Source organism: Lytechinus variegatus, chromosome 2 (genome assembly GCF_018143015.1).
Source record: "Lytechinus variegatus isolate NC3 chromosome 2, Lvar_3.0, whole genome shotgun sequence".
Classification (NCBI taxonomy): domain Eukaryota; kingdom Metazoa; phylum Echinodermata; class Echinoidea; order Temnopleuroida; family Toxopneustidae; genus Lytechinus; species Lytechinus variegatus.
Window position 1 is genome coordinate 56,308,828 of NC_054741.1, and position 72,089 is coordinate 56,380,916.

Genomic DNA, 72,089 nt, shown 5'->3' on the forward strand with positions numbered 1-72,089 from the left:
GGTGTCTCATCTGTTCATCTACAGATATAAAGGACAAGTCCACCCCCTTCCCCCCAAAAAAAAAGTTTATTTGAATAAAAAGAGAAAAATCCAACAAGTACAACACTGAAAATTTCGTCAAAATCGGATATAAAATAAGAAAATAAGACATTTCAAAGTTTCGCTTAATTAATTTCACAAAATAGTTATATGCACATGCTGGTCAGTATTCAAATGAGGAGACTGATGATGTCATCCACTCACTTTTTCTTTTGTATACTACATGTAGGCCTACATGAAATAAGAAATATTCAAATTTTCTCATCATTGTCAAGGGAAACAATGATTAATTCCTCCCTGAACATGAGAAATTAGCATTATTGGATATAATATGGTTCTTTCAAGTTGGTCCTTATTGTCAAATTTGTAAAAAAATGAAATATTGTATAATTCAATAATGAAAAAAGGAATAATGAGTGAGAGACATCATCGACTGTCTCATTTGCAAAGTCACTGAATTGTGCATATCACTGTTTTGTGAAAAACTAAGCGAAACTTTAAAATGTAATTTAACTTTCTTATTTTCAATCAGACTTTGATTAAATTCTCAGCATTATGCTAGTTTGACTTTTCTCTATTTAGTCAAATCATGGAGCTATAAAACACAGAGCTCTATGGTCAAATAAACATTTTTCTGGGGTGGATGTGACCTTGGAATACAATCTATCCTGTTTTCCATCACATATTTGTGAATTATGATCAGTCTGATTAAAAAATAAATAGGCATGCACCTAACAACAAATAAAAAAAATTGGGAAACTTTGCACAAGACATGTTACATTGTCAATCATGTGTAAACTCTTCAGACAGGGATACGATAATTGATGTCATGTCTGTTTAATTACAATTTAGAAATAATAAAAGCAATCTGGCCTACCGAATCAATAACACTTCAACTGTGATTGTGGATGCGTGTCTACATACATCATTGGTCAAGATGACTAGATTGATCCAGATTTAAATCATATAATTATCCCATACAAATATTTTTCTTAATTTGTATGGGAGTTGGTGTGATGAAGTTCAGAACTTTATTTGTTATCAACTGACCATAAAATTGATTTCAAGTGTTTGGATACATGTATGTTTGTCTTTTAAATGTATTGAACGTCAATACAATGCTGAATTCCTGTCCAGAAATTATCAATTATAATGATGCATCACAATCAATTATTAATATGGTTATTCCAGGGAATAATTTTTCTGTTTATATCGCATCGCAATTCGCTCCACATTTTTGAAAGACTGCTGTGCATAAAGTTTTTTGGATAGCATATTTTTTTACATGTAGGACTTTACATTAATAGTTGAGAGCTTTTCTCTTATGACCAAAAATGCTATTCAAATTTGTAAAGCAAAATCATTCCCTGTATTCAGTACTGGTACTACAGTTGTAAATCAAAGAATGGGATCACTAAAATGGTCTATTTTTTAACCACCCCCCCCCAAAAAAAAAAAAAAATGTACAACCACCTTTAAAAACATGTTGGTTTGCTACAATGAAAAAAAAAACGAACTTAGAACTGAATCTTGCAAGGCTGTTTGATTCAACATTTGTGAAAAAACACTAAATTTTGAGCATTAAGCTACATGTACATGTAGGTTGGTACCTGACCATGTAAATCACGGATAAACTCAGCTGACATACAAAGTTTTTTTAGAGCCATTTTGAGGTTTATAAAGGTAGCATGACGCTTTTGTTCATGTTGAGTTGGGAAAGGTTTAAAAGTGATTGGTCATAGGAAAGGAATGCCTGCTTAGTGAGAAAAAACTTTTTTTTTTCATTTCAATTATATCCATATACTAGTAATACTTTCTTTCTGTTTTTCTTTTTCCCTCATCCTGTTAGTGGGGTTTAAAGAATTTGAACTGTATTTGATCCCTATAAATATTTTAGAAAAAAAAATAGAACAGAATCATTCAAGCTCACACTTTAAAATTGAACAACTGGTTGAAATTTAGAGAACAAATTTTTATGGTTTTAAAACTCAATTCTAAGTAAATGTATGCATGAACTCAATGATCCATTCATTTCTATTCTCCACGGCCCTGTTGCAGAAAGAGCTGCAAAACAATCTCAACTAAGAAATTAAAAGCAAGTTAAAACACATGCTTATGAATATGATTGGATAAAATCAACTTGCTACGTAATAACGAGTGTTCTAACAGATCTTTGTTGAATGCAGGGGTAATAAGTTTACACTATTTTCATCATTTTTCAAATGCAGAATCTTGCTTTTTTTACATGCTACAGTAATCTTAAGTCTCGATGAAAATAATCAATTTACCAATCTACATCTGGTATCAAAAGAATCCTGAATTAAAGCCATCTCATGGAATTCAAATTCTTGAATGCTTTGTCTAACTTTGCCTAAGCCTCTTTATGTCACCTCCAATTGCTATAAATACATTATGTTGACTCAGATTCTACATGTATATGTTATTCTAAAATGTTTTCAATTCTTCTGAAAACTATGCTGTTTACATAGTCATAAAAACACTTTGTTACAACAAGTAGGCCTAATGACATTAACAAACTGATCATTACATTACTGATTATTGGTACATCAAACAATATTTCTAATGTAATAGACAGATTGATTAACAAAATAGTACTGAAAAAAGTGCTGGTGAACGTATGATTAGTCCAAGTACAATCCAAGAATTCCAGTATGTTTTTTCGAGATATTCTGAAGTATTCAAAACTGATGTAACATTCACATCCTCATAATATACTTGGAAGAAAGAACAAACAAATGGCTGCACACATAGATGATTTTGAATAGAGAAAAGCGTGATGAAGCAAAGTCAGTTAGTTGAACTTTGAAAGTTGCATGCAAAGTAACTTGAACAAACATAACAATCCAACTTTGGTGAAGAACTTCAATGGAATGTTAGAGCATGAGGTGGCAAAACAGAAGCTCAGCGAGAAACAAAACAATCATGACTGCATAGCCAAAAGCAAAGGTTTAGAGGAAGTATTTGTCTGACCTTTTGGGCACAGATCTTCCCATAATCCTCCTCCTCCTCCTCCTTGGTCTTTGGGTTGATCCTCTGAAAGATACCAGGATGTTTCCTCACTTGACAACAAATTATCCATCTCGAGATCACTTGGCAAAGCATTTTCAACTTTGCTGATTTTCTCATTGTTTTTCGCTCCTTGCGATTGTTGTTGCGATTCTCCAAGATTAAACTGTTTTCGTTGAATTTTTATTTGTGCTTGCAGGATTTCAAGGGGATGCGCCTCCTCAACATCCTTTTGTTTCACATTACCATTCACAGAGTGGGTAGACGTTGATATGAACTGACAATTCGCTTCTCCAGTGGAAGATCCAATATTGTTAGACTGCGGTGGATACATGTTGTGTTTATGATCCGCACCTATAGGATGATTGTTGTTGAGATGATGGGGACCAAGGGGCGACTGATTATGCATGATAGGGGAAGAACCGTGTGGAACACAATTTCCAGATTCTGGCATTTCCTGATTAGTAGTACTTGACATCGTTGTGTCGGGAGAAAAAACGCTATCCAATAAATCTTGCGAAACATGTTCCATCTGATTTCCATCTGCGATTGACATTGCCATACTTATTGAGTCTGAACATGACATTTTTACATCCATCCCCCAAGAGTTGGGAGCAGAATTTGGCGTTTGGGTTGCAGAACGATATCCCATGTCATCAGCTTGATGGGAACCACTCTCACTGAGTGGTGTGAACACAACATTATCAACAGAAAGTGGTCCTTCCATGGATTCCACACTGGGCGGATTCTGAGTTGATCTCTTGCGGTACTTTCGCTTTGGTTTCACAGGAGGTATGCTGCAGGAAATAAGCTGTTCAGTGGAGAATTCTTCGGACTTTCTCCTCCTACGTCCCTTCCGTGGTTTCTCGTCTATCCTTCTCCCAGCCATCTGCATAGGTAGGTTCTGCTCTAAAAAATCATGGTATTTCCCTTGAAAGTCCGGCATCGCCATTGGGTTGGCACCATTGAAATTGTTTGGAAATGCAGCATAAGAGTCCATTGGCATACAATTAGGAGGAGCGGTCATCATACAGCTATTCGGTGCAACAAATTGATCTCCCATGCTATTAACAGAAGGGGGACCACTTCCAAAACCAGAAAGAGCATCAGATTTTGTCCCAAACCCCGATGATCCATCAAACTTGGTGTTCTTTCCGAGCGGACTCTGAACTTTCTGCCCACTGTTCTGTTTGGGCATCGAACTATCCATATCAGCAATGATATTACGGCAGGCAGCTGAAAGAGCAGCAATACAGTTCTGAGATCCATAATTATCACTTGAAGAGTGACTCAAATACTCAGCATGTTGAGAGTTTGCAACCTTCATCAGATCATCCTGCTTACTTGTGTCTTTGATAGATTGAGTAATTCGCTGTAGATGCTGCACTGAATTCTCATTGCTTTCACCAGCTTTCCCTTGGTTTGTATCACTTTCTGAATTTTTGTCACTTGCATGGCCTTTACTCTGGTTCTGAGCAGGCTTGCCCACATTTGAAGTACTATTTGGGGTATGAGGTGCTGAGGATGATGATGAAGCTATCTGATCTGGCTGGTTCTGACTCGCTACTGCTCCACTCCCTGACTGGAAAGAACCCGAAACTGATGTACCAGGGGACTGCAAATGAGAGTTTGCATGAGAGAGGTTTACGTTAGAATTTGCAACACAAGAAGGTTTTTCAGAAATCGATGATGCAACACAGGTTCCACCATCTAGTAATTCGTCAATACTGGTAGATTGAAAAGTATTAGACCCTGAACATGAAGACTTAGTGGGCTCACCAGTACCAGAAACTGGTGTAGCAACAGCAGGGTCGGCAATGAAATCATCTGATGTAGGATTGCGTGATAGTCTAGCAAGCTTCTCTAATTCAGCACTGAAAATGCGATCTTGGTTCAATTGCTGAATCATAGCTTCGGTTTCAGCAGCAGAGATATTACTTGGGAATTCCGCAGAGGAGGAATCTACTTTGTCTGTACAACCAGTGGAAGGATAAGGAGCAGAGCCAGTATTTGGGGTAGTGCTCTGTCCGTACATCCCACTTGGAGCAGACAGACTTTCCAGTCCTGCATTCGATGGCACTGATCCTGAGAAATTCCGCTGGTTCTGCACTTGCTGTTGTTGCTGGTTCGACATTCCCATGTTATTGGGGTAGTTCATGGGTTGTTGCATTTGCATATTGCTGTTCTGCGGAAGTCCATTAAAAGGCACATTTGTTGACACATTGGGTTGATTCTGGGAATATTGGGCATACCCGCTCTGTGATCCACTATTAGCCTGCCATACACCTTGCATCCCCATCGTATTTGAAGCACTGCCTGCGGTATTCCTCACTGTTCCTACATTGTTTTGCATATTTCCTGGTCTAGTACTAGTCCTCGAATAGCCTGAACTTGAGTTAGGCATTGGTCCATAATGTCTTAGTTTCTGAAGAGACCCTGGCACCTGGTTTCCACCTGTCATGGAGTTGTACATTCCACCTCTGGACATCGATGAGCGCTGATTTGGCACCCTCATCCTTGCACCAACGGAAGAGCCATACATTGCCTGACTATTCCCATATGCCTGGCCCATGATAGCACCAGGATTCACACACTGATTCCCTCGAATTCCCAAATCCGATGACATCGATCCATCAGCGGTCATGTTCATATCAGAAGAATGCATCCCAGGTGTATTATTGGCTGCATACAATTGGGAGTTTGTGCTTTGTCTTTGAGATGATGGAAACTGGTTTTGATGGTACTGGTTTGAATTGGCTTTATGAGAAAGATGCATATTCACTGGATGAGGATTGGGATATGGAGCCTGTCCCATTCGCGTTTGACTTGTCCTGTCCCACATCTCACTTGATTTCATCATTGCATTTGTCCGATTATAAGCGGCAGGCTGGTTGTGGTGAGAAGCATAAGGTCCAAATCCTTCTCCATATTGTTGACTTTGATTAGACATGTTGGGTTGAGGATAGGAAGATTGAGACATACTAGCGTTTCTATTTGAATATGCGGAGTCTGTCGATGATCCAGAGTAGGAATGCGAGCGTTGCATGTTTGAGAAGGAACCGATGCCGACATTCGGGGGTACGGATGCCCGACGATTCGGGGTTGAGCCGCCCATCGTTCCATACCCAGATTGCATGCCTGTATTTGAATGGCGATTGTAAGCACTGGCATCCATATTCGGAGCTGGAAAATTGCGATTATCTCCTCCAAGCATGTTCGAGTTCATCCGCTGAGATGGGTTGTGCGATTGTTTCTGATAAGAATTGTGGGGATCGGAATAATTTCCCCCGAATTCAGATGACTCGTTGATGGAGGGTATGTGCGGGTATGCCATTGCTCCGTAACTGTGCTCGCTAGACGGACGGGCCGCCGAGGCATTAGCGTTCGTTGGATAGGATGCTTGGCCTCTTACTCCTCCCCCACCAAACTGACTAGCCGTCCCTCGTCCGTACGAGTAACCCGACATCGCTTCGGCCAGCCAAGGCGGGGTTCCAGAAAAGCAGCAACTCGCTTATGATCGAAAATTCCGGCGCGGCCGAACCGCCAATCTCAAGCGAAAATGAATCATTTGAACGAGACGCTTCGATGATACATTGTTATCTGACTGCATAGATGATTATACCTGTTCGTGTTCTCAGTTAGTAATGTTCCGAGTGATGCCACTCAAAACTTAGGTTGTATAGACAAGGCATTATCTCTATCTCAATGCAATCAAAGTGCTATTAGCGGAGCTAAATCCCGATATCCACGGCAAGTCATTATCAGCTTGCCCGCCCGTGACAACTGGCCTTTGTAAAGCTACGCGAGATATCAGCCTTTGAATGGTCGAGTCAACAACAGGGGAGAAAGATTGGCAGCTCAGTGTAGTGCAGCGGAACGCGAGCGAGGCTCAGCAAAAACCTTGAACTTTTTTTGGTGGAGTCAAGCAAACTTTTTCCCTCTTTTTACGTGCGGGCCTTCGTACTTGTAGCAATACATTTGGAAGGTTACTCCGCATATTTTTTAATCAGCAACATCACCACTAGTCCCTGGCGTAGCGATTGGGGCGCTTGGGATTCCATGGACCCCCCAAAAAAAAAATTAACCACCACCACCACAACAACAACAAAATGTTAGGAAAAACTGTGAAATATTATATCGTTTCCTGAATGTCAAAATGTGTCACAAAATTAGATGGTCTATCAAAATGTTCAAAAATACTGCTCGTTCGCTTGCAGCATTTTATACCCCCCCCCCGACACCATTTCTGCCCCCCCCCCTCCAAAATATACGCTAATGACACTATCAAACAGCCGATTGTGAGTTTTTTTGTCTGTTTCATATGGGGACATTTCCCTATAGGCCTGTATCATGCAAAGTATTGAAGATATTTCTATTTCACTAAAAAAAATCCAACCACTTTATCCAAACCCCAACAAAACGATATGATAAAAATTCGACCCCCCCCCCAAAAAAAAATGATGAAGGCACAACTGCTTCCCAAAGCGTGACCATTTCCATCCTTGTTTGGGGGAGCCTTACCCCATAGGCCTACCTATCAATGGAAAAGAAGATTAAGCATTAGTTGAGGTGAGGTCTTAATGCCTAATTGCCCCTCTATTCAGACTTTGAATTGGAATGGGAGGGATTTCTTCACCCTCGAGGCCCAAATCAGCCCCGATTATTGTTGGTAACACAAAGGGACCCCCATCAGTCGTCATTGGCATAGAATGGCTTCATTCGACGGTATGCAAATTCAATTCGCTGCCCAATTCTCTCCATTGTATTGGAACGTTATAGAAAAATACATGCTCTTTCGGGCCATGCATTGGTATTTTCTAACTTTACAACGTCTCCTCAGACAATATTTCACTGAATTTCATGTTAAACAGGATTGATTACACAATGTCTAATTTTTTTTTCATGGAACGGAAACAAATTTATTATGGCATTCGTTCATCAACATTGTATTATTTGAGTGCCGTTGATTCCAATATAAAGAATGGAGAATCTCCGAATCATTTCCTTATGTAATTTAGTCATTGATCATCGACATCATCACCATCATCATCATAATCATCGTCGTCGTCGTCATTGGTTTATTTATTTATTTTAGATATTCATAAAGGGTGGCACATCTTATTATGACATCACCAATTAGGTGGTCTTCCATGTGGCCCTGTTAACAAAAGAACAACAAATAATAATCAATCATCATAATAATAATCAATCATCATCATCATCATCATCCTCTTCCTCATCATCACCACCACCACCACCATCACCATCATCACCATCGCCATCATCATCATCACCATCACCACCATCAATAGTCAGGCAAAAAACATTATCAGGATAGCCATCATCATCAATCAGGCAACAATCACCATCGCCATCATCATCCTCATCACCACCATCATCATCATCATCATCATCTCATCACCATCATCACCATCATCATCATCATCATTATCATCATCATCATCATCACCACCACCGCCACCACCACCATCATTTCTCCCAAGCACCATCATTTCCATTATTTTGCCTTTTTTTCTCTCTCTCTCCTCTCTACTTTACTTGTTATTTCCACTATCACCGCATCATCCATACGATTGTACGGTCTGCATCCCATATCAGCTCCTCTATCGAGTCTCAAACATTTCCTGGCACTCATCGAATTCAGTTCTTTTTTATTCATAATATTTCTAAAATCTTCCGGTCCGTTTTCTGGTGGGGGGGGGGTTAATGGTATTTAAAAATAAATAATGAAATTAAATACTGCAGGGAAAGTGAAGCCCTGCACAATCAAAGTTTGTAAAAATAGCACATTGTTTTAGCCTGCACTCTAACAACAAGTTGTTTAAACTTTTTGCACAACTTGTTTAAAAAGTTGAAACAGTAGTTAAAAATGTAAACAATGGTTGTCATAGTGAAACTTTGAACAGTGTTTTTACAGTGATGGGTTTATATATCACTAAATATTGTCACTCGTATTTTGATTGATGTCTATAAAACCAAAGAGTGTATGTGATGGCGCTCTTCCGTTTTAATGACAATGGATATTATTGATTGTTGAAATCCTCTTTAAAATCCGATGAAACTTGGATAAAATGACCCGTAGTTATAAACTAGCATTTTCAAAGTTCTCTTGATATCAATTAGAAAAATCAATCCAAACGGCAAATTAAGGCATATAGGCGTAGGCCTATATACTTGAACTGAATGATGGTCCTATAAGCACTGTTTGAAGACAAAGAAATTTATGAGATATCTACTATTTTTGAGCAAGCGCCATGAGCTCCCAGCTGAGGCGGATGCGGCGCTTTACAAGAACCCATCATCATCATCATCATCATTTGCAAGGAGTCTTATCCATTGTTATAGCAAAATACAAACGTGATACAGGGACTTGATGTCGGATGAAAATAATGAAACAAAATATTAATATCCATTCATATTTTTTCCATGTCTAAATGTTGGTTTGCAATTAAGGTGTTTAAATCTAATTCATTGCTTAAAGGTATTGATTCAGCTGTTTTTCATATGTTTTTAGAAACCCGTGAAAAAACTAAAGATATGATTTTTGTTTTACTGCAACGCCAGGGACTATATATTTAAATCTTTAATCTTTATATTTGAATTAACAAAGATTAAATCTAAATCAAATATTCGGTTGGTTACTATTTACAGCCGATCTGGACTTGTAATCGTAGAGTGAACGTATTTTGTCACTACAGAACATTTTGTACGTGATAGCTTGTCAGACTAAAAATTGCTCATAAACGCCGAATTTTGTGTACAAAGTCAATTACTCACTATATACACATGGTACTTTTCATTCTACCACATAAAATAATGACTGATTTTAGAATATTTTACATGGCATACACCACAAAAAGGTAAAAATACAAAGAAATGCATAAATAAATTAAATAAAATACACAATCGACTGATTTCTAAAACTTTTTTTCTAAATAACACTATTAGGAATGCTTTACAGATTTTTTTACACTAAATGTTGAGGGGCTTTATTTTGTAAAATAGAGCAAATGGTATGATTTATGTATGAATTAGCATAATTATTCTATGTATTGTTTGTTTTATTTCTGTTTTATATCTGCGTTCAAAATAATACATTATCAGAAATTGTTTGCAATATATATTACATGAAATAGTATCTTTATTATTTCAGAAAAATCTGCACATTGTTTTCGGTGCTCGAAAAATCGGCGGGCGAAATAACAGGGATGGGGTGAATTTGCCCCGGCCCCTTGCACCCGGCCAGCGAGCTTCCCCCCCCCCCCAAAAAAAAGCCCGGCCAGGTTAGGCTAAGATGCATATTTTTTAAAGTTGTATATTACACTCCACCTTGACCACGTGACTCTTGATAAGTTATGCATTTTGTTGTTTGAATATAATTCATTCTCCTTATTATTATAGGCCTATATACGGAATAATTTAACTGATGATCAGTTTCGTAACGAATGCACAAGTGATTGATTGATGCATTTTTTACATTAATTTTATGATTGTCTTTGTAGGCCAATTGGTGAATTTCTAGCTAGATGGAACAAAAGTAAAAAACAAAAAACAAACAATCAAACAAAATAGGCAGATTACAATTTTTTAGCACAAGAAAGTGAGAAAGTTTAATAACTGAAACGGTTTTAATCTTTGATTGATTCCCTTTATGAATATTATATCATTTCCTAAGTACTTTTACGATTAACTTGAATACTTTACTAACTTTAACTTTGTTATTGTTTGAATACCATTCATTTCTCTTCAAATAATGTATTGTAATACATATAGGTCTATACCTAAGAATTTATCTGATGATCATGCAGTGTCGTTTTACGAATGCACAATTGATTTGTTTTATTAAGTTCATTCATGATTGTCTTTGTATAAATTTCTAGCTATATGGAACTAAAGTAAAAACAAACAAACAAAATAGGCAGATTATAAACTTTTAACACAAGAAAGTGAGAAAGTTTGATTAACTGAAACGGTTTTAATCTTTGATCGATTCCCATTCATCAATATTTTATCATTTGCTAAGTACTTTTACGATTAACTTTACAAGTACTAGACTTGAAGTCATTCAAGTGATATGACTATATAGATGGCGCTCTTTCACTTTAAGACACAGTGCTCACCGATCTGCGTGGATAGAATCTCCGTGATACCAAGTGTCATGAATGTGTGAATAGGGTTTTCAAGTTCCGATTTTGTTTCAATGCCTTGATTTGATTTGATTTACGTCATCGCGGAGGTCATTTTTTTTTTACAGCAACTACAACAATAATTACATAACATGGCACAAACAAGACGTATTGGTTAATAATTTGCATAGAAGATAATGTTTCTGAACTATGCTTTTTCACGATTCTGTATACGAAATTAATAATAAATTATAAACATTAGGTCTGAGATCTATATTTATATTTTGTACGAATCCACTGTCCTAAATACTCATACGCTATGAAGTGAACATATTCATTGGCCGATAAATGGAAATCTGTACCTCGGTGGCCACCATACGAGAACACTCCTGAGACATAGGCCTACAACAATGTAATATTATTTCACTCGATCATAATGAAATGGCGTGTCCCTGGGGAGTGTTTATAAAGTGTTAATAATCAAAGTGGCAGTTGTGAAAGAATCATTCCTGTATATAAAGCGTCAAGAGGACCGAAGGCTTAAGGTCATCTCCGAGGGAAATGGTAATGAGGATACAATGCCTTATTAATGTAAATTGTGTGTGTGTGTTATTAAAAACTTTTCAACAGGATTGAAAATAAGAAGACACATACACAAAAACAATATGAGTGATGATCTTCAGGCAGTAGTATTAGACTATTTAAATTAAAAGGCTATTCCAGGCTGAAAATAATATGGTTTGAACCGATAAAAAGTCAAACAGACAAACACTGAAAATTTCATAAAATCTGAAAAAGAATAACAGACATGACAAAGTTATGATATATTTAATAAAGATTTGCATTAATTCGGAGAAACAGTTCTTTGAATGTCTCCATGAATTTTCAGCTAGCAAACTGATATGTCATATTCCACTTGTTCTTTTGTATTTTGTCATGAAGTCATGTTTATTCAAATTTTGTCCTCTTTCATAAAAATATCGCTGAACTTTAAAATTCAAGAACTTCGTTATTTGCTATCAGATTTAGATTAAATTTTTAGCACTTTGCTCGGTGAAGTTATCTATTTCAGTTAGATATAAATATTTAGGTTACACTTTGTAATTCCGAAGGTTCGATATTCCGACAATAAGTTATTCTTATTCTTAATTCCGAACAAAACACGTAAATTGCTTATACGTGTACATCGATGCTCGTTAACATTTGTGGCGCTATCCCGAAGGTTCATTAATCTGACAAAAAATAGGGTTCGTCAATGGCGTAGCGAGGGTCACGGCATGGGGGGGGGGGGCGCGGGCGGGCACCAGCAAAAAAAAGTAAGTCACTTAGTGAGCTCGCGAAGCGCGCTCAGTTGCCAGGTATTCTGACATTTGAAGAACAGTGCCATTAAACGGATATCATCTCACTGATCACATAATGCGAGCTGAATTTTTGTTATATTAGACCTCAAAAGGGACATTATAAGCAATTTTTTTTTGTAATCATGATACGTACCTATTTCTCAAAACAAAAAAGGCGAGCGCGATGCTCGGGCTGATTTTATATATATATATTGACCCCAAATAGGGATATTTCAACGACTATTTGTTAAGGAATCCGTTTAGAACATAGTCATCTAATGCGAGTGCCAAGCGCTTGCTGATTTTGTTAGAATTACATCTAAGCATATGAAGCACTTTTTGTAGTCATTGTAATCATGATTATCATACACATCTCACTGATCAAATATTGCAAGCGCGAAGTGCGATCTGAAAATTTAAGAATTTCAGACCTGAAGAGGGGCATTCTAGGGTATGTTTGCAGGAATTCACTTACGTATTTCACAAACAAAATGATGCGAACGCAGAGTGCGAGCTGAAAATATTTGATATTCAGATCAGAAAGTTTACATTAAGGACTGATTGAATGCGAACGTAAGCAATGACAGGAAATGTTTTATATCAGGACCTTTAAATGGGGCAATCACTTTAAGTAGTCATGAAAAAGAAGCATATGTCACTACATAAAACAATAATAAATCGAAGTGCGGGGCAATAAAATTGGTATATATTGACCTGAAAACGGGAGGTTTTAGTATACAGGGTTATATATCTCGTTAAACCGACAAAGCTAGCACCAGGAACAATGAAGACATAGGCCCTGAGCAAATTATATCATAAAGTTATCGCAAAAAATATTTCTTATGTTATAAAGCATAATTGAAATATAAAATAACATTATAATGAACGATAATTTCTTCTTTCCCATTAAGTTTCTCTTCCTTTCTCCCTCTTTCTCTCATTTCCCCCGCCTTTTTTCCGCCAGTCGATGGGGGGGGGGGGGGGGGGGCACGTGGGGTTCGTTATTCTGAAGGTACCGTTGATCGTATACTAAAAGTTTCAGCTCGTTTAATTCGCGCTCGGGTTTAATTATTCTTTAGTTGAATTACACATCGTTTTCATGATTTCAAGAACGGCGCAAAATATTTCATTTCTTATTAAAACATAAAAAAAGCGTTCGAATAGCGCTCGCAACATCTCGCGAGAATGCCCTTTTAACAGTAGTACTTACATGACTTAATTTGCCCTATAATAAAAAAAATCGAGTTTTAGAACTTCAGATTTGACACCTTTTTTCCGAACCGCGTGGAAAGCCGAAAATAATTATATCCTATGATCATTATCAGAAATTACTTCGAAAAGGCTTTGCTCAATTTGATTATTACAAAACGCACAAAGACTTCACGAAGATAATAATCTCATTGTTAAAATATCACAAAAAGGCCCATTTTGACATATAAGATTTTTTGGGGGGCTTGACCCCCCCACGAAAATACGTTCCGTCGCTCGTTACCATTGAATAGCAACGGTGTCCAACTTTCTACCCCACCCCACCCCCTCCACCACGCTTGCCCTTCCGGTTACCCCGGCATCGCCACAGATCATTTCATTTTTCGGACCAACGAACCTTCGGAATTACAAACTTTCGGAATCACGAACTTTCGGAATAACGAATGTAACCTTTATTTTCAGCCGGAGTACCCCTTTAATAAATAACCAGTAAGGGGGGGGGGCACTAATTGTGACAACGGCAGCAAAACCCCCGACAAAACCATCCTGTCTTATCAAAATCAGGATGGGGCGAACTCATGGTCGCAATTACAGAATTGCGGCATTATAACGTTAGTAGACAACAAGACCCTTTTCCTTCAAAGGGGCAAATCAAAAGCTTGTAACTAACATTTTTGATGAGTAGATAACAAAATGAGGAAATGATTAATTTGATGAAAAAATAAACGGATTAATAAATTGATTAATACCTACGTATTAAAATGAATAACAATGGATGAAACAATGAGTAATTGAATGGACAGTTAAAGAAAATAAAGTAGTCAAAACAGGATTAGGTAGTAAATGAAAGAAGAAAAGACGTGTAAATAACGTAAACACAAAGCTTCGTGATCGAGTACATCGATGCGCGCAAAAGCTAGGCTCACTGCACAGTGCCCACTGGCTTTTTGTTTACAAACATCGGGAATTGTGATGTCATATCAATGTGCGCGCACGCGACTACTTCGAGACCATTTAGTACGTATTTAACTCTATGTTCGAGACCTCTTTGTTCGAGACCATAGAGACGTATATTATTGACGTCATGCCACCAAGCCGATGAAAAGTTTGTTAAACCTTTGTTATAAGCTATAGTTACAGTCTACCTTCACGCGTATTTTGACGTCACCTGATGAAAAGTTTACTGACCTTTTGTTTGTTACAAACAACTGTTGAAAGCTACGTTGACGTCACACACAACACACAACAACGCGCATGATTTGACGGCACGCGTGCAAATTTGCATAAATAATGGAAATCGATGATATGATATGCATATCGATCGAGCGCGCTAGCTCGATGTTCATTCGGCTTTGGACATTATAGTGTGCACGAAGGTTCTTCTGCAACTGAGTGAAAGTAGGCCTGCACTAACCCAATCAAGTCTAGATCTACGCTAAAATAAACTAGAGATTCGACTTACACCCGTTTAAGTTCAGAATATATTGTCTTGATAAAGATTTTCACCCCTTTGTCTTGAAGCCAGGCAACAAAGGACGTCTTGCGTTTCAACAACGATAACGTCAACGACGGTCGACGTCAACGGAACTTAACCTTGGCTTGGCCTTGGGCCTAGTAGAGATACGGTGTCGGTGATCAGCTCCTCTGCCTCTGAATTTTCGAATTGTGATTGAGATGTGAGTAGCTAGTTAGGCATAGCCTTAAGTTCTGGAGGTCTAAGTTCTAAGAAAGAAACCTATCTAAAAGAATATAGGCCTAGATCTACCGGTAGATCTCTAGCCTAGAACTAGAACTAGAAGTCTAACGCTATACTAGATCTAGACTGTCTGAAGACGTGTCGGGGTCCCCGGGGCAAGATCTAGACTAGATCTAGAGTCTGGGCAAGTCCAAGAATTCGCGCGCGTTACGTATGGGACATTTCAGAGGCTTTAATGACCTGAAAAATAGTGTTAAATGACTTTGATTAGATTGAATACCCTCATGATGTTAGACATCTAGCAGAAGAATAATCATGCAAAAAATGGTGACATATGACTTCGACCTTGACCTTTTAGTTTTAGAGGGAAAAGATGTGCCGTTACGTATGGGACGCAGAAAAAAGACAATTTTTCAAACATTTTTTTTCAAGTTGAGAATTCTCTAAAAGTATTTCATTTGACAACTTGTAACTTAGTGTGATAGAAGTCACAATACTTTAGTATATCTAAGGCAAGTTTCATGTCATATGCCAAATACTTCTAATTACAGACTCTAATTAAACAAATTAATGACATGTTACGTATGGGACAGTTACGTATGGGACATTTTGTCCCCATGGAGAACGTCCACAATTTTCCCTATAATTCAAATAATTGAAATAATTAAAAATATAGAAATAAAAGAGTGTCATTCTTTTACAATGTTCTATTGAGACATATTTGAAATGAATGAAAAGGAAATTGGTCATTTCAACATTTTTTTTCTTGCTTTTCATGGTTTCATGAATTTCTTATGTATTTCTATTGTTTTTTATTTTTTCATATTTTTCAATTTTCACAATTTTTTTGGTTCAATAGTTTTCATTAGGCTAATCAGTATTCATAACAAATTAGTCTTTAAAAACCAAAGAAAAGGTAAATAATCACTTTGTACACAAATCTCCCAATTGATATTTTGTGTAAATGTCCCATACGTAACAATTTTTTAATTAACTCTTAATTAAAAAGTAAACTCTATTTTTGAAACTTTTTGTGGTATAAACATTTTCATACTCAATAAATTATTAGAACTTCCCAGAGATGCAACAATTCAAGTATTGTATTATGAGAAATAACTTTAAAAAAATCCTCAAAATGTTACGTATGGGACATTCCATCCTTGGACAAGGCCTAATTTGCATAATTAATTAGATGACACCACTTTTTTTCCCTCAAAAGTAGTAAGATGTTTGGGGGTCCATGTCCCACCTATGATTAAATCTCAGAAGTTTTGTTTTTATTTTCTATGAGTTTTTATAATTGTCCCATACGTAACGCCCATTTTAACAATTATGCAAATTAGGTGCCCCAAATTAGCATAAATATACATATCAAATTTTTCTTAATGAAATTTGAAAATTCAACATTTGGGCTTTCTTACCCCACCAAAGATAACTTCACCAAAGATAACTTCTTAAATTAAAGATGAAATTTTGCCTTCTGGGGTGACCATTTCTTGGACTTGCCCGTCTACATTATGTCATTATTTAGAAAGGTTTCTTCTTAAAATCTTAGAACTTAGATCTTTCTAAAAATTCTACTACCGGTAGGCCTACCGGTAATTACTAGTAGGCCTAGCCTAGGACCTACGTCACCTAGTCCAGGACCAGGGGCCCGTTGCATAAAACTTTTTACATGAGAAAACTCAGGTTGTTTTTACCCGAGTTTTTTTTCGCTGTGTTAAAGTCAATGGCAGAAATCAGACTAACCTTAGTTTTCAGTTTTCTCAGGTAAAGTTTTAGGCCTATGCAACAGGCCCCATAACTAGATTCCTAGACTAATTCAACTTGGATCTAGATCTACCCTAGCGGGGCCTAGATCTAAATTTACACAGACAAGAATAAAGATTATTACTTGCCTTGGGCAAGTCGATACCGACCGCCAACACCTTAGTCCCCTCGTCTAGATCTAGTCTGCAGGCACATTCACAGACCCTAATGCCTAGATTAACATTTCAGTGGAATAATTAATATATTCTAAAGAGCTATACGGTAGGCCTAGTATAGTCTTTAGGATGGGGGGTCGGGTGTCCGGACACTTTATATTTTTGAAGCCTCCTTTTTCGTCTTTGGATTACACTAAAAATATGAATTCAATACTTGTAATCATCTTCTATTAATTATGTTCTTTATAATATTTCCTAACATTTTGTACTAAAAATTTATGAAAATTCGTTGGTAAATCTTTCTAAATGATTTTCTAAAATTGATCGTCCAGACACACAACAACTGGGTATATAGATCTATCTAACAATGCAAAAGAGGATGACACTTTTTGCATATCTCTGTCAGGTCGAAACCTTCAATTTTCCTCCAAGAAATTATGTTGAAAACTATGCATAAGAAAGTTAATTAATGTATTACGGTACATGAATTAACTTACAAGTATGAATAAATTACCGCTAAATGAGCAGTACCGGTAATTTATACATTACGGTACTTGTAAATCAGCATTTTAATGGATTTCATTGTAAACAATCCCATAGGGCACATCCGACCCTGCGGCCCATGCCCCCCCCCCTGAGAGACAGGAGAAATATTTGTAAGGGAAATATATGTCGTTCATACTCAAGCGAGGACCCTATTTTCTTTTTCTTTTTGGCATTTGCTTTTCAAATATTTCGTGGAACGAAATGGCATCTACTTTGCTCACACATAGGTCGTGGGGTAGACTGGGCAGGACACAATTTGTCCATGTATCGGAAACGGTTGTCATGATTAAATGGCGTCAGGGTTGGGGTATCTTCATTGATAGTTATATATATTTTTTTTAATTGCCAATTTTTTCCTGACATACATCATATTTTATTGAGGGCTTCTTAATTTCTTTCTCTACAAAATTCTCCTCTTGGATAATCCTGGATCCGCCCCTAATCATATACGGTATTGAAGTATTGAAAATCACAACTTGATGCCAAAACATGTTAATTTATGTAATTGAGTAGCAGTATAGAATAGCCAGGTATCACAATGCATCAAGAAGAGCAAAACATTTTGCATGCTTTTGTCAGGTCAATAACTTCATTTTCTTCACAGACTATTGAAAAACGAATTCCCGTGTAAAAATATGTGAATTTATCTAAATGAGCAGATAATCAACATGTATATTATTGTGAATTTCACTGATATGCAATCTATGAAACAATTTAAGCTTTCTAGGACGAGGTTTAAGAGGTTATCTTCTCAAACCATGCATGATCAGGAAACTAAAAGAACTTAAAATGTCCCATGAACAGGATGGGTAGGCGTGAGGAAGAACCCATTTTGATCTCGCTCGTACAGAGTAATTGTCAATCATTTCACCTCTAAATATGTATCAATTAATGTCCTTTCAAATGGGAACAGGTTATACAAGTCATTACCATATTTTTACGTAGAAGCAGATACTTGTACCAGAATACCTTTTATCACCTTGATGATGTTGTGGAGAATGATTGCGATGCACTTAATACTTCATTCAATGTACGTTGTTGAAACATATGACAACACAATCCTCATATATAACATGATTTGCATGTACATGTGTATGAAATTTTGCTAAAATTTGCCTAAATTGAAATTCACAGTCGAGTCCCAATCCCAGTCTTATCCTAACAAAATACAATTCATATTGGCTAAATATTAAGGCTACAACAGACCTACATGTATAGAACCACAGCAAAAATTCACAGACATAAAAACAAAGTTAGAAATATCATCTTTGATTCTCATTTTCCCCATCTCTCTCACTCTTTAATCAGTGTCTACGGCCTTAAAAAAAGACAAGTAGAATGCCTCTGGCGGTTTCACCTGCATCACGCGATTCAATAAAGCAGCAGCTCTGACTTTGAAAACTACTATGAAATAATTATTCACAAAAACACCATTCATATAATGACAAATCACTATGTTCATTGACATTCGACCTTGATCATGTGACCTAAACTTGATTACCTCTATATCCACAATTTATACACTATATGTATAAACTTTGAAAGTTATGACGATAATCTAATAATTACCTCTAAAATGGCCAAAGTTCAATGATCTTAAATGACCTTTGACCTAGATCATGTGACCTGAAACTCGCACAGGATTTTTAGTGATTCTTGATTACTCTTATATCCAAGTTTCATGACTCAGATCCATAAGCTTTCAAAGTTATGATGGTATTTCAACAGATACCCCCATTATGGCCAAACTTCATTGACCTTTAACCTTGGTCATGTTGGTAATGTGACCTGAAGTGCGCACATGATGTTCAGTGATACTTAATTACTCTAATGTCCAAGTTTAATGAACTAGACCAATAAACTTTCAAAGTTATGATGGTAATTCAACAAATACCCCCAATTTAGACAAAGTTCAATTATCCTAAATGACCTTTGACCTTCATCATGTGACCGGAAACTTGCACAGGATTACTTGATTACTGTTATGTCCAAGTTTCATGAATAAGATCCATAAACTTTTAAAGTTATGATGGTAATTCAATAGATTTGGCCAAAGTTTATTGACCCTATCACCTTTTTGGTCATGTGACATGAAACCCATGCAGGATGGCAATATAGTATTACTAATAGTATTACTAATTATCGGAGTGCTGATTTGTCTAGTTCAATTTGAACTAGACAAATCAGTACTCCGAAGTGCAGTCACTATGCATGCTCTTTAAGAGCTAAATTAGCACTTCATTTTTTTGAGTGTTGATTTATCTTATGTCCAAGTTTCATGAACTAGGTCCATTTATTTTTTTAAGTTATGAAGACATTTCAAAAGCTTAACCTTCGGTTATGACCCTAAATGACCTTTTACCTTGGTCATGTGACTCAAAACTCAGGCAGGATGTTCAGTAATACGTGATTAATCTTATGGCCAAGTTTCATGAACTAGGTCCATATACTTTCTAAGTTTTGCTGTCATTTCAAAAACTTAATCTTCGGTTAAGATTGGTGTTGACGCCGCCGCCGCCGCCGTCGGAAAAGTCTCACTCTGCTATGCAGGTGAGACAAAAACGAAATCAGAAATATCATCTTTGATTCTCATTTTCCCCATATCTCTCTCTCTTTTAATTAGTGTCTACGGCCAACTTGGTAACAAGTCATCATGTCTGAACGCAAAGCCGTGATCAAGAACGCTGATATGCCTGAGGACATGCAACAGGACGCAGTGGACTGCGCTACCCAAGCTCTCGAGAAGTTCAACATCGAGAAGGACATCGCAGCCTACATCAAGAAGGAGTTCGACAAGAAATACAACCCAACCTGGCATTGCATTGTGGGTCGCAACTTTGGCAGCTACGTCACGCACGAGACAAAGCATTTCATCTACTTCTATCTGGGACAAGTCGCTGTGCTTCTTTTCAAATCTGGATGATGGAAGCTAGGTTACAATGAAGAAATTTTGATGTTTTAAACGTTAAATCATCTTTCGTGATGACGTAAAGAATGAATGAAAATAGAAGTTACTTGTTTGATTCGTGAGTTGAGTTTTAAAGTAATCTTTTGTTTGTTTTTGGTGTGAAATAACTTATGTGGATCTCTAGAGTAGAATATGATGAAGATTTGATAAAAATATTTCACTTGACCGCTCAATATGGAATGTTTATATCTCTATTTCAAATTGATGCAGTATGTTTTGATTAATCATTTGCACGTTGCATATTAATTTGTATAGGAACCAATATTCAGCCTATATCCAACTAAATTAAGTTTCTTGTGTTTTTTGACACACAAACAAATATACGCATGATTCTACATGCCATATTTCCTTTCATTCACATTATCTTATTTCAGCCCCCCCAAAAAAAAAAAATGGCTGATAATTTGGTATGCGCTCGTTATCCCGAAGATTCCTAATTCCGAACATTCCAAATTGTCTAACTAGATGTTTGTTAATCCGGAAAAGAAAACAGTTTGTTAATCCGAACATTGGGTTCGAATATTAAGCCTTTGGAATATCGAGCTGTAACATTTGTTAAAACTTTAAATTGCAATAGTCCATAAAGCAAGTAATGTTACCGGTCGACTTTCATATTAATTTGAAGTCGAAATATCATTCATTGAGTGAAAATAATCATAATATTAAATTCGATGGCAATCAAATCAGTTATCATTAAATCTGTATGCATCTAAAAAAATGAAGTTTGGAAACTATGTATTTTGTTGAAAAGTTACGTTAATATGATTTCGGGAAATTTCACTTTTAGATTCTATTTGTCGATTACTGCTGGTTCATATATTGATAACGATGATGATGATTACCTATGAAAGTTTTTGTTTCCATTATATAAAATGTAGGAATTTAAAGATTCCAAATACCACTTTTGTCATGTTTGCGGCTGGAAATATCGGAATTTGTGCATGTTCATTTGATCATTTCACACTCGTGTGACACCTTCATAGTGGGAAGAACTCCCTGATGGTCTGATATAGATCGTCGCAATGAAAGTAAATTGATACAAAGGTCGAATATATACTTCTAGGAGTTTTATGAAGCCAAAATGTTATGCCTACATCCTAAGTTGATGGCAGTGCATGAATACGATTCATTTGGAAATCTAGAAATCTTCGCAGGTTTAGTTGATCATTTCACAAACATACATGTGCGTATGTCTACGGAAGTTTTACCATTAATGATACTTGGTTTTGAGCAAGATAAATACATCGATATTCATAAATGCCGAATGTGGTTACTATCGGATAGTACTATCTGATAGTAGCTCAATACTGCCCGCCTGCTAGTCACAAACACTATTTATAATTACGTCTCTCATCAATATTAATATCATTAAATGAAATAATCGCTATTCCTTATCGAAGAAGAGTGTCGCTAGTCCTAATACAGAACACGGTTTGTTAATCATAAGGGTTTATATCATAGCGACCCCTGTCAAAAATTTTGATTATTGAATTCTGTGAATAATAAACATTTTGATTTCATAAATAGTGATGCCCTTTCTGTTTTATGACGTATGGGGACCTTTTTTGAATAGTGGTCCTTGAAACACAAGTCATTATGACTAGCGGCTCTTATGAAAATCAGTCATTTTGACCAGCGGAACGGTCCCTATAAAATGTATTTGATGTGCATCAAAAAGGAAAGCTAAAATGCATCATAGAGGCTTTACAAGAGCAAGGTCCGTGTATCGACTGGAAAGCGTTTCGTAAAAAGGAATCGTCAGGCGTGTTTAATCCGTCAGTTACCATATATACATGTTGTAGCATTGCTTGTCAGCCAGTCTGTTGATGAACGATCCCCAGATTATATTGGCTCACCGTAAACCTCTAAATCATGGCGATATCAACATTCACATTATCAATACCACGGGCGGATCCGGGATTTTCAGAAGGGGAGGGGTCACGTTTTCCTGAGGAAAAAATTAACAAGAAAAACAAAAGAGGGTTAAAAAATTAAGAATATTTCGTCCACGAAAATAGTTTACAAGAAAAAAAGTCTTCACTTAAAAAAAAAGGGGGGTAGGGCACACTTCTGTTTTAACGGCATTTACATTGCAAATTTTAATTGTGCCTCTCAAGGGGGAGGGGTATTCTGGATCCGCCAGTGATCAATGGAAACGTCTTGCGATCTGACCATTACAACACTGCGGTCTGATTGGCTGAAAGTTAGATTGGCCCTCTAATTTAAATGACATGGCCAAGTGAATCATAGTAGACTGTTATATCATTATCACCCTTGTGATCAATCCTTGATTGTTCCAGGAGCAATGGAACACACTAGAACTCTGACGTCATATCTCTTCTCATTCAGTTCCAAATCGGATTGCCAGGAGTGCGGAGTAGACGCTTTTCAAATTGATGTGGTTTTGAGCTGATGTTTGCTTGCACGATAAGGGGGTAAATTCATGTAATAATTGTCTGAAATGTTATATTTGATTGTATTCTTATGCGGCAATTTTTTTGCTTGATTTGGTTGAATTTTGGAATTTTTAAATGAAAAATTGTTCAGTTATTTTGCCAAGGTGTGGCGCCATGAAATAATTAAAATGTGTTTTTCTTATTTACATACATTAATTAAGAGGACTGTGATTATTTTTTATGCATGATGGTGTTTAAGCATGTTAAGACAACATTGTAAACAATTCGACCAAACAAACAAAATCATTCCCGACCTTAGAAGTCAAAGAATAAAAGACGAGATATCTTTCTAAATTTTAAACGATCATATTGTAGTATTGCTTGAGAAAAATATTTATAATAAGATTTTTAAAGATAAGGGGCCCGTTTCATACAATTTTTGACTTGCAACTCTAACAACTCTCATATCTATTGCAAATTTTGTTATCGCAGTTGCAATGGCCAAAATGAAATCGCACGATTCAAGCAGCACTCTGAATTGAGTACTCGTGGTCGAATAAATCTGTATTTGTATCATTATTTTCTTCAAGCATGAATGAGGATATTGTGTAATAAAGTTTTTAAGTGATAACCTGACCAAGAATTTTTACTATGAGGACAAATAGAACATTAAGAAAATATCAAAAACTCTCGTTCATAATATTGGAATCATGACTGACTATTGATGTGATGCGCATTATGATCTTACAGTTACCTTCAGGTGCGGATCCAGGATTTTCCAGGGGGGGGGGGGCATTTTCCCGAGGAAAAAAAGGGGTCCTCACTTTCAAAGGGGAGGGGGGGGGGCACAGTTGTGTTTTAACGGCATTTTTACAATACGAATTTTAATGGTGCCTCTCAAGGGGGCCCGAGCCGTCTGTGCCCACCCCCGTGGATCCGCCAGGTGTTACCCCTAGCTATATATAACAAAAGTATTCTAACATGCATATATACACATTACATAATGAAGATAACTGACTGAGGAAGAGAGAGTTTACTGAATGGAGGAAAGTGAGAGACATAAGGAGGAAGGGGGGTATAGAACAAAAAAAAAGGAAAAGAAAGAAAGAGAGAGAGAGAGAGGAGAGAAAGGTGGAGAAAAGGAATGGAGGAGAATCATAACATGATCAAGTAAAAAACAAACAAACAGAACAAACCCAATTTGTGAAAAAGGGTTGTTTTCCGTTATTATGATAATGACATAAAACGTGTATTCAGGGGCCCATTTTTAGAAGACTTACAAACTACTGTACTAAAGTAACTGTGCTACTACAACCCTACTATAATACTAGTATTGTGATTTACTGCTAACCCCTGTTATAATGGTAGTTGCCATAAAGGCAAAGTTATACATGTGTAGTTGTAACTCTTTATGAAATAGTCCTCTCACACTGTCACAAAAATTGTGCACTCTTCAAGATTTTGCCCCCCCCCCCGTTCCAAAAACAAAGAAGATGTTCGGGGCGCCTGAGACCGTTCATCCCACCCCTTTGTTTTGCTTCTTAATTGCCCATATCACCACTGCTCTTCCCTTACCCCTCAATCCTCGATCCACCCTATAGACATGATAGAAGTGTTTCAGGTTGCACGGGTCTAATCACAACTGGCAGGGCCATAGATATTCATTCGAGCCATCACATTGCTCAAATTTTAAATTTGATATTGTTGATTGACAAAAATGAATGAATATGACTAACAATCTAACACTGATTCGAGGGAGGATACCTACTGAACTTACTTTTTCCAAATTGGAAAGATATATAACCACCATTGAATTATATTTTTATTGCCGGAAGAATTAGGGTCATTTTACTCTCTCAAGTGATGAATTTGGTCCCGTCAGGTGTAGTCTTAATAAATGGTGATCTATTTTTAAAATGAGCTGGTCAAGGTACCCTTTTCTGGTCAGATATGGAATGTCAGACATTTATCCTATCCACTGGTAGTAAAAATTCAACCCTTGAATTTCCTCCTTATTTTTAATGAATTATTTTTAAGTGCCACTTTAACACACGAGTCTATGGGAAATGAATTAGGCATGTGAGCCCTACATACGGATTTGTCGGCCGTTTTATCCCACAAGTCCTGTTTCTATCCAACAGCTACAATAGAAATGATGTTTTTCAGCCAAACAAAATCATGGAAAGTTGTCAAGACAAAATGTTGATGAATTGCTATTATACGATGAAGGTTTAGTTTCTATCATTATAACCATTTGCTCTTTTTTTTAAGTTCAAAGGGGTGTTGCAAGAAACTTGCGATCAATTGCAAGTCTATTTTCAGTCCCTAAATCGATCAAGTTTTTAGATTGAAAACACATTTCCGATTGATGTCTAATCTGCTTCTTGAAACAAGCAGTGTAATCTGACTTGCTATATACAGTTAAGATTGATTTATCAAGTGTAAAATGACAACAGAATATTTACAATTGATTGCAAAAATTTTCTTGCAACACCCCCAAGTCTCATTTGAAACAAAGTCATGAGGTTATGTGAAAAATTTATATCTAAAGCCATGCGATCGTATAGAGGCACAGAGGTACAGAATACCACCATCGTCATGGTTATTGGTATTATAATTATTTGATATTTCAATGCTCGGTGGAATTTCCCCGTCACTTGAATAGACTGCATGGTAAATAATGTAAAATTCGTTTACGATGATTGAATCACATTGTAATAAGTGCACAACACTGTGGACACGGGGAGGACTGAGACCAATAACATTGCCTTTAGAACGAAATTAACTTCTGGAATTAACGGATATAGACAAAGGTCAGTGAATTGAACTATTCTTGTATTATTTGAAGTGTAGGTATATCTTACACACCTTAAGAATTGCTCGTACTTAGCAAGATGAAAAAAAAGTAGAGAGGAAATTCCGTTACGAAATATTATAATGTACATTAACTTTTTGTCAACCCGGAAGTAAGATGAAAAAATAAAGTGGAGTGGAACCCAAAGTAGAATTTATTAATGTCTATCCCATGGGTACTTCCAAAAAATGTGACACTTTAGTATCACTCAATACAAATCATACTCTACATTTCTTGTTTCAGGTTTAACATTAATTGAGACCATGCATTTTACTGGAAATGTCGTGCCATTTAGACTTTAATGAAGACATGCATTTATTGAGGAAACCCATGGAAATAGTGTATGTCACTAATACTAATAGACACGGTCTTAAGTCATATTATGGAAATTAAGTTCACCAAAGCCTGAAACAAAATGCACATAGTTAAGTCAGGTATGAATACCTCAGATATTTTATAAGGGTAAAGGTGACACCAATGATATTTCTAATTATAGGCCAATTTCCGTTGAATGTCATATTGCTAAATTAGTGGAAAAGGAAGTTCAATCCCAATTTTTATCTTATTTACAGACAAAAGATCTCATTAATATTGACCAATATGCCTTCTTGCCAAATCACTCAACTAATACTTGCTTACATAGAATTATTGATGATTGGTACGAATCTTTTAATGAAAAGGAGAAAGTTGGTGCATGTTTCCTTGATATTTTTATTGTATTGACCATGAATTGTTACTTTTTAAACTTAATAATTATGGCATTTCTGACACTGAACTCCTTTGGTTTCAAAGTTTTCTCTCAGACAGAAAACAAGCAGTTTTTTCTCAAGGTAAACAATCCAAAACAAAACATATATATCTATAGGAATTCCTCAAGGTAGTATTTTAGGTCCTTCCCTTTTTCTAATTTTCATAAGTGAGATTGTTTAAAGAATTGTACATGTAATATTTACGCTGATGATGTGGTAATATATGTGTCTATTAAAGATATTAATGCTATAACATCCAAGCTTAAAAAAGATTTGAATTCTATTAATGAATGGTATAATCATAACAGATTAAGGATTAATGCGAAGAAAAGTAATGTTATGATTTTGGCCAATAAATTAGGGAATAATAATCATCTTAAATTGAAGGTTTATATTAATAATGATATCATTGAACAAATACAAAGCATAAGATACCTAGGCATCATGTTAGATTGTAAACTGGGATGCTCATATAAAATATTTAGTCAAATCCTTTAAGTTACAAGATATTCACACGAATGAAAATTAGTAATTTTTTAAGCCAGGATGTTTTGAATAAAATATATAAATGCACCATACAACCAACCTTTGATTATTCTTGTTCCGTATGGGGAAACTGTTCTTTATATCATAGAAATACACTTTTACGATTACAGAAAAGGGCTGCGCGCATAATATAGTAACAAGCAATTTTGATTATAATATAAATAGCCTTAATATAATTAATTATCTTAAATGGCAAACTCTTCATATCAGACGTGATTACTTTTTAGCTTGTATAATGTATAACTGTATTCATGGAAAGGCCCCAGTCCGAATGTGCAATGAAGTGTAAATGGTTTTTGAAAGACATTCTGTTATAAATACTAGACTTGCCAATACATTGAACGTCGTTTTACCAAAGCCTACTCTTGAATGTTTTAAGAGTTGTTTTAAATATGCTGGTGGCTTGGTTTGGAATAGCCTCCCATCTGATATTCAAAATGCAAATGCTCTTGAAGTTTTTAAACGTATGTATATAAATGCCATTATTTTAAAGCTGTCGTTAAATGAAATGAAATGTATTTTTTTTCTAATTGACCGACTTTCTTTTATTTCCTTCTCCCACCTCCCCCTCTCTCTCTTACCTTCCTCTCTCGTCTTCTTTCTTTTATCCTGTTCTTCTAAATCAGACCTCTATAATAAGTTACCAATTCATTTATCGTCTAGTTCAACGATACAGTCATTTAAATCAAATATTCAATTGTATCTCGGTTTTCCATAATGATTTGCCTGTTGTTGCATTTTCTTTTTTTTGGGGGGGGGGTGGGTAGTGATTTTTCATTCTTTTCATGCATTCGATTAAGTTTTGTGTATATTTTGTATATTTGTTTTATATGCATGTATTTATGTTTTAAGGACCCCATGGAAGAACAGTGGTATCTTATTGATACCGCTGAAATGGGCCATCCTCCATCTGTATGTTATGTTAAATAGATCATGTATATATTTTATCTTTTTATATGGAAATAAATACAAACAAACAAACAATAAATAAATAAATTAAAAAACAATATCTTGCCAGGTCGACATGCATGATAACGTTATTATGTAAACCTGGCGATACGTTAGCTCGCCAAGTCGACTCTTGAAACGTTGTATATCGATTTGGCAAAACACATTTTCTCGCCAAATCGACTGATAAAAAAATGAAAAAATTATACTTGTATATTCATTATTTTTGTTTTGAAATGTGGAAATAAAATAAATCAAATCAAAAGTTGTCGGCTTGGCGAGATACACTATCACGTCGTGTCGACATGCTGTATGTCAACTTTGCGAGATATACGTGTTGGACGTATTGTTCAACGGCTTGTTACCATATAACATTTTCAAAAGTCAACTTTGAAAGATAAGGCATTTCGCAATGTAAGCATTTAAAAGCTTTTAAAGCCGACTTAGCAAGATATTTGGCCATGTCAACATAAGCAGAGGCGTCGATCGGGGAAGGGGGTGATTACCCTTACTAATATTCGGGGAGGGGCAAACATATCGATTTGTCCCCCCCATTCTGATAACTTTATAAATTTACAGTTGTGAAATGCAACTGTTTGCTTAAAAAGCATTGTAGATAACTAATCTTGGCATAAAAATGTTATACGAAACAAACAAAATTGTCAATATTGCACGCGAATCAACCCCCTCCAAGCATGGATCGACGCCTCTGCTATTAAGCATGTTAAGTCGACTTGGCAAGATAGCGTATCTCTTCCATCACACTTTAAAGGACAAGCCTACCCCAACAAAAAGAACATAAACTTGTTTTGAATAAAAAGAGAACAATCCAACAATCACAATACAAAAAATTGCATCATCAGAATCGGATATAAATGAGAGTTAAGTTATGACATTTTTAAACTCTCGCTTAATTTTACTAAATAGTTTTATGCGCACCCTGGTCTGTATAGAAATGAGGGAATTGATGACATCATCCTCTCTCACTATTCCTTTTTTACTTTATTATTATGAAATATATGAAATAATTTTCTTTACATTGTGGAACAAGTTTTATTCCTTCCTAAATATTCGGAATTACCATTGTTTTAACATTTTATGATTCAGTTAAGTTGGTATTATCAAATTTAAAAAATTCAATATTGTGTAATTCAAACAATAAAAAACAAAAGAAACAGTGAGGGACATCATCGATTTTCCCATTTGAATGCGACTAAATTATTGTGCATATACTATTTTGTGAAAAATAAGCGAAACTGTGAAATGTCATAACTTTCTTATTTTACATTAGATTTCGATGTAATTTTCAGCATTATGCTTGTCTGATTTTTCTCCATTGATTCGAATCAACATTTTTTCTGGGGCGGACTTGACCTTTAAAGCCCCGTAAAAAGTACAAATGTACAAATCCAACATGCAGCAAATGTTTGTAAAAGGTTATGCCATTCGGCTTTTCAGCCGCTATAGGTACCCTTGTTGTAATAAACCGTTTTAAATAAAAATAAATAGATACATAGGTAAACATTCCCTCCATGCAATGGAATACGAGTTTGTATATGGGGGGGAGGGGGTTGGGAAGCTGTATGAACATATCCCACTATCTTCGCCTCTGCAGCATAATAAAGAGACACTAATTCTTGATACAAGAACAGCATTATCAAAACTATAGAAAATGTCAGAGGTCGGTGGGAATTCCCAGTCATTAAGATTAGATTGACGAACCGTTCGTACACAATGATAATGGTATTATTACGATCAGTTTACTATAAAAAAATACGCACGTCAGAGAACCCAGCTTCTATTCATGATTCAGTGCATATTTATTACTATCGTAAAACGATTTCATCTTGTACATAGGGGGAAGGTGAGTGAATTAACTCTTTTCAGTAGAGTAAGAAAAAAAAATCTTGTGTGTATTGGTGTATTGTGTTCTTAGTTCACATTGATTAAAGTCAACTCATATTTAGAATGTCTCCCATATCAGACATGAAATCATAATTTACTTTGGACTGAAAATGTAAGGTATGCGTATAGATGGGCCATCTTTGTCACATTGAGAAATGATAATAATTCTTAAGATGAAAATGCATATATAAGCACTCATGCTTTCTGAGCAATCAGGTAAAATTCACTACCATTTACTCGCTTATAAGAGGTACCCAAGGCTGAAAATCATGTATAAAGCAATTCAGAAAAACAGAAACTGAAAATATCATAATAGCTGGAGATGAATAAGAAAGTTGGAAAAGGTATTATAAAATTATGGATAAAGTAACAAAGATATGATTTAATATTCTAATTTATAGGAGGATAAGCCTACTCCACAATGTGGAATTAAGTTTTTTATTCGAAAAAAAAGAATTATTATGAATAATAAAACCTTATATATGACACATTGATATACAGATTATGATAATTATAATTTTGGTTCCTTTATTGTGATCTCAATATAATGATGTCAAGCTAAATTTCAATCGATGTAGATAACAATAAAACTACTAATGTTTGCACTAAAATGCTACGAAACAAACAAAATTGTCAAATTTGCACGCGATGCACACCCCCTCCGAAGCATGGATCGACGCCCCTGTTATTAAGCATGCTAAGTCGACTTGACAAGATAACGTATCTCGTTCATGACACTTTAAAGGACAAGTCCACCCTAAAAAAAAATTGTTTTGAATAAAAAAGAAAAAAAATTAACAAGCAAGACACCAAAAATTTCATCAGAATCGGATGTAAAATAAGAAAGTTATGACATTTTCAGATTTTTCTTAATTTCACAAAACAGTTATGCACACCCTGGTCTGTATGCGAATGAGGGGATTCATGACATCACCCACTCACTATTCCTTTTGAATTTTATTATAAAAAAAATATAAAATATTCTAAATTTCTCCTTATTGTCATTCTTCCCCGAATATTTGAAATTACCATTGTTTTAACATTTTATGATACAGTTAAGTTTGTTCTAATTGTCAAATTTGTAAAAGTGAAATATTGTATAATTCAAACAGTAAAAAAACAAAAGAAACTGAGTGAGGGAGATCATCGATTCTCTCATTTGCATGTGACTAAATAATATTTGTGCATATACCATTTTGTGAAAATAAGCGAAAATTTAAAATGTCATAACCTTCTTATTTAACAATAGATTTTGATATAATTTTCAGCATTATGCTGATTTTTCTCTATTGATTCAAATCAACATATTTTCTGGAGTGGACTTGACCGTTAAAGCTCCGTAAATCAACGTAAGTTTGCAAATAAGTACAAAATGTACAAATCCAATATCCCCTCCATATACGGGGGATGGGGTGGGGAAGCTGTATGAAAATTATATCCATATCCCGCTATCTTCGCCTCTGCAGCAGCAATATACATTTTGGTATGCGCCATATAGAAGAACAGCATTATCATTATTGTTGTACTATTGTAACTACTAGTATTGAAAATGTCAAAGGTCGGTGGGAATTCCCAGTCACTAAGAATAGATTGACGAACCGTTCGTACACAATGATAATAGTATTATTATGATCAGTTTACTATAAAAAAATACGCACGCCAGAGAACCCAGCTTCAATCAATAATTCAGTTCATATTCATGACTATCGTGAAACGATAACATCTTGTACATAGGGGGAAAGGTGAGTGAATTAACTCTTTTCAGTAGAGTAAGAAAAAAAAACTTGTGTATATTGTGTTCTTAGTTCACATTGATGAAAGTCAAATAATATTTAGAATGTCTCCCATATCAGACATGGAATCTTAACTTACTTTGGACTGAAAATGTAAGGTATGCGTATAGATAGGTCATCTTTGTCACATTGAGAAATGCTAATAATACTTAAAATGAAAATGCATATACAAGCACTCATGCTTTCTTAGCAATCAGGTAAAATTCACTACCATTTACTCGCTTATAAGGGGTACCCAAGGCTGAAAATCATGTATATATTTATTTGAAAAGATAAAGCAATTCAGAAAAATAGAAACTGAAAATATCATAAAAGCTGGAGATGAATAAGAAAGTTGGAAAAGGTATTATAAAATTATTGATTGATTGATTGATCATTTCACGCAAATTTACAAAGTAGGAACAAATCAGAATATGAATAAATGAAATGAAAAAAAGGGAACTCACTGGAAAGCATCGCTTGTTTATGTGAGTCCCTTGAAATAAATACCTGATTAAAATTCATCAAAAACAACCAGAAATTAATAATGTTCAATAGAAAAATACAACCGGGTCAAGCTTCGTAAGTTTTATGCAATATATTACACTTAATACAATCCTTACTACATGATCATACCCATGGCATACAAGATAAAAAACAACGATTCTAATAGTGTTTATAAAATAAATTAGACAAGACGAAATAATAACAAGAAAGAAAAAACAGGGTACACAGAGGACAAGACTAGACAAAACGGTACAGAAAGAAAACACACACACACAAAACAGAAAACAATCCAAACGACAAAAACAGACAAAACAAACAAGAAAACTGCACAATAAAAATTAAAAGAGAAGACAAAAGTGTGAGGAGAGGGGAAGAAAGAATAAGAAAAGAAGAAGAGGAGGAAGCTGCTTAAGTGACGATGGAGATCTGCGGGTTATATTTGTGGAGAAGAAATTTCTTAAACCCGTTACTGAAACTAAAATGTGTCGGTTTATTGCGCACTGATTCCAAAAGAGAGTTCCAAAGTTTTGTACCGGTAAAAATAAATGTTTTATTTAGAAGGATGGTTCTAGCTCTTGGTGGGTGAAAAAGTCCGGCGGACCGTGTTGGATAAAGATGAATATTGACATATTTAGTGAACATGGGATAAAAAATGTCTGGTAGTTCATTTCTATCTAAAGTATACATAAGCTTTCCAAGATTATAACTATATAAATCACCGACCTTCAAATATTATGATTGTAGAAAAGTACATCAGTGTGTGAACGAAAATCTGTATGACAAATAATACGCAAAGCCTTTTTCTGTAAAATTCTGTTGACAAGATAGTCAGCACAATTCCCCCATGCTATTATACCATAGTTTAAGTGTGGCAAAATCAAAGTTGAATACAAATTAAATAAGATATGGGTGGGGAAGAAAAATTTTACTTTATTAATGATACCAATATTTCTCGAAATTATTTTACAAATGTGATCTACGTGTTCCTTCCAGGATAAATTGCTGTCAATAGTTACACCAAGAAACTTAGTACTGTTAACTCTTTGTATGATAGTATTTTCAAAAATGACATTGCCTGGAAGATCATCTATAATATTACTGAAGAGCATGTAGTTTGTTTTTTTAAGGTTAAGTGATAATTTATTGGCTTTGATCCATTCTGAAACCTGTTCGAGTTCATGATTAATTGTAGCAAGTAAATGGCGTGGATCCTTGTGGGAGAAAAAAATATTAGAGTCGTCAGCAAACAAAATAAAATATAAAATATTGGAAGACTTGCAAAAATCATTAATATATATAAGGAAAAGGAGGGGACCCAAGAATGAGCCCTGGGGAACACCACAATTAACCATTTTAGTGTCAGAGATAGTATTTTCGATAGAGACAAATTGTTTTCTATTGTCTAGGTAGTTCCTGAACCACTCCAAGGCTATTCCTCTGACTCCATAATAATTAAGTTTGTATAATAATATTTCATGATTAATGGTATCAAAAGCCTTGGAGAAGTCCAGGAACACCCCAACAGTATGCTCAAAATTGTCGATTCCTCTACCAATCTTATCAACTATAGTTAATAGAGCATGTGTGGTATTATGATTCTCACGAAAGCCAAATTGTTAAGGATAAAATAAATCATACATATTAAAGAATTTCGAGGTGCGAACAAATATAAGTTTTTCAAGAACTTTAGACAAACATGTTAATAGGAATATTGGTCGATCGCTGGTTTCGCAAACCGACGTATCTCAGCGCGCGATGCGAAAAGACGGTTTCGAGAAAAACGCATTTAAAGATTTCTTTTTTTCCAAACAATTAATTCGTACTTATTATTGTTCTAGATTGTAAATATTTTAGAATGCTAGCATACTAAGGCATTCATTCTGTCTGATGATAAGAATTTTCAGTTGCTACACATAAGAAACAAGAAGATATAAGCCAGCAAAGTGGTACGTCACTTCGCGAAACCAAAAAACTCGGCTCTCACAGAGAAATATGGGTGACGCATCCCTGTGCGTCCTTGAAATTTTCGCAAACCGACGTATCTCCATATGCGCGCATTGGCCTCCGTGTTATTTGACCCTCTTCCTTTTTTATTTTCTGTCTTTCGCCCTCTCTCATTTGACTTTCCCTCTCTCCCCTCTTTTCATTTCTCTTTCTTTCCATCTCTCCCTCTTTTATGACTCTCTCCATCCCTCTACTCTTGTCATTTGTCTTTTTAGTTCTTTCTCTCCGTTATTTGACTTATTTTATCGCTCTATTTCCTCTTTTCTCTGCCTTTTCTTTCTTTATCATTTGTCTGTCTTCCACTCTCCTCATTTCTCCTTTTTTCTTTCCCTTTTCTTCTGTCTTCCTCTCCATTTCATCTCTTTATCTTTCACTGAACATTCTTTTCTTTCCTTTCTCTCATTTGTTAGTCTTCTCCTTTTCATTTCTCTATCTTTCCCTTGTTTTTTTCCTTTTCTCTCATTTGTTAGTCTTCCTCTCCTCTTCATTTCTCTGTATCCCTCTGTATTCCTTTCTTTTCTCCCTCTCTCGTATTTGTTAGTCTTCCTCTCTTCTCCATTTATGTGTACCCCTCTGTCTTCCTCTTTCTTCTCTCTCTCTCTCTCTCATTTTGTTAGTCTTCCTCTCCTCTTCATTTCTCTGTATCCCTCTGTCTTTCTTTTCTCTCTCTCTCTCTCTCATTTGTAAGTCTTCCTATCCTCTCCATTTCTGTGTATCCCTCTGTCTTTTTCTTTCTATCTCTCTCTTTCTTTCTCTTTTGTTAGTCTTCCTCTCCTTTTCATTTCTCTGTCTTCCTCTGACTTTTTTCTTTCCCTCTGTCATTTAACTCACCTCCACTTTTCAATTATCTACCTCTCCCTGTTTTCTCCCCCCATGTCCTTCCTTAACACTCACTGACGTTTCACTTTACATTTATATCCATCCCATATTCCATTCGTATTTTAAAACAAAGTCTCAGTGAAACTTTTATCAAATTTAAATACAAATTTAATGAAATTTGATTTCAATCAATAATAGTAACCAATACGCAATGATATTTAGTACATTTTCTTATGAGTGCTGGATTATCAAACATCGATTTCAGGTATGCTTGTTTGTGCCTAGACTGGTCATTAGGTAATGATTACTAAAAGCTAAATTCATCTGTTAATGCGGATGGCATTATGCAATTGCTTTAAAATTTAAAACAGAGCACGTAACCTGTAATAATGAATTACTGAAGGTCTTCTTTAAAATATTACATTCCATTCGAATACCTGAAGATTTCTATAACACATGTACAAAATAAAAATCAAATTATTCAGATTTCCCTTTACAGCCTCTTCTTCAATAATGGAATGTTTACATGCATTACACTTCATGGAATCTAATACTTTGCATGTAGTTAAATACTAGATCAAAATAAGTTAAAATTTAAATATTATTAATGAGCTTAATCATGTATATTTCATTTAATACTGCAATATTATAAAATTTTCACAAACGATTTCTGAGCATCTGCAGGTATTTGTCTGTACTCATATATAAGACACGTTGACTTCCCCAAGAAAAATGTACAACAATGAACGATAACAATAACAATTACAATCAGGATCACGTCAAGAATAATCATTTGAAACTGCAAAATTGAGCAGATCAAAATGGTATGTACATTATAATCTTCTTCACACTGTGCATAACATCAATAAGGTCCGTTGATTCATTATCAGGACATCAAAGTATAAATGACATTGTATAGAATAATCAGAAGTCAAACTAATACTGATAATTTTCCAATCAATTACAGTCACAATTTCAATTAATCTCTACATAAAGTCATGAATCACATCAATTTGTTTGTAGTGCAGAAAAAATGACATGATAAAGGTTTAATGTTTAATTAAGAATGCATTGATTTTGCCCAACATTCTCTTTAAAGACCCCAAATGAAGCAAAAAGTGAAACCGAGAAATCAAAAGCTTGTAAGCTAAAATGCATAATGCAGGTTTTAAACTTTTTCTCTGCTGGTCAACTGAGTATTTTGCCATGAATAAATTCAAATAAGCAATATTTGAAAAAAGGTTTTATTTCTCTAGTAAATTTTCACACATTTTCCTATGAGTGCTAGATTATCAAACATTGATTTCATGAATGCTTGTTTGTGTTCTGAATTCACGCCTGGACTGGTCATTTGGCAAGGTTGTCGATTAAAATCAGTGGCGAATAAAATCACTGATTTAAATCATGTTTAAAAAAAAAAATCAGTGATCCAAATGAAATAAATCGATTTATTTGATTTAAATGATTTAAATTGTGCTTTAAATCACCATTTTAAATAAGAATTAAAAAATCGGCAACCCTGCCATTTGGTAATAATGATAAAAAGCCAAATTGACCTGTTAAAGCGGATGGCCTTATGCAATCCCTTTAAAATTTAAAACAGAGCACATAACCTGTAATAATGAATTACCAAAGGCCTTCTTTAAAATATAACATTCCATTCGAATACCTGAAGATTTCTATAACACATGTACAAAAAAAAATCAAATTATTCTTATTATTCTCCCCGAAGCATTGTTTTAATACTGAAAGTGCAAAAAGGTTGTGCACATATCTACTAGTCTTTCTTGAAACATGAAATCAAGAAATGTAAAAGACTTTCAAAAAGTAAACAGGACTTTGATCTTGACAATATTATTTAGAGTTCTATTTACCTAATCCCCTTTCTTTTAATTGTCAATATAAACATGAGGTGGTTCCAGTTTAAATTGCTGATTAGAATTCTTTATGTGAAAGACGCTTTATTAAGATCCAAATTAGTAACAGATAAGCTATGTTCATTTCATAATAGCAGCAAAGAAACAATCATAAATATATTTTGTTCCTGTATATATTCAAATGAAATATGGTCAAATCTTGAGCCTTGGCCGTCCCGCAATATTATTCACATTCACCTTACATATGAAAACAAAATGTTTGGCTTTTATGACGTAATAACAGTGCTTTCAATTGTATCATGATTTTAGAAAGGAAAAAAAAGTTGGCAGACAAATGCAAAAATTGTTTGCCCGTTTTTGAACGGGGGAAAAAATCATAAAATCATAAAATGTTATTATGATATGGAAAAGAATATTTGTAAAACAAATCTAAAAAAAAAAGAAATTAAAAAACAAAGTGGTAAAACCTTATTGAATGCTTCTCATTGTGGTTTTTTTTCTCATGGAATTATTTGTCAAGTTATTTTGTGTCGCTTAGGAAAGAATTTACAATATGTAATTGATTTTTCTAATGGTTTGTTCTTATTTTATTAAGAATGGCCAAGAATATCATTTTGAAATTTTGCATGTATCTATGTGATATTATTTAATAAAAAGGGGAAGTGGAGGGGGCATCTGTTTCTCCATGTATACTGCAACGGAATTTAAAAAAAGGCTCATACCCACATAGGATGTAAAATGTAATACTAAATAATCATTTAGGTTTTTTTTCCTTTTGTGCTAAAGATATAAATCATAGTTTTTAGATTTTTTTTGGGGGGGGGGCTTGACAACATACCAGAAATTAACAACGAATAAAAGATAATAAGCCATTGACTTCATATTCGTGATATGGTATCTGTCGATTAAAAGGAGATGGCAAAATATCAATTTCACTACAAAGTTATATCACCTTCTTCTTGATTTCATTCCCGATAAGTGGTACTTGCCTGCAGGACGAAAATTTTCAGAGCCCCTGTAGTCAGAACCTGTATTAGATTTGAAAAGGAAAAAAAAACTCAAACTCTTTAAAGGGGTCTACAGATATATTATGCAGATAATAGTTGAGTAAAGCACAAACAAACAAGAAAAAAACACAAATAAACAAACAAAACAAAAGAAAAGTCTAGTTTATTTTTATCTAATTTCATTTCAAGAAATTTAACAAGAGATTCACGACTTTGCATTAACGTTCGCTACCATGTAAATCCCAAAAAGACCTTTCAGAGGACCCACTCAGAAGAAGCAGGCAATATTATCTGTCAAGTATTGTTATTTTGTTGATGAAATGCAGAAATAAATCAAATCAAATCAAATGAATAGGTTAATACGTTAGAAAATTACTGTGTTGTGAAACTGACTTGCCTTTTCTAATTTGGAGAAGGAATAAAGGCTACACTGGAAATGAAATCCTAGAGATTTCAAAGGTGTAAATTACGGATTTAGTTTAAATGTAAAATCAATTTGGAGGCTAACTGATTTAATGAAATATTCATAGACCTACGTAGACTATCTGAACTAATCTATTTTGTTATTGCCCCATGTACATGCATGCGTAATGCCAAAATGGTCCTTGCATCCGAGTCAAAGCAAGGTGACACCTGCTTTAAAGAGATTTTTTAGAGTCTATTACTAGTAGTACGGACCACTATAACTGGAGACTAAATGCAAATAAATAAATGAATAGATAAATAAATAAATTAAAAAATGAGATTTAGTTTGAAACTTCTAGATCAGTTGAGTGGTGTCATTAATAATGTCTCATGACTGAGAGTCCCATGTAGAAAATTGAGATCTAGACCTACTACAGATCTAGATCTAGTCTTGAGTCTACAGAGTACAGTGCGGATAGAAATTGTTCCCTCCCCATATGGGTGTTTTGGTATATTCTACAACAAATCTAATCTGTACTACCTGTAAATATTAATGAACTTGATCTTAGAACTAGTCTTAGATCCGAAACTATTTTGCAGTGTGGTACACTCAGTTTCAGCTCCAGACCTCCAATCAGGAAGGTCATGAAACTGTCTGAAAACACCTTTCTAATTCTAGGCCGGCTACAGGCTCCAGTTGAGTTTTACCTGGGTAGATCTATGCCAAGATAGCTAGTATTAGTTCATCCTTTTAAAGAGTCACATCTTGTATGTATAGTATATTATTACCTTTAACCTCTGACAGTTACATTATGTAGGTCATATACAGACCTACACATGGTATTGATCTGTACTGGGCCCCACCCCTGGCCCGTTTCTCGATCTAACAAAGTAAATGTATGTAGATAGACTATGACTATATGAATTAGGCCTGTTGTTAGGCTGAAAATTTCGAATTAAACTCCTGCAATACCTTTATGAAATAAAAATTACAGTGTCTTAGTTCTTAGCTTTAGCCTTAGCTATATTGCTGGGTAATGAACAGTTTTAGCACTGACCGTCTTGCCACGATCTCGAGTCGTAGCCTAGCCAAATTCGAACACGGAGCAGGTCTACTTTTTAACAATTTTTTCAACAGGTGGGGCTACGTATTCGTTTTCCCCTATAATCCTTGGAAATACTTTTACATTGATATTTCACATAAATCTATATGTTGTCCGTGACTATTTTAATAATCTTTTTAAATCTGGGATGGAGACGTTTTTTTAAATCGATTACTTACCATCTACTGAAGATTGATATACGTACGACAGTTCGTCCTCCACTTTGCCGACAGCTAAAAGCTTTCGCGTACGTCACTTTGCGAAACCACTATATTCGCTGTTTTCAACACGTACGTCAGTTTGCATGATGTCATTATTACGTCATCGAGGACTTTCCATGTCTAATTTCTTTTGGAAGTGATAGACAATTAAATATAGAGTTGAAAATGATTGTAACTCAAAAACCAAAAAAGTAAAAAAATTTGCCACTTACGTCGGTTTGCGAAACCAGCGACGTTATAAACATGAGCTATTGAGCTTGCTGCATGACATTAGGTCCGTGAAGGGTTTACACAATAGGCACCTTTTGCAAATCTCTACAACGCGAGATTAGAGTCGGGTAACTCAAAAGTTAACGATTAATCATAGACTCGAATTTCTAGATTGATTTTTGATTACAGTCAATACAATCAAACGTAGAAAATTGTTTTACGATCATTGCCAAGCTTTGTGTTACAGGCCCTATAGATCTTGCTTTTCGTGTGCAAAGCTCTTTCATACGATACCAGCATGCCATGCCATGCCATGCCATGCCATTTGCCTGCCTAAGCTCGCGGCGGGACTGTACCTGTATTATGGCTATGACTCCAGCTGGCTGGAGACATGCGAAATGTAGATTATGACATGGATAAGAAAGTGGTTTTTCAAACAAATCGAGTACATATTGAGTAAGGAAAAACTTACCGAATTAAGGCTTAGATATAGATCGTTACAGTCCATCGAATCGATATTGCATTTAATGTGCATTATTTGTGGATCAATTGATTCCATGGGTCAGATCACCTCTCAAGCCGAATCATTTCCCATGCGTTGACAATGTACACAGCATGCAACAGGCCATAAACCGTTTTTTTCTTTTTCTTTTGCCAGCACCTTCTACATAAACGATATGCCTCTAGCACACAATGTAACGGGCAGTATGTTTTACTTTTCCGCAGAAATGGGGGGTTTGCCGGGGGGTACACTTCCATTGATGAGTGGATACCAGGCGCGACCATGGGGTTTCGTAAAGCACCCTAAACAAGGGAAGGTCTTTTCCAGATTATGAAAATGCATCTCTCAACAAGTATTTGGGTTGTGACACCCTACAAGTAGTGGAAATATATCCCTTTTCAGTATTTTAATCATTGTTTCTCACACCCTCAAAACGCTACATAGGCCTATACATAACGTATTTACCCACTTTTCCCTTTTTACGTGTGGTCGCGCCTGGTATCCACCATTCAATGGAAGTGGGTCCCCCGGGCGGCCTCTCGAGCTCTGGGAGGAAGCAAATTTGGATTTGGAAAGTCGTCCTAAATCAGATATATCGCTGTTACCATAGTAGCAACTAGAATTTTGCACACGAAACGCACATTGAATGTTTCCGTTCCAGATGCGAAACGAAAAAAAATCCCATGTCACACAATTTGCATTAAAGGACAGAGTTTTACGACCATGACGACGGGCCCAAAAGTCTCGCCCAAAATGAACTACCGCTCTAAATAAGCGAAAGCGTCCTCAAACGAAAGGTCGGGAATATGCAATTCAGTGCGTCCATCTCTCCCTACAATAAAAAAAAAACATTGCTCAAAAGCAAATAAAATTAGAATTATCAGTACAGCACAGCCATTACGTTGCCATGATATATGGAAGATATTACATCGTAGTGGCCTACTTGAGTAGGCATGGTGGTCAAAAATCGGAATAATCATGATACATGCTACGCATAATCTTGGCATGCTATGTTGGTGAAAAAAAAATCCATTTGCAAAATGATTACATTAAAGTGCGGGATGATATAGGCGCACTGAAAGGACTTATACACCATGCTCGGTATGAAAGAAATAGGCCTAATAGTAGAAAAAAGGAACAGAACAGAATGATATTACAGTGATCATTATAAATATATTGTACTAATGACATCAACTCACTATGGTGATTGTCGACTATGAATCAAAATACAAGAAAAGAAGGTCTAGAAAGAAAGAGAGAGAGATAGAAGGAAAGAAAGAACAACAAATCACCATCAAATAAAATTAATAGTAATATCGCATACATTTTTTTTAGCTTATCCCAAAGTTGAGGCTAGTTCACAAGTGGAAATAAAGCAAAATGATTTACCACCTCCAATGCTTTGAAAAAAAAATCACAGGGCAGAATTTAGCTCCTTATATATAGGCCTATAGATATCAATAGTTTACAGGAAGACAAAATTTCATATGATTCAATCTTACAATAACTTTCGTATGATACAGTCTTATACAGTAACTTCAGTTCGAAGTTAATTGTAACATCAGGTAAAAGCTATATTAATTCTGAGTATGGGCCCCATTATGGATGAAATAACAAAGATATGATTTAATATTCTAATTTATAGGAGGATAAGCCTACTCCACAATGTGGAATTAAGTTTTTTATTCGAAAAAAATTAATATGAATAATAAAACCTTATTTATGACACATATATGTACAGATTATGATAATTATAATTTTGGTTCCTTTATTGTGGACTTAATATAATGATGTCAAGCTAAATTTGTCAATCGATGCATTTAGGCTTAATGTGGTTAGCTTTATATGATTTTATGCTTACTTTATATTCATATCAACATAATATAATATATGAAAGGAAAATTTCAGTGATTAGAAGGTGAAAAATTATTTACATGTAAGAACGTATATCCCGAAAAGATGAAAAACTTTGAATGAATTATGTTGTACCCTTCTTTGCATAAATTTTAATTTTAAACTACATTATAATAATCACAAAAAGTTTAGAAAATGTTGTCGAAATAAAATAGTAGATTTTAAAAGGAGCATAACTTATATTTCTTAGCTCTAAAAAATGAAAGTATATACGGGGCCTATATACAGTGCGTCCCAGAATAAACGAAACCGAGATTTAGCGATCATTTACCATAATTTAATCATAAATAGAATAGACAAATTACCTACCAATTATCTTAAAGCTTAGAATCTCCTCTTTCATCTGATATTACTTAGATTATTTCTTATTCACGCATGAGTGAGCAAAAACAATTTGAAGAAAGGATACCAAAAACTCATTTGGCGGGGGTATCGGGGTTTCAAATAGAAAACCACATTTCTGAAAAGTTCAATATCTGCTCTTTAATTTGGTACCTCAATAATAGAAAATGGTCAGGAAATAAAAAAGTTCTGGTCATTTGAAATAAGGCTTGTATTTCCATAATTTCATGAGATAAACGTGAACAAAAGATTTAATGCATGGCTGATCGTCAACAAATCGGAGTGTCGAGTGAGTTTGAACGCCAGCCTGGAGAACCTCTTCATTTTATGAAATTATTGAAATTCAAGCCTTATAGGCTTATTTCAAATGACCAGAACTTTGTTATTTCTCGACCATTTTCTGTAATTTAGGTATCAAATTAAAGATACAGAGATTCATCTAATTGGTGGAATTCAATTCGAACAAATTTTTCCTCTTTTCACAATCAATTAGTTTTTTTTTTACCTGTGAGCCTTCGCCTCCTCGTTTCAGTCATCGAATTGTTAACTAATTGTGTATTGTATTTCTGTGGTTTCAGTCACTGATCTCTAGAGATCAGTGGTTTCAGTAGGCTTCTTCACACTATCGCTGACTCGACGTAGATGGGGCAGTATCGGTAGCTCGAAAGTCCCGTAAGGGGCACACACCATAGACTCGTGTGTTAATGAGATTTGAAAAAATCGCCCAAAATAAGTCTTAATAGTGACACCATTCATCCAAGCCTTTATCATTTGGTAGTTCATCTCATCTTCTTTGAATGCTAAAAATATGAAAAGTTTTTTTCAGCATTTTTTCGCTCTAGAGGGGGCTCAAACGCAGACCACGTACGTCCAAAATTGGTTGCATGCAGTCACAGTGCTAACAGTGTTTCTTGGGCAAAATCCAGCATTGGCAAAGTACTGCTCTCTCATGGGACTGAACAGATCCAGTCGTAATCCCTCTCTATGGCCATATGAAAATATTGTTCAGATATGTACCATTGATTTTATATGAACCATTACGTCATTTCGGGTCTAAAGGGGATTCCCGAATTGCCGGATCCCATTAGTGGTGTCCGTCCTGAGAATGATGTGCCTGGTTCTCCTGGATGTAAATGGCTTCTGTAATCCATATTGTGTATTTATTGTCATCTCTGGCTACGATCTGGCATTGGCGGCGGAAGCCAGAAATTGGGGGGAGGGGGTCCACCTGAAATTTCGGGATGGACACATGTGAAAAAAAAGATCATCAACAAAACTTGTAGGGGGTGACCACAAAAATTTTAGGGGGTCCATCTGAATTAGAGGACGACGCAGGAAACAAAATTGACAAGCAAAAAAAAATGTTATCAACAGAAATTTGAGGTGGGGGCAGGCCTCTTCTTCCCCCCGCTTCCGCCGTCTATGGTATGTTCTTATTCCAATAAGTGGTTCCCTTGGGCTACATGGTCACTAGTATTAGCCGACTTAGAAAAGGTTGACTCAGCCTCCTTCTCTCTTAAACTTACAAGCCCACTACACAGTTGTGATGTATCTCTTTCTGCAACAAACACTTTATAAAAACACTGGTTTCAGAAAGCAAAGGTGTCTGATCCTATTGAAGAGAAGTGACAGATCATGATGCCCTCAAAGATCTTTTCCAGCATTTTAGACTAGTTCATCACTCATGAACGGTAATGTATGGTCTTGTCTGGAAGATGTTGGAATGATCTCTTGGATTTACCAAGAAATTGAGACCAAGTCTTCAATCATTGATGCATTTCAAAGGTCTAATTCAACAATCCAGGCTAGTTCATCAATCATGAAAGGTGATAAAGTCATTCAGGAAGATGATGGAATGTCCTAACAGTCCCGTGCATTAACCAATTAAGCAATGTCAAGACTTCTGATGGTGTTCTATACAGTGCGTATCAAAAAAAGTTTACACTTTGAAAAAATCCTGTAAAATTATACATTTGTAATATCCTGAAGATTTTTCCACTTTTTAACAATTGGTACAGATCCATTTAAGCAAATGACGATATAAATATCGAAAAATATTTCCGCTTGAGTGAGCACCGCTTACTTTTGAAAAGTTAGTGAAAAATGATTTGCGCAGAACTTTGAAATAGCTATGCGAATAAAACTAAACCATTATCATGAAGAACACGTAGAATTTAGCAAGTAAAATTGATTTGAAGATATCTTTGACCTCTTTTAATTTGTTTCCTTGCCCAATACACTTCGAAGAGTGCATTACGCCTCGCCCCACTCCCCCACACACCAAGGCCATCAAGACGATATTTGATTTACACTGAGCTGTTATTTACATAAAATGAATTAGGATTGATTTTCAATTTGTTAATGATTGTTAAGCTTTAATTGGGAAAAGTGTGGAGAAACAAGTATTGAATAAAAAAATTAAATGTCAACCCACTTAAAATAATAAAAACTTAGTGAAAAAGTGCTGGAGATGTCTGATGTAAACTTGTGTTCAGATTCAATTATGTCCTCAGATCCAGCTGGCACAAAAAGGGTAAAAGTTGTTCTTACTAAGTGTTGAAATTTCAATTTGGGTGGCAAATTTGTTTTAAAATGCTTGAATGTATCCGTCTTATCTTAATTGACTAAAAGTGCAAGGGAAATGTAGGGAAAATTTATCGCAGGGTAAGTTTGATTTCGCCCTTTCCCCTTGACACTGCGTGAAAACGAGCATTTCTGCGCAAACAGATTTCTGCGAGCTTTACAAAAATGGACAGTGCTCACTCAAGTGTAACATTCTGTCAAAACCTTTACTTTCATTGGATAGATGAGAACCAAACCCAAGATTATATGTGAAAACATTACTCACATAATGTATATTTTTTAATTCCCAGAGCTTTTTCAAAGTGTAAACTTTTTTTGATACGCACTGTATTATTGAATCCTGAGTGCATTGCAGCAATATTTACTTGTGATAGTCTTACATTCGAACAGTTCATTAGAAATCGTTTCGCTCCCATTGGAAGAAAATTTTCTGAAATGGTTAATGGTTAATCAGGACAGTCTTGTCAAATGTACACGCGCAACGTTCTTGAAAAATGAAATTATACGATGATTGGTCTCTCACTCGCATCATTCGCGCATATAAATTTCTATAAATAAATGTCTATGAAAGGATATTGCTTGATAAATTTGACCGATATTTTTAGTCAATAAAAGCGTAATTCAGAATTTAATTGATCTGGGGCCCGTTGCAGAAAGAGTTACAATCAATCGCAACTCTAAAAATCAGGCGCAACTTGATTTTCAACATTACTGTGCGCATTTGGGACTTGCGATTGATTTTTTGACTTGCGTTTAAACGAAACTCTTCCTGCAACGGGCCCCAGACTTGAAAACGCAGTGGCATATAAAATAAAAAGTTGCGAGCGAGCAATGATTTCGACATTTAATTTTGCTAGAAAAATCCAAGTTTGTGATAGATTTTGACAAAAAAAATAATATCACATTTCACCTTTATCTCTTGCCTTATCTCTTTTCTTTTGATAAACCTAAAAAGGGACATAATAGCAATTCGTAAAAAATAAAAATACATATCTGTCTCGCTAAATAAACAATGCGAGCGTGAAGTGCGAGATGAAATTTTTGTATTTATTGACCCCAAACAAAGAAAGTTTACGGACTATAAATAAAAGAATACTCATCTCAAAAGAATACTCATCTCATCTCATCTTGCTGATTTTGTTAGAAAACATAAAACAATTTTTGTAGTCATTGTAATCATGATTAAAATACGTATCTGACTAACCAAATATTGCGAGCGCGAAGTGCGAGCTGAAAATTTAGGAAATTCAGACCTGAAGAGAAGCATTTTAAAGACTATTTTTTTAAAGAATCCATTAAGAGTATACATATATCTCACCATAGTCATCTAATGAATGCGAGTGCTAAGCGATTGCTGATTTTGTTAGAATCACATCCAAACACATGAAGAGTTTTTGTAGTCATAGTCACAGTATCCAAATAGTATCCAAGTCCTATGGAAGTGCATATAGAGACATTATTCATAATTGTGATATGCGCTATACAATACGCATCTCACTAGCGCAAAGTGCGAGCTCAGTGAAGATATAAGAAATTCAGATCTAAAGAGGGGCATTCTTAGGCTTGTTTGCGGAATCTACTATGACTATACGTATTTCACTTTAAATGAGCTGAAAATTTTTGATAATTAGATTAGAAAAAGAGACATTTTAAGGACTGATTTCAGGAATTCATGAAGTTATAGGGTTAGGGTCAAAATAAAAATAATGTAATATAACATTTTAATATACAATGATTTCTTCTTTCCCACTACGTTTCTTTCTTCTCCCTCTTTTTCTAGTTTTTTTTTTTGGGGGGGGGGGGGCAGCCGGTGGAGGAGAGGAGTAGACAAGTCTACAAGTTGTAAACTTGTCTTCATGAATTTGCCAACTGCAGAGTTACCAGTTTTTTAAGTCTTGTGTTCGGCTCTTTTCAGATCTGAAACGGGGCAGTATTTGTACATCACTTGGCTGACTGATAGATTGCAAAGTGTTCTGTCACTTTAATAGGCCCCCTTTATAATTTGCCAACTATACTTTGGCATTGATTATTCAAATGAAGCCTTGGAAATTCATCCCAACCCACATTTCTCTACAGATCTAGTCTTGCCTCTAACTTTACAAAACTAATGTGTTCGTTAATTCGTCAATAATTGTGGTATAATTTGCAAACTTACAAGCTTGTTTATATTGGGCGAGGACCGGGGGCTTACTTTGTGTGTTATTATAGCTCAATCTGATTTGTCCTTTGTATTTTGATGACTAGTAGGGCTCTAAGCCTGGCTACATGGACTTGGATTTGCCAACTGGTTGTCTTTACTCTTTAAGTCGTAACCTTCTTCTAAGTTACCCCTATTTTTCTTTCGTTTTTCTTTCTTTCTTTCTTTCTTTCTTTCTTTCTCTCTCTCTCCCCCTCTCTCCTTCTTTCTTTTTTTCTCTTCCTTTCTTTCCCTCTTTCTTTTTCTCCCCTATCCTCCATTTTGCCGACTCAGGACTAGTACATGATTTTACCGACTGCCATACCCCCCATACCCCCCTCAGGCTACGGCCCTGATACGATAAAGATTTGATTTGTTTCATTATATTTATCGTGTTTATTTTTGTCAAATCTCCTTTTCTACACATTAAGTCATTAGCCGATATGAAAAAAAACAATAAGGTCTAGAGGCATGTGATAATAAGTATTATAGGACAGAACACCACCATCGTCACGTTCATTATTTTAATTTTGATAATGTCAAAGAACTATTTGATATAGCAAAGGTCGGTGGAAATTCCCCGTCACTTTAACGGAGTGCATAGTAAAAAGTAAAATTCGTTCACGATCATAGATCATAATTGTGATATGCATAACTGTGTGTGGACATGGTGGAGGACTGAGACCAATAATCTCAGGGTGACCAGACGTCCCGTATTTCCCGGGATTGTCCCGTATTTTGCTCCTTTGTCCCGGCGTCCCGACAAACCCTTCCGGGACGCCTATTTGTCCCGTATTTCAGAATATTGAACAAACGTAGTCAATACATTTAAAAGTGACGAATTTTCATGAAATAACCAACAGATGACGAAGCAGAGACAACAATTAAATCGATAACTGTAAAGTTTTTTCAAGTTCTGCGGTGATTTTTTTGCTCACCCAATACATTACATTGTAAACGAACTGGCCTCCTACCCGTGTATGGCAGGCTACTAGACTAGCTACAGGCATGTGCAGGCGCGCCGGAACACTTTCAGTTTTTTTTTTTGGGGGGGGGCAAAATCCCGAAGGGGGCACAATATTTTTGACAGCGTGAGATACCGAAGCGATCGAGCGGGAGAGGGCGTGGGACCCCCCCCCCCCCACACACACGGTAAGGACTTTGTGTAAAAATGGAGTTTAAAAGTTACGTTTCTAAGAGAATTCAAAAATAAATTTCTTGAAAATTAAACATAGAATTCACTACGAAAGGCTATACTCAGTGTTTATGAGAACCTATGAAATCTACGCGCAAAACGATCGCTTAATTCGGAATGTGGTTTTCGTGTCTGATTACGTAAATTACGAAATACGCTGATATTGACTCAAAATAACAGAAATTACATTTTTCATACAATATCCTTTCATAAATATTTATTTATGTACATTCACATACACGGACGACGCGAGAGAGCACAATTATCATAAGTTTCAAGGAGTGTATTAAGCAGAAGAAGCGTAACAACAGAAACAAAATACATTCTAATGAATGTCTTTAAAAATTCAAAATGTCATACTAGTACTGTTCTGACGTGGCAAACGACGATAAGCGCTTAAATCCCCATTCTATTTAAATCATTTCTGACCTCAGCATTGGAGAGAGTCCCTGATTATCCATGCATAGGCAAAACGTTTCATAATTTGTAACTGGAAGAAAAAGAAATATGACCTGCTTAATTATTGTCTAACAATTTAAAACTTTTCTGAAAATTTTAACTTTTCTCGATTTACGTGTTTCCTTTGGCATGTTTTGTATGGCTGGGAAGCACTTTTGGATGACCGCTTCAAAATCTTCTTTTTCCTTTACATATTTTCTGGGGAAAATGTGACCATAACTAGGAAATGATGAATATCTAATTCCAGGAAATATTCATTTGTAAATAATCATGAACTAACAAACTACGGCAGTTCATAATGTACATTATGTAACATTATTTAGAAGAAAACAATTACATTCCAAGAGCGGATGTGGTTGACGGTACACCATGTGGAGTTTTCGAGAAAAAAAGTGGATAGAGGAAGAAGTGAAATTGAAAGGAGGAAGTAGACAGTTGATAGTCGAGTAATTTTTTGTTCGAGCGTAGTCCTGATAAAGAAAGTAAACCAGAAAAGGTTGAAGAAGAGGCTTGATTAGTTGATAGATGAGTACTTCTGCTCTGCACTCCATTCGCCGACTCAAGCTAGCATCTTCTCATTTATCCAATAAGCAACTACTCAATATCCTCTATAACTCTTTAAACTTTTCGGTTTTACAGCTATTTTCAGATTCCATATGTTGCTCGAGTAACTAGCGTTCACGCGCGTTGGTGATATCGGGTCCGGGGAGCGTTTCATGAAAGGAGTTGTAGGAAGTTTTATCCGACAAGTCCTGTTTTATCCAACAGTTACTATGGTAACACTGCTTCTCAACCAATCAGAATACAGGAAAGTTGTCAGATCTTACAACTTGTCGGACGAAAATATTGATGAAACACCACCCCGGTCTGAGCGTTTCTGGGCGACCGCGCGTTTGTTAGCCGACACAGCCAGCATGCAATTTTTTTAGTCTGAAATGTATTCACTAATAGGCCCCCATTCCACAGAACGGAGACCATTGAAAGACCACTGAAAGACTTGAAATTGGTGAGGTCTTACAGTGGTTTTTAAGATCAATGAAATTTGTCATCTCTGTGGAATGGCTCAGAAAGACCCCTCAAAGAACTCTGAAAGACTGATGGATATTTCTTGTCGTACTGGTCTTAGACTAGTCCTCTCGAATTCTTTCAATGGTCTTTCAGATATCTTTTATGCAAAAAGTGATCTTTCAGAATTCTTTCCATGGACTTTGCCTGGTCTTTCAATGGTCTTTCAATGATCTTTCAAAAATCTCTCATGAGTCTTACAGCGATCTCCGCAAAAATCTTGAGAGACTGCCGAAAGATCAATGAAAGACTATGAAGACCTTTGAAAGTTCATCGAAAGACCGCTGAAAGACTGCTGAAAGACCACTGAAAGACAATTTTCCTGTAAGACCGTTGTAAGACTGTTTTGAACCGTTTCAAAAAGTTTTGGAGCCCATGAAGACCACGAAGACCACTGAAAGATTGGTCAGGACTCGTGTAAGACCTCAAAGACCATTGTAGGTTCTTTGAGAGACCTCTGAAAGATCAACCAAAATTCATGGTCTTTCAAAGGTCTTCCAGCGGTCTTGTTCTCTGTGGAATGGGGGTTTAATAGGTTAAACGTTATCACACTGTAATAAGATGGAAAGGGGCTAATCAAAGGTATGTTTCACAGAGGGACATGTTCGTCAAAAGACGCAAGGCTTGTGTAATTGCCCCGTCAGGGGCGAAATTTTTTCATTTTTGACAAAAGAAATGACAATTCTTAGGCAGAAAAGTGCCTTCATCGTTACTTTTGTCCTTAAAATATATTTTTTCTACTTTTAGGGGGGCACATTGGGGGGGGGGGCAAAATCTCGTTTTGCCCCCCCCAAAATTTTCTTTGGGGGGCAAGTGCCCCCCCCTGCCCCCCCGCTTCCGGCGCCCTTGGGCATGTAGGATCGGAGCAAATTCTCAATGGTGCAAACAATCTCACATGATAAACAGTTTTTCTACCAAAATAATCACAAAATCTGCGGGAAATTCTTAAAATTATAATGGATTCTCAGATTTGGAGATGTAATCGGAGGAACAAGTTATTGTTTCAGCTTTCGTTTTGAGCTTTGGATTGGACGATGCCGTGATGTTTCATCTATTTTTTTAATTTGACAATATGTTTCACTTTATTCATTTCTAAAACATCTTACTTTTAATTTTTTTAAACACATCTAAAAAACACACCAGATTCTGATTATGATTTTTGTTAAATGATTGGATTTTTTGTTTGCTAGAAGTTTGAACTTTTTTCCTCTTTGTTTCTTTTTCTACCCTATCCTTCCTGCTTGCCCTTTTTTGTTCCATCTCTTTATTTCCTATCTTTCTTTCCTGAACATTTTTTTCTCTCTCTGTTCATTTTTCTTTCCTTCCTTCTCATCTGACTTTCCTTCTTTATCAAATTTCCTTTTTTATGTCCTTCACTCTTTCTTTCCTTAAAATGTCCTTGGCTTCCTCCTCTCTTCCTTTCCTGTTTCTTTTCGTTCTTTCTCTCCTACCACTATTTTCTCTTTTTTTCGTTCTCTTTCCTCCCCCTCTTTCTTCTTTTCTTTATTTTTATTTTCCCTTCTAATTCTTTTCTTCTTCTTCTGGAAACAGAACAGTCCACCGTCTGGTGTATTGTTGTACTTTTCCCTTATTCTTTCTTTTCCTTCCTTCCTTCCTTCCTTCCATTCCTGTTATTCTTCTTTCTTTCAAAGAATGAAGGAAACATATTTCTTTACTTCATTCTTTTATTCCTCCTCCTTTATCTTACTTTTTCCCCTTTAATTCTGTCCTTTATTTTGTCTTTCACACATGTATTCATCTTCCCTTCTTTTATCTTTCTTTCTTTCTATATAATTTCAAAGAATGATATGGAAACCTTTTTTATCTCTTATTTTTTCTTTCATCCTTCATTTATTCTAACTTTCTGGGTTTTTTCCTTCATTTTCCTTCCTTCTCAATTCATCTCCTTTCTTTCTCTCCTTCATTCTTTCGTTCACCCTCCCTTTCAATTCTTTATATTTTTTCACAAGTCTAACACTGTGCGTGGGATTCTTTGTTGATCTTTGTTTGTCGATTGTCCCGTATTTCATGTTGTGAAATCTGGTCACCCTGAATAATCTTGCCTTTTTACAGAACGAAATCAACTTCTGGAATTAACGGATATAGACTAAGGTGAGTAAATTGAACTATTCTTGTATTTTTTGTAAGTGAAGGCATATTTTACGCACATTGAAACAAGATTAAGGTGGGGCATAATGGAATACTCAATTTCAAACTTGCATTATGACGTCATCAACGACAAAAAATTAAGACAATGACACTGGCAATTTCCGATAGATTTCGTTTGTACTTTTTTTATGTCATCGACAATTTATGCATTACCATGTGTAAATTCCAGAGAAATTCGAATTTATTTTTCCAAAAGAAAAATCCCTTTTACCCCACTACTGGTGCAAAATGAATCTCCCCCTTTTATGGCACTCTTCATTGGGTCTTCATCTCATGTCTGTCTGGTAGTTTTCCGCTTGTAGTTCCTGTTCATCTTTAAGACGACTTGCAAACAATACAGCCACTGGCGGATCCAGGGGGGGGGGGCACAGCCGGCCCGTGCCCCCCCTTTTAAAAGCAAAACTAAAATTTATAAATAAAAATGCCATTACAACAGAAGTGTGCCTCCCCTTTTGAAAGTGAGGCTCTCTCTCTCTCTTTTTTTGCTTGTCATTTTGTTCGGGGACGAAATATCAGTCATTTTTGGCTTAAACCCTTTTTCAGGGGGGGGGGGGGTCTTGTCAATTTTTTCAGGGGACGAAATATCATTCATTTTTGGTTGAAAGTTTCTTTTTTTGCTTGTCTTAATTTTCCTCGGAAAAACGTGCCCCCCCCCTTGGAAAATCCTGGATCCGCCGCTGAATACACCTGAAAATTATTGAGGTTATCCAACTACCGCAAACAATCAAACTGATCTTAAAGCTCGTGATACAAAATAGTTTTTCTTCTAAGTTACCCCTATTTTTCTTTCGTTTTTGTCTCACCTGCGAAGCAAAGTGAGACTATAGGCGCCGCTTTTCCGACGGCGGCGGCGGCGTCAACATCAAATCTTAACCTGAGGTTAAGTTTTTGAAATGACGTCATAACTTAGAAAGTATATAGACCTAGTTAATAAAACTTGGCCATAAGGTTAATCAAGTATTACTGAACATCCTATTAGAGTTTCATGTCACATGACCAAGGTCAAAGGTCATTTAGGGTCAATGAACTTAGACCATGTTGGAGGAATCAACATCGAAATCTTAACCTGAGGTTAAGTTTTTGAAATGTCATCATAACTTAGAAAATATATGGACCTAGTTCATGAAACTTGGACATAAGGTTAATCAAGTATCACTGAACATCCTGCATGAGTTTCACGTCCCATGACCAAGGTCAAAGGTCATTTAGGGTCAATGAACTTTGGCCGAATTGGGGATATCTGTTGAATTCCCATCATAACTTTGAAAGTTTATGGATCTGATTCATGAAACTTGGACATAATAGTAATCAAGCATCACTGAAAATTTTGTGCAAGTTTCAGGTCTCATGATTAAGGTCAAAGGTCATTTAGGGTCAATGAACTTTGGCCGAATCGGGGGTATCTGTTGAATTACCAACATAACTTTGAAAGTTTATTGGTCTAGTTCATTAAACTTGGACATTAGAGTAATCAAGTATCACTGAACATCCTGTGCGCGTTTCAGGTCACATGACCAAGGTCAAAGGTCAATGAACTTTGGCCGAATTGGGTGTATCTGTTGAATTACCATCATAACTTTGAAAGTTTATGGATCTGATTCATGAAACTTGTACATAAGAGTAATCAAGTATCACTGAACATCCTGTTCGAGTTTCAGGTCACATGATCAAGGTCAAAGGTCATGTAAGGTCAATGAACTTTGGCCATGTTTGGGTTTCTTGTTGAATAACCATCATATCTCTGTAAGTTTATTGGTCTAGTTCATAAAAAAGGGAAATAAGAGTAACCATGTATCACTGAACATCTTGTGCGAGTTAGAGTAGTATTCAAAGTGTGCACTGCTGCTATATTGAACCGCGTGATGCAGGTGAGACGGCCAGAGGCATTCCACTTGTTCTTTCTTTCTTTCTCTCTCTCTCTCTCCCCCTCTCTCCTTCTTTCTTTCTCTTCCTTTCTTTCCCTCTTTCTTTTTCTCCCCTATCCTCCATTTTGCCGACTCAGGACTGGTACATGATTTTACCGACTGCCATACCCCCACCCAAACCCCCCTCTAGCTACGGCCCTAATACGATAAAGATTTGATTTGTTTCATTATATTTATCGTGTTTATTTTTGTCAAATCTCCTTTTCTTTTGGGTGCGGGAGGGGGGGGGGGTTCACCCCTGGAGCGCGAAAGCGACGGCCTTTTCATCAAATAGAGACGCAAAGGAAGCCCCATTGTGGCGTATTTTTAAGCCCACACAAATGCACATAAATGCTAGGCCTGGGAGTAAACATCGACTGATCGAATGGTTCGATTGGCATGCCGCCAATCACCAATCGATTAGCAAAATTTACACAAATTGAATGTTCGGCAGATCCCGATTATGACATTGGGAGAACTCGAATACCCAAGTAATAATAACAAAATGATAAGAAACCAATGATGAAACTTCATACAGGTTTAAAAATTATGTTACCGAGATAATTTTTCAAAAATAATCAATGATTGTATTACATTCACAGTTACACACCAACATGAAAGCGCTCCGAATTTTTTTAATCCCACCCAACCTTGCCCTCGATACACAAAATGAGTTCATTGTCTGCGTGAACAAAACAATAAGAAAACACAAAACCAAGCTCACTTGAGCTGATTGGACCTTCGGATAGCCAATGAAACTTTTGGGGAAACAAAGAAGAAGGCAGTGGTTCCCTTATCAGGAGAGGTCATGACTTCAGAAATAAATTGACCCCTCCCCCATCTGTGTGTGTGTGAGGGAGAGAGAAAGATAAGGGTGGGAGCCGGAGAATTCCTTTCATGTTTCAAAACAAGAATGCAACCTTTTTTCTATCCCCCTCACACAATGAAAACTACATTCCAACATGCGCCCGTCTTCACTGGTACTTTCTCGACTAGTCTCCAAAAATAGACCCAGTTATACATGTAGGTTCAAATGATTAAAAAATCGTAATTTTAAAAGGTATTTCAAATTAAATATTTTGCAAAATATTTTTTTGAAATACATGTGTAGAATCGTGGGCAGTGCCACAAGTGGGGGCGGGGACATGGTGTGGGCAAGGGATGAAATTGTTCAAGAAATGCTCCACCTGGGGTCAGTCTCAAAGAATAGTTCATGAATGAGTTGTTTACATCTTTGGGCTTTGGACTTTGGACTGGCTGATCTGGGCTGATTCATTCATATGCAGGGGTGTGGCACTTGGAGGGATGCATGCCGCATACATTCGTAATTCCGAAGCTTCGTAATTCCGAAGGTTCGGTTATTCCGAAGGTTCGTATTTCCGAAGGTACGTAATTCCGAAGGTTCGTAATTCCGAAGGTTCGTCAATCCGAAAACGAAATAAGGTTCGTAATTCCGAAGGTTCGTTAATCCGAAAACGAAATAAGGTTCGTAATTCCGAAGGTTCGTTAATCCGAAAACAAAATAAGGTTCGTAATTCCGAAGGTTCGTTAATCCGAAAACGAAATAAGGTTCGTAATTCCGAAGGTTCGTTAATCCGAAAACGAAATAAGGTTCGTTAATCCGAAAACGAAATAAGGTTCGTTAATCCGAAAATTAAATAAGGTTCGTATTTCCGAAAATGAAAATAATTCATTTTGGTAACAAAAACGATGTTGTCATTACAAGATTACACGATATTATGCAATGATAAAATAACGATCGATGATACATGCGTGTGTTGGGGCCAAAGCATGCATTTCATTAAGAATATAGGCGCCCTGATCAAGCATAGGCTAATTTCGATTTTATCTGAGCAATTGCTGCCTATAAGCAAATGGTTTAATTCAAGATGCAGGGGATCAAGTGTGTTGGAAGCGTGCGAGCAACCTCTAGATAATAGGATTTGTATTGGAGGGGATGTCGTTTTTAATAACAGCTTCTGCTGGTAATAAAAATGAAAATAATACTAATAATGATCCTTGTGAGATGTTGAAAGCGAATCGCAAGCTCAAACTAGTAGACATTTCATGTAACAAGACGTGAAGTGAGCATTCGGAGCATTTTTTGTAATCGTGAGAAAGATGTGTATCTTTCTAAAGAATTAATGCGAGGGCGAGCTGTAATTTGTTTATGTAGTGACCTGGGGCCCGTTGCATGAAACTTCTTACCTGAGAAAACTCAGGTTGTTTTTACAGGAGTTTTTGCCCTGTGCTAAAGTCAATGGCGGAAATCAGACTAACTTTAGTTTCCATTTTTTACCAGAGTTTTCTCAGGTAAAAAGTTTTATGCAACAGGCTTCAGAAAGTAATCTTTTAAGGACTGCATTCAGTGACTCATGAATAGAATATATATCTCACGAACTAAATAATGAGAGCGCGAACCGCAAGCTTAAAATTTGTGATATTCCAACCTGAAAACTGGACATTTTATACTTCTTTTTTGTAACCAGGAAAAGAATGAGTTCCTCAATACTTGATGCGAGCGAGAAACATGAGCCAAATTTTTCTGATTTTCCAACCTGAAAATTGGAAATTCTAAGCATTCTTGTAAAAAAAATAATAATAGCTGGGAGAATAGTTTTCAGAACTGAAGTGGCTTCCCTGGGTAAATAATATCTATATCAATATCATTCTAGGCCCACATGAAATTTCCAAAAGTTTGAGCACGTGATTCGCTCGCAACATCTCACAAGGATGCCCTTTTAACAGTAATTGACCAAAAAGGTGAATTTTACATCTTCAGATTTGACTTTTTCCCCCAAACCGCTTGCTCTCTACGCTCGCAGAAATGAAACGTAAATATATAACTTTAGTGATCACTTAAAAAATTGTGCTCAATTTAGTTACTACAAAACACACAACCTCTTTACACAGATGATAATCTAATGGTGAAAATATCCGTTTGTACCAAATTGCCCCTATTGGCCCCCCTTTTTTTGCTTTGCCCCCCCCCTCAAAAAAAAAAAAACCGTTCCGCCGCCATTGGTTAAAACACGCATCGTCTTCATGGCTAACTGCAAAAAGTTCTTAAAATGTCCCCTTTAGATCAGGTCAGAGCTTATATATTTAAAAATTGTGTTCGCGCTTCTTGCTATAGCAGTTATTGTCTAAATTTAGTTACATAGGCATTTCGCTTTGAAGATCACAAACATATTGCCCATCATATAAACAAAAATATATAGCTCGCGCTCGCATTATTTAAAAAGGGTTTATCATGTTATTACATATTTACTTTATTTTATAAGGATAAAGCTAATTATTGACTGTTAGGACTGCCCTTTCAAAGAAACAAACAAAAATCAACTTTAAACTGCCGATCAAGGAAAATATGGCTAAAAAAATTGCCCCCCCCCCTCTATTTGACGAAAGTTGGATCCGCCGGGAGGGAGGCAGGAGGCATCAAAAATAAAATAAAAAACAGGGGAATTAATATTTTCCAAAATGGGAAAGTTCCTTTTTCAAAAATAAATATGCCGTTTTTCATGTTTTTTTCGAAATAAAATACTCTTTTTAAATATACAAGTTAAATTAAGTTTTCAGGCTGGAATATTGAAAATTTTCAGCTTGCGCTTCACACTCTCATTCGATTGGTGAAACATGCATCCTAAAAAGGTCACTAAATGCTTTCTTTAACAGGTTCCTTTTCTGGTCGGTATGTTTAAGCTTGCGTTTTGCGCTCGTGTTAATTCTTTAGTTAGATACACATCTTTTTAATGACAGCAGAAATCTGCTCGGATTTTTAAAAACTAATTTTCATTTTTTATTGAAATAACCTTACATTTTAGCTTGTGAATCACGCTCGCAACACCTCGCAATAATGCCATTTTAAGAATAATTGACCACAAAAACTTGAATTTGTTTTACCAAGCCGCTCGCTCATTATACTCTCTCCCGAAAAATAAAGCCTAAATATACATTTTGCCATAATAAGAAGTCACTTAAAAAAAGTTTTTCTCTACTTAAATCAAACACACAATGACTTCAAGCAGATGATAATCTTAAGGTGAAAACTCACCAAAGTGCCCATTTTGACGTATGAGTTTCATTTTTTGGCTTTACCCCCAACGAAAATTCGTTCGGCCGCCCTTGCCTTCCCATCCTCATAATAATTGAACGGCAAAAGTGTCTCCCGCCCCCTCCCTTTGCCTCTGCCTCTGCTTTCCCGGTTTTCATTTTTGGGATTAACGAACCTTATTTTGTTTTCGGATTAACGAACCTTATTTTGTTTTCGGATAAACGAACCTTCGGAAAACGGCTTATTTCGTTTTCGGATTAACGAACCTTCGGAAAAACGAACCTTATTTCGTTTTCGGATCAACGAACCTTCGGAACAACGAACCTTTTTTAGTTTTCGGATTAACGAACCTTCGGAACAACGAACCTTATTTCGTTTTCGGATTATCGAACCTTCGGAATAACGAATCGTCGGAATTACGCCACAAATGTTCGGATTAACGAACCCTTTTTCGTTTTCGGATTAACGAACATCGAGGTATAGGCAATTTACGTGTTTCGGAATGACGAACCTTCGGAATAAAGAACCTTCGGAATTACGAAGCTTCGGAATTACGAAGTGTAACCGATGCATGCATAATACCAGAGTACCAGCATGGATTTAGGAAGGATTTTCATTGGAACAATAAACTGAAAGTTTTAATCTCATTTCATGTAGTTTCTTTTGATATAAATATCATGGAGAAGGGGAAAAAGGTCCTACTTTCATTTATTCTAAACATGTGACTTTGATGAAGATTTCACCATAAAGTAGGTCAACTATTGTGACTTAAAAGACCTGATTCCCTGACGAACAATCGAATCATTCGATTATTTTTTCAGGAAATAATTGAATGGTAAAAATGACAATCGTCCCAGGCCTAACATCCATGCACCATAGCGGTCACGCATAGTTCTCAAACTCCTTTGCTATTCGTTCATTGTGTGCAGAGAGGGCGGGATAAAATGACAAACACAGTACAACTCCTTTGCTATTCGTTCATTGTGTGTATAGAGGGCGGGATAAATGACAAACACAGTACAAGTACATGGTAAAAATGACAATCGTCCCAGGCCTAACATCCATGCACCATAGCGGTCACGCATAGTTCTCAAACTCCTTTGCTATTCGTTCATTGTGTGCAGAGAGGGCGGGATAAAATGACACAGTACAACTCCTTTGCTATTCGTTCATTGTGTGTATAGAGGGCGGGATAAATGACAAACACAGTACAAGTACATGTTCCTTGTATATAAAATGCATTTATTCCAAGTTCCACTCCCATCATATCAGTAAGCGCAGCCACCGGTAAGTCATGGAGTATAGCCGGTGTGATGTGCGGGGCAGACGGGGGATTAGGTAACGGAACGACCGTACCGTGCCGTCATATGCCCGCAATAGCAGCCGCGAGCTAGCTGGGCGCCTTGCCACTTTCCTAGCCGTAGTAGGCCTGTATGTGGTCTTAAGTTGGTGGGACTTCGGCGCAACCCGATAAATGAAGTTGATATCACTAAGATGAGTTCATGGGGTGTATTATTTCTTTCTGAATATTTCCATTTAATTTTTCCACGCATGTTGCTGAAATTTTACGCATGGTTCCACTTGGTCTCCATTTCCGCACGCATGGTGTTTGAACCATGCGTATTATACACTGGCGAGAACGCTGAATTTGCAAAGAATATTTATTTATGTGAATTGTAATTGTAAACTTATTGATTTGAAAGAGGAAGAAAATAAAATATTATTCAAAACAAAAATTAAACAATTCCGTTTTGCTCCTAGTGTCGGTTATGCCCTCATCTTCCCCAGTGAAAATATTGAAGAAGGAATTCTGCTAGCTTTTGTCAACCCGGAAGTAAGATAAAAAATAAAATGGAATGTAACCCGAAGTGGACTTTTTGAATATCAGTATAATGTTCGTTTATCCTATATAGGCCTATATTCTATATTTGTCATAAAATTCTGGGCAGTGTTTGTGATCTTGAATAAATGTGTATGCAGCTAAATAATTACTGCGAGCACAAAGCGCGAGCAGAAATTTTTAATATAGGCCTCCTGTTTAATCTGATTAAAGTGACCTGTTAAGGACATGCTTGCAGTTAGAGGCAACGTTACACATTTCAACAATCAAATAATCCGAACGCAAACGCGAGCTAAAATTGTTTGACGTTTCTACCAAAAATGTGGAAATTCCAAGCACGTTTTGTAATCGTGAAACGGATAAAACTAAAACGTATAAAACTAAACAAATTGATGCGAGCGCGAAGCGCGAGTGGAAAAATTCAAGATTTAGACTTTACAATAATAAAAAAACGGGACATTCTGTTTATGTTTTTTTAAATCATGAAAAAATATTTAATTGGGGATCTTCCTAAATTGATAAAGCAAGCGCGAAGCGCTCATAATTATAAATAATTACAATCTCATAAGCCATATTTAAATAGTGTGAGCGCAAAGCGTGAGCTATTTTTTTGTTGAAATTACATGTATTTTGTCATCATTCTGGGAAATGTTTGTGATCCTGAACAGATGTATATGCAACTAAATAATTACTGCGAGCGCAAAGCGCAAGCAGAAATCTTTTATATACGTTTTGATCTGATTAAAGTGACCTGTTAGGGACGTGCATGTAGTTAGACATGAAGACATTACATATTCAGCAATCAAATAATGCGAGCACAAAGTGCGAGCTGAATAGTTTTGACATTTCTACCAAAATAATGGAAATTGCAAGCACTTTTTGTAATCGTGAACCGGATATGTATATAACTAAATAATTGGTGCGAGCGCGAAGCGTGTACGGAAAATTTGAGATTTAGACCTTAAAAAAAAAACCGGGACACTATCCATGTTTTGTAAATCATAGAAAGGATAAGTAATTGGGGAGCTACCTACATTAATAAAAAAATGTGACATTTCTTCTAAAAGAATAAAATTCCAATCACTTTTTGTAATTGTTAACAGGATACACTCTAAAACAAATTAGTCAAATTGACAAGTTCAGTAGTTAGCTGTGTAACTGATATGACAATCACTGAGAGTCACACTTCTGACATATATTCTAGTTGGAAATAACTCTGTTGTAGCAAAATACGACTAGAAAATAGTCACATATGACTAGAATAACAGTTGCACCCAGCTGACCCTATCAACCAATCATTTTTGACTGATTTGTATTTATAATGTAGGTATATGACTAATTCATGCGGGCGCGAAGCGCGAGCGGAAAAAATTAGATTAATGGGGCTTTGCAAGGAACTTGCGATCAATGGCAAGTCTATTTTCGTTCCCGGCATCAAGCATATGTCGTGCAATTAATTGCAAATTTGCGATTGATTGCTAATCTGCTCCATGAAAAAAGGGAGTGTAATCTGATTTGCTGTAGTTAAAAATGATCAATCAATTGTAAATTTGCTACAGAATATTTGCGATTGACCTACAAACGGAATACATATTCATGTTTTGTAAATTATGAAAAGGATGAGTAATTGGGGATCTTCCTACATTAACAACGCGAGCGCAAAGCACGAGTCGAAAATCTTTGATGTTCTGATCTGAAATTGGATAATGATTAAATAAATAGAGTACAAGCTGCTTATCAAATGAAGATAGCCAAGGTAATTCTTTTATTTTAAAAAGGTGATAAGTTGAATGTCGGTAATTACCGACCTATCTCTCTTTTGTCCACATTTTCTAAGATACTTGAAAGAATAGTATACGTTTGTCAATGCAAAATATTTTATCTGATGTTCAATTTGGGTTTCGCGAAAAGCACAACACCACTCATGCCCTGATGAATTTTGTCAACAAAGTGGTCAATGCTCTTGACAAATCTAGTCACCTTGTGGGTATTTTCCTGGACTACTCCAAGGCCTTCGATACCATTAATCATGAAATCATACTTAAAAAAATGTCTCACTATGGTGTGCGAGGGAAGGCATTGGAGTGGTTAAGGAGCTACTTATTCAACAGACAACAATACGTGTTTGTTTAAGATCACAACTCCAATTTGAAATATGTTAACTGTGGAGTCCCCCAGTGTAGCTTATTGGGCCCACTTCTTTTCACAATTTTTATAAATGATTTCTGTAGATCATCCAAAATATTGTCCCTTATCTTGTTTGCAGATGAGCCGACCTTATTTTTTCTCATCAGAATCCACAAATTTTAGTTGATGTTATCAATTCTGAACTTATTAATGATACAGAATGGATAAGAGCCAATCGATTATCTTTGAACTTTAAAAAAACAAAATACATGTTATTTAGTAATTCCATAGACAAGTTACCGATGAACATTATGTTTGATAATACCCCATTAGAAATGCTACCTTACACCAAATTTTTGGAATAACAGTTGAAGTTAACTTTCTTTGAAAAGTCATATTTAAAATATATCCAAAATAATTTCACGAAATATAGGTATTATTAATAGGCTAAAATTTTGCATTCCTCCACATCATTAATCATGCTCTACTCATCTTTAATCTTGCCTTATTTAAACTACAGGATTCTTATTTGGGGCGATACCCATCAATATTTATTAGATAAATTGTTGCTTTTGCAAAAGAAAGCACTTCGTATTATTTATAGTACATGCTTCCGTTCTCATACGGACCCACTTTTTTCTCGAATGTAAACTGTTGAAAGTAAAAGACCTGTATTTACTGCAGTTAGGGCACTTCATGTATAGTTATAATAATATTGCACTTCCCCATATTTTTGATGCCATGTTCCCTAAAAATCAATTTTATCATAACTACCCCAAGAGACACTCTGACGAACTTCACATTCCACTTTACAGAACTTTACTGGCCAAAAATACATTCCTATTCAACGGTCCTAAATTCTGGAACTCACTAGCTAATAATGTTAACGACAGTGTCTCCTTAAATTCATTCAAACGTAACTTCAAACTTATCCTGCTTGATTCCTATAATTCTTCGCAACGGAACACTTCATTATCTTGATTATAATCCTTACATTTTTCACTTTCATTGTTTTATCTTTTTTTCATCTGATATAGTCCAGTTATATCATGTTTTATTATTTCACCAGATCAAGCTGGTTCGTGGTCAGCCCTTTCCCATTCTTATATAGTTTTCCTCCTTTTTAAAAAATGGTTGTCTTGTCTTGTACTGCCATGTCTCTTGTTTTGTCTTGTCTTCTATGTCTTGTCATCCCCTCTCTCTTTCTTTCTTTTTTTTCTTCTGTCTTGCGCAACATATCCTTTACAACGAAGACCTCTTTGTGTGAAAAGCTTTGCATTGGTTCAGTAATTATGTTTGCATCAGTATGATTTCTTTTGTTCTCTTTTTCTTTCCTGTAGTACATACATGTACCTATACAGTGCGTATCAAAACAAACGGGGCAGATTTGAAAAGTCCATAAAATTTTAGTTTCAAATCATGATGTCTATATTTTGGTGTTAGGTGATCTAAGGTCTTGTCTTTCAAATGCTATTAAAAATTTTAGTTTCGTTCATGCTTGAGCGAACACGGGACGTTTTTATTGGGGATTCAAAAAGAGGCTTGCGCCAGAATTGCAGAATATGAGTAATATGATGATCGGACTTCTTGCTAATTAGCGGACTTCCTCTTAACCTTCTCATTGTCTTTGCCATAATTTTCAAACCATGCGGTCGAAATTCATTTTCAGATCTATTTCTTTGCTTGAATTATTCTGTTGTTTCTTTATAATATGCTCTCTGTTAGCTTTGAATATTCCTTCTTCAAGCTAATTTTTTTTTCAACTGATTTATGGGAGAGCATGGATTTTTTATTCAAATGCTTTCATTATGTGCCACAAAGGTTATGGTGCCTTTTGAACAAAGCCACACAGATGGGCAGGCCCTCGGGTTGCTCCCCCCCCCTCAATAAAAAAAATCATGACCAAGAAAAAAATTAGACAGGAAATAAAAGGAAAGATAGAAAGTAAAACATGATATTATTTTCTGAATATTATGTCAAAATCTATCACAAAATTTGATATTGTTATGAAAAAAAGGTGGGAATATTTGCGTGCTCACTTCGCTCGCTCACAAATTTTTAATACATTTTACCCGATCTGCTATATCTAGCTCCTTCCTAGCTCCAAAATTGACTCAATACACCATTGTCATTGAAAGACATGAATCGCTTCCTGTGTTTCCTGTCAAGCAATTAAACTTGGTCAAGGAATTAATGACCCCTTGAAAAATAGATTCATGTCTTTTAAAGATACATAACATAATTTGTTTCACAAAATAAGACGATTTGAATAATCTTCTCAGTTTCTCGGTTACTTATGAAGGAAAATTAAAAGGTAAGAGAAGTTTAAATGAAAAAACAAAATAATTCAATTAAATAAATAACTTTGTAAATAAAATTTGACAGCATAATTCGAAAATTGTAGCACAGATAATGAAAAGGTCAAGAGGAAGTCTCCTGATTAGCAATTAGTCTGATCATTGCATTGCACATATTCTGCAATTCTGGCGCAAGCCTCTTTTTGAACCCCCAACAAAAACGTCCCGCGTTCGCTCATGCATAAATAAAATTTATTTTTTTTGAATTGCATTTCAAAGATAAGACCTTAGAGCATCTATTAACACCAAAATATAGACATCATTATTTGAAACAAAAATTTTATAGACTTTTCAAATCTGTCCCGTTTTTTTGATACGCACTGTATAAGAATAAGTCGACTATATTTTCTTCATTTCCAAGGGGATCTACACTTTTACAAGCTTTGCTTTTTAGTGGACCCCCCCCCCTCATTTCCATTTATGCTCTATATTATACTGTTTTTGTTGTTGTTTGTTTTACGAAGTAAGAATGCCCTTCTGTAAAATTGTACTTGATTTGTATTACTTTATATTACTTTGTATTATGTTTTGAATGGAAATGAAATAAAATAATTGAATTGAATATTAAATATGCGCGCGTGTTTCAGATTTAGACCTAGAATCTGGACATTCTGAATGCATTTTATTATGAAAATTAATATGGCGAGCGCGAAGCGCGAGCTTAAAATATATTTGATATTCCGATCTGAAAAAGGGTCACTTTAAGTTCTATATTTCAAGCACTTTGTAGGCAAATTATGAGGTGGATATGGATTTATTTTTTGAAAAAAGAGCTGATACTTTTAACTATAATTGCTTTGAGTTTTGACATAGGGCCGGCACATTCTAAGGACAATTTGTCGGTCACACTTCGTAATTCCGAAGCTTCGTAATTCCGAAGGTTCTTTATTCCGAAGGTTCGTAATTCCGAAACACGTAAATTGCCTATACCTCGATGTTCGTTAATCCGAAAACGAAAAAGGGTTCGTTAATCCGAACATTTGTGGCGTAATTCCGACGATTCGTTATTCCGAAGGTTCGATAATCCGAAAACGAAATAAGGTTCGTTGTTCCGAAGGTTCGTTAATCCGAAAACGAATTAAGGTTCGTTGTTTCGAAGGTTCGTTAATCCGAAAACGAAAAAAGGTTCGTTATTCCGAAGGTTCGTTGATCCGAAAACGAAATAAGGTTCGTTTTTCCGAAGGTTCGTTAATCCGAATACGAAATAAGGTTCGTTAATCCGAAAACAAAATAAGGTTCGTTTTTCCGAAGGTTCGTTAATCCGAAAACGAAATAAGGTTCGTTAATCCGAAAACAAAATAAGGTTCGTTAATCCGAAAAATGAAAACCTGGAAAGCAGAGGCAGAGGCAAGGGGAGGGGGCGGGGGACACTGTTGCCGTTCAGTTATCATATGAGGATGGGAAGGCAAGGGCGGCTGAACGAATTTTTGTTGGGGGTAAAGCCAAAAAATGAAACTCATACGTCAAAATTGGGACTGTGGTGATATTTTTACCTGAAGATTATCATCTGCTTGAAGTCATTGTCTGTTTGATAGTGATTAAGTAGAGAATAACTTTTTTGAAGTGACTTCTTATTATGGCAAAATGTATATTTAGGCTTTATTTTTCGGGAGAGAATATAATGAGCGAGCGGCTTGGTAAAACAAATTCAAAGGTGAATATGTATAACGTTTTTTGTGGTCAGTTATTCTTAAAATGGTATTATTGCGAGGTGTTGCGAGTGTGAATCACAAGCTAAACTTTAGGTTATTTCAATAAAGATGAAAATTAGTTTTTAAAAATCCGAGCAGATTTCTGCTGTCATTAAAAAGATGTGCATCTAAATAAAGAATTAACACGAGCGCAAAACGCGAGCTTGAACATACTGACCAGAAAAGGAACCTGTTAAAGAAAGCATTTAGTGACCTCTTTAGGATGCATATTGCACAAATCGAATGAGAGTGCAAAGCGCAAGCTGAAATTTTTCAATATTCCAGCCTGAAAACTTAACTTAACTTGTATACTTTAAAAAGAGTATTTTATTTCGAAAAAACATGAAAAACGGCATATTTATTTTTGAAAAAGGAACTTTCCCATTTTGGAAAATATTAAAAAAAATTTCATGCAACGGGCCCCAGGTCAGTATATAAACAAATTACAGCTCGCCCTCGCATTAATTCTTTAGAAAGATACATATCTTTCTCACGATTACAAAAAATGCTCCGAATGCTCACTTCACGTCTTGTTCCATGAAATGTCTACTAGTTTCAGCTTGCGATTCGCGCTTTCAACATCTCACAAGGACCATTATTAGTATTATTTTTATTTTTATTACCAGCAGAAGTCGTTATTAAAATGACATCCCCTCCAATACAAATCCTATTATCTAGAGGTTGCTCGCACGCTTCCAACACACTTGATCCCCTGCATCTTTAATTAAACCATTTGCTTATAGGCAGCAATTGCTCAGATAAAATCGAAATTGGCCTATGCTTGATCAGGGCGCCATTCTTAATGAAATACATGCTTTGGCCCAAACACACATCATCGATCGTTATTACTATATCATTGCATAATATCGTGTAATCTTGTAATGACAACATCGTTTTTGTTACCAAAATGAATTATTTTCATTTTCGGAAATACGAACCTTATTTAATTTTCGGATTAACGAACCTTATTTCGTTTTCGGATTAACGAACCTTCGGAATTACGAACCTTATTTTGTTTTCGGATTAACGAACCTTCGGAATTACGAACCTTCGGAATTACGAACCTTCGGAAATACGAACCTTCGGAATTACGAAGCTTCGGAATTACGAATGTATGCGCAATTGGTTATCATATGTAAATTAAGAATATCTTCCTCTTCCTCTTCCTAAGCACGAGATGAAACTTGTCGATATTCCATTCTGAAAAAAGGACGACTTAATTATTGAATTCATATCTTATTGATTAATTTGATAAGCCTATGAGAGCGCCAAATCTGTTAATATTATGGCCTGAAAACTGGACATTTTATTTTTAAGCACTTTTTAAAACTATTGATAGGATATATGATTTGATATATTTTTAACAATTAATGCTAACTAAATCTCGAGCCGAATTGTTTTTATAAATGTCATGAAATGGGTATTTAGATTTATTAAATAATTAATATTGAGATATACACTGGCGTAAATCCCAGGGGATGGGGGGATATATCCCCCCACTTTTCGAGGAGGGGGGATGGCCTGTACAAACATCCTCCCACTTTTTACGAAAGAAATGAAAAAAAAAATCACAAGAGATAATTGTTTTATTGGTGAAAAATTTTCCTGAAATACCGCTTAACATATAAAAAGAATATTAGTGAATCATAAAATGCAAATAAAGAGCCAGTTCCCCATTCCAAACGAAATACTTTTGTCCTTATTATAACATTGAAGGGAAACCCCCGTTTCTTCCAATTCATCAATGTTGGGGTCATTGGGAAGGGATTAAGATGGAATGTCAAAATTATTTTAATGTGATCTCTAATATAACCATTAAACCATCATGGGGTAAAAAAGATAATAATATTGGAGGGGTATTTGCCATATGGAATACAGTGGCGTAACTACGGGGGGCATGGGGGGCACGTGCCCCCCCCCATCGGCTGACCCCCCCCCAAAAAAAAAAAAAAAAACGGGGAAAAGGAGAAAAGAGGGAGAAAGGAAGAGAAACGTAATGGGAAAGAAGAAAGTATTATTCATTATAATGTTATATTATACTTATGGTATGTTACATTGCATAAGAAACATTTTTATCATACATGTAACTTTATGAAACATAATTTGCCCAGGGCCTACGTCCTCATTGTTCCTGGTGCTCGCATTGTCTGTTTAACGAGATATATAATCCTGTTGTACTAAAACATCCCGTTTTCAAGTCAATAGTAACCAAATATATTTTTTAGCACTTGAGTTATCATATATTGACATATGCTTCTTTTTCATGACTGAAAAAGTGATTACCCCATGTTAAGGTCTTCGTATATATGAAACATTTCCTGTCCGTGATTACGTTCGCATTAATGGATTGGTGAGATATGTCCTGCTCTTCATGAATTCCTAAAAACAGTCCTTAAAATGTCCCTTCTTCTGATCTAAATATCAAAAATTTTAAGCTCGCTCTTCGCGCTCGCGCTGGTTAATGAAATACGTATGGTCCTAGCTAATTCCTACACAGAAACCCCACTTCAGGTCTGAATTATCTGAATTTTCAGCTCGCGCTTCGCGCTCGCGATATATGATTAGTGAGACGCGTATGATAATCATGATTGTAATGACTACAAAAAGTTTTTCATGTGTTCAGATGTAATTCTAATAAAATCAGCAAGCGCTTGGCACTCGCATCAGATGACTATGGTGAGATATGCATACTCTTAATGGATTCCTGAAATACATTCCTTAAAATCTCGCTGTTTGGGGTCAAAATATAAGAAAACTTCAGCGCTCGCATTGTTTAGCGAGACAGGTACCTATCATGATTACACAAATTTGATTTTAATGTCCCTTTTTAGGTGTGAATATAAAAAAATTCAGCTCTCGCTTTGCGCTCGGATTATTTGATCAGTGAGATACATATCCATTTAATGACATTGTCCTTTAATAAAATGTCTCTATTGGGTCAGTATAACTGGCAACTGAGCGCGCTCACTCAGTAATTCAAAAATTTTGCTGGTGCCCCCCTCCAATGCCGTGACCCACTGTACGCCATTGTTGACATTATAATGACAATTCCTTGCATATCTAAAAAGATGATTGAAAAAAAATGCCAAAATATTTCAGTCATCCCCCCATCAACACGGATTTACGCCAGTGGAGATATACATAACACCAATTAAAATGCAAGCGTGCAGCGATTTCTTATACCATTTAACAATCAGACCTGAATAGGGATATTTTGAGAACTTTATAGAATACACGAAAATAATTGGTACCTGACAAATCAAAATTTCCGAGCGCGCAGCGCGAGCAGAATATATTAATATTCAGACCAGAAAACTGACATTTTACCAAGCACTTTTTAAAAATCAATTTGTAAATCAAACATAATAATGAAAGTTCGATTTCTGAGCTGATTTATGTTTTGTATATTGACTTCAAAACTCGATGTTTTAAGTTCCATATTGTGCAAGATATGTAAATCACCTAAAAGGCAATGCGAGAACGAAGTGCGAGCGATTCCCCCCAAGTTTCCCCCTCATCTTATTTCTTTCACTCGTCTTCCTCCCCTTATTTTTCCTCTTCTTTTTTCTCCTCTCTTTTCCTTTCTTTTCTTCAACTTTCTTTCTTTCCCCTAAAAAAATCTCCGGCAATAAAGGGGGGGGGGGGTCCTGGATGCGCCTTTGCGGTGCCACTGACAGACCATAATAAAAAACAACATTGGAGCGTGTTGCCGATTTAACTCATTTATTTGACCGTCTGTGCCGCTGAAAACTGCCTCCTTTTTATCATATTCCCCCCCTCTATTTTGTTTTTTTATGTTTCTGTATTGCTTGTTAGTCTTTACTTGTTTGTTTGTTTGTTAACTTTACTCATGTATATTATATTTGTCTATATGTTTTTGATCAAGTCAAAATAATATTGAAACAGTTATATTAGAATTATGTTACTCGAAAAATAATTATATTGTATTTTATGTTGAATGAATTCAGTAAAACAACTTAAAACAAAACAAAATTCCAAATAATTCTATTGAATTCCATACGTAGCTAGTTTATTATGATTTTACATAATAATCAATAAATATTTACATGCTATTAACACATGCATTATGCTTAACTTTGATTTAATTATCTGTTCAGCAATTTCTATCCTTTCATTTTCGGAAAAGCGAACCTCATTTCATTTCGGACAAAAGAACCTTCGGAAAAACGAACCTTATTTCATTTTCGGACTAACGAACCATCGGATTAATGAATGTAACCCGATCAAGTCTATGAAACTTAAGATCAATGTATAAGTTTGCAAAGAAGTATACATGTAAAAGTAAAGAAAACACCACTCGGCATGATACTAGTGAGTAAGAGGGGGGGGGGTAGCAACTATATCCAGCTATCTGCAGCATATACATGTAGAGACAATTTGATATGCGCCATTACAAGGATAGTATGTTGTTATCATTATTGCTGTGTTACAATAAATATTGATAAAATCAAAGGTCTTTTGGATTTCTCATAAGAATAGACTGTCTTATTCCGAAGGTTCATTATTCCGATGGTTCGTTATTCCGAAGGTTCATTATTCCAAAGGTTCGTAGTTCCGAAGGTTCGTTTGGCCGAAGGTTCGTTATTCCGAAAACGAAGTAGGTTCGTGAGTGCGAAAACGAAATAAGGTTCATTAATCCGAAGGTTCGTTAGTCCAAAAATAAAATAAGGTTCTTAGTTCGAAAATGGAATAACTGAGGTTCGTATTTCCGAAAATGAAAGGATAGATATTACTGAACAGATAATTAAATCAAAGTTAATGCATGTAAATATTTACTAAGTATTATGTAAAATCATAATAAACTAGTTACGTATGTAAAAAAAGAACATGTAGAATAAAAATATATTCGCCGTTTTTTCTAGATACGCCGCTGTCTCTCCGCATTTTCATCTTGGAAATTACTAACATTTCTCATTTTGACAAATAATACTCTTAAACAGCACTTTTAGTCCAAAGTGAATTAGGATTCCATAATTATGATACATTTCTGATCTGGGAGACATTCCGTCGGCTATAAATGACTTTCATCGATGTGAACGGAGATAAAATATAAAAATTTACCCAAAATTTTTATTTGAGCAAAATTATTTAATTCACCCACCTTTGCATCATGATCCGTTAGTTACAGATATATTAAATTTGATAACGTTTAATGCAGGGGCGGATCCAGCTTCCGCCAATAAGGGGGGGGGGCAATATGTCGTATCATGTACAATTAATAAAAAGTTGAGAGCGAGCGAAGCAAGCGAGCAAAAGTTTTAACATATTTATACAAAAACCCAAGTTCGTGATAGATTTTTACATAATATTTGGAAAATAATATTATATCTCACCCTTATTTCTTTTCTTTTCTATTTATTTTCTTGGTCGTGAAAATATTTTTTGGGGAGGGGGGGGGGCAAAACGCCCATGTCCTTAAAAGTAATTTCTCAGCTTTATTCTTATAAACAACATAAATTTGTAATAATCT

The 72,089-nt window shown here is 35.8% G+C and overlaps 2 protein-coding genes and 1 long non-coding RNA gene across 3 annotated transcripts; 1 reads left to right on the forward strand and 2 right to left on the reverse strand.

Annotated features, from left to right (window-relative positions):
- Positions 1-473: 473 nt before the first annotated feature.
- On the reverse strand, positions 474-6,951 carry LOC121408435 (uncharacterized protein F59B2.12-like). Its single transcript, XM_041599910.1, has one exon. The coding sequence runs from the start codon at positions 6,530-6,532 to the stop codon at positions 2,981-2,983; it is 3,552 nt and encodes a 1,183-aa protein (XP_041455844.1). The 5' UTR covers positions 6,533-6,951; the 3' UTR covers positions 474-2,980.
- A 13,626-nt stretch (positions 6,952-20,577) lies between these two features.
- Positions 20,578-20,852, forward strand: LOC121409521 (dynein light chain LC6, flagellar outer arm). Its single transcript, XM_041601441.1, has one exon. The coding sequence runs from the start codon at positions 20,583-20,585 to the stop codon at positions 20,850-20,852; it is 270 nt and encodes an 89-aa protein (XP_041457375.1). The 5' UTR covers positions 20,578-20,582.
- A 17,241-nt stretch (positions 20,853-38,093) lies between these two features.
- LOC121408436 lies at positions 38,094-40,169 on the reverse strand. Its single transcript, XR_005969040.1, has 2 exons — positions 39,969-40,169; positions 38,094-38,302 (listed from the first exon to the last, which is right to left on the reverse strand). It is a non-coding gene; the product is annotated as an uncharacterized LOC121408436 (long non-coding RNA).
- Between the last annotated feature and the right edge of the window lie 31,920 nt (positions 40,170-72,089).

What these genes read in the sequence shown, in the direction of transcription:
- LOC121408435 (XM_041599910.1), bottom strand. Translation starts at nt 6,532, where the DNA reads ATGTCGGGTTACTCGTACGGACGAGGGACGGCTAGTCAGTTTGGTGGG.
- LOC121409521 (XM_041601441.1), top strand. Translation starts at nt 20,583, where the DNA reads ATGTCTGAACGCAAAGCCGTGATCAAGAACGCTGATATGCCTGAGGAC.